The sequence below is a fragment of the Triticum dicoccoides genome, chromosome 2B (assembly GCF_002162155.2).
Source record: "Triticum dicoccoides isolate Atlit2015 ecotype Zavitan chromosome 2B, WEW_v2.0, whole genome shotgun sequence".
Taxonomy (NCBI): Eukaryota; Viridiplantae; Streptophyta; class Magnoliopsida; order Poales; family Poaceae; genus Triticum; species Triticum dicoccoides.
Window position 1 is genome coordinate 457326587 of NC_041383.1, and position 72089 is coordinate 457398675.

The following is a 72089-nucleotide window of genomic DNA, read 5'->3' on the forward strand; positions in this document are numbered from 1 at the left end:
ATTTCACTGCTTGCAGAGAAAACCTTACTGAAAACCGCTTATCATTTCCTTCTGCTCCTCGTTGGGTTCGACACTCTTACTTATCGAAAGGACTATGATAGATCCCCTACACTTGTGGGTCATCAAGACTCTTTTATGGCGCCATTGCCGAGGAGTGTAGCGCTTTTTGTGAGTGGAACTTGGTAAGGAAACATTTATATAGTGTGCTGAAATTTTCCATTACTTGTCACTATGGAAACTAATCCTTTGAGGGGCTTGTTCGGGGTATCTTCATCTCGACCAGAAGAGCAAAGAGTTGCTCCTCAACCTACTGAACTTTTTGAAAATATTTACTTTGATATTCCTTCGGGTATGATAGAGAAACTGCTAGCTAATCCATTTACAGGAGATGGAACATTCCATCCTGATTTACACCTTATCTTTGTGGATGAAGTTTGTGGATTATTTAAGCTTGCAGGTATTCCCGATGATGTTGTCAAAAGGAAGGTCTTCCCTTTATCTTTGAAGGGAGATGCATTGATATGGTATAGGCTATGTGATGACACGAGATCTTGGAATTATAAACGATTGAAGTTGGAATTTCACCAGAAGTTTTATCCTATGCATCTTGTTCATCGTGATCGTAATTACATATATAATTTCTGGCCTCGCGAAGGAGAAAGCATCGCTCAAGCTTGGGGGACGCTTAAGTCAATGTTGTATTCATGCCCCAATCATGAGCTCTCCCGAGAAATGATTATTCAAAAAATTTATGCTCGGCTTTCTCTCAATGATCGCAACCTGCTCGATACTTCCTGTGCTAGTTCTTATATGCTGAAGACTATTGATTTCAAATGGGACTTATTGGAAAGAATTAAACGCAACTCTAAAGATTGGGGTTCCGACAATGGTAAGGAGTTAGGTATGACACCTAAGTTCGATTGTGTTAAATCTTTTGTGGATACCGATGCTTTTCATGGATTTAGCGCTAAATATGGACTTGACTCTGAGATAGAAGCTTCTTTCTGTGAATCTTTTGCTACTCACGTTGATCTCCCTAAGGAGAAATGGTTTAAATATAATCCTCCTGTTGAAGTGAAACTAGTTGCACCTATTACAGTTCAAGAAAAGACCATCACCTGTAGTGATCCTATTGTTCCTACTGCTTATGTTGAGAAACCTCCTTTCCCTATTAGGATAAAGGATCATGCTAAAACTTCAACTGTTGTTCATAAGAGTAATACTAGGACTTATACACCTCCTGAGCAAATCAAAGTTAAACCTAGTATTGTTATGGTTAAAGATCTCTTGGATGATGATTTAGATGGGCATGTTATTTATTTCTGTGGTGAGACTGCTACTATTGCTAGACCAGATGCTAAGATACATAGATCTGTCGTAGGCATGCATGTTATTTCTGTTAAAATAGGAGATCATTGTTATCATGGCTTATGTGATATGGGTGCTAGTGCTAGTGCAATACCCTATGATTTATATAAAGAAATTATGCACGAAATTGCACCCATCGAATTAGAAGACATTGATGTTACTATTAAGCTTGCTAATAGGGATACCATTAAACCAGTTGGGATAGTTAGAGATGTTGAAGTCTTGTGTGGGAAGGTTAAATACCCTGCTGATTTTCTTGTTCTTGGTTCCCCACAAGATGATTTTTGTCCCATTATTTTCGGCAGACCCTTCTTGAACACGGTTAAGGCTAGGATTGATTGTGAAAAGGATACTGTTGCAATTGGCTTAGAGGGTATGTCTCATGAGTTTAAATTTGCTATGTTTCGTAGACAACCTCATGATAGAGAATCACCTAGTAAGGATGAGATTATTGGTCTTGCTTATATTGCCGTACCTCCTACTGATCCGTTAGAACAATATTTGCTAGACCATGAAAATGAAATGTTTATGAAGGAAAGAAGGGAAATAGATGAAGTGTTCCTTAAACAGGAACCTATGCTGAAACATAACCTTCCCGTTAAAATTCTTGGGGATCCCCCTCCACCCAAGGGTGATCCCATGTTTGAACTTAAACCATTACCTGATAATCTTAAGTATGTTTATCTTGATGAAAAGAAAATATATCCTGTTATTATTAGTGCTAACCTTTCAGAGCAGGAAGAGGAAAGATTATTGAAAACTCTGAAGAAGCACCGCGCTGCTATTGGATATACTCTGGATGATCTCAAGGGCATTAGTCCCACGTTATGTCAACACAAAATTAAAGTGGAGGAAGGTGCCAAACCAGTTAGAGATCCTCAACGAAGATTAAATCCCAAGATGAAAGAAGTGGTAAGAAAGGAGATACTAAAGCTCCTCTAGGCAGGTATAATTTATCCTGTTGCTGATAGTGAATGGGTAAGCCCTATCCATTATGTCCCTAAAAAGGGAGGTATTACTGTTGTTCCTAATGATAAAGATGAATTGACTCCACAAAGAATTATTACAGGTTATAGGATGGTAATTGATTTCCGTAAATTAAATGAAGCTACAAGATCATTACCCTTTACCTTTTATTGATCAGATGCTAGAAAGATTATCCAAACATACACATTTCTGCTTTCTAGATGGATATTCTGGTTTCTCTCAAATACCTGTATCAGCGGAACATCAATCAAAAACTACTTTTACTTGCCCTTTCGGTACCTTTGCTTATAGACGTATGCCTTTTGGTTTATGTAATGCACCTGCTACCTTTCAAAGATGTATGATGGCTATATTCTCTGACTTTTGTGAAAAGATTTGTGAGGTATTCATGGATGACTTCTCCGTTTATGGATCCTATTTTGATGATTGCTTGAGCAACCTTGATCGAGTTTTGAAGAGATGCGAAGACACTAGTCTCGTCTTGAATTGGGAAAAGTGCCACTTTATGGTTAATGAAGGCATTGTCTTGGGGCACAAGATCTCCGAGAGAGGTATTGAACTTGATAAAGCTAAAGTTGATGCTATTGAAAAGATGCCATGTCCCAAGGACATAAAAGGTATAAGAAGTTTCCTTGGTCATGCCGGTTTTTATAGGAGGTTCATTAAGGACTTCTCTAAAATCTCTAGGCCTCTGACCAATTTATTGCAAAAAGATATTCCTTTTGTCTTTGATGATGATTGTGTAGAAGCATTTGAAATTTTTAAGAAATCTTTGATCACTGCACCTATTGTTCAGCCACCTGATTGGAATTTACCTTTTGAAATTATGCGTGATGCAAGTGATTATACTGTAGGTGCTGTTCTAGGGCAAAGAGTTGACAGGAAATTGAATGTTATCCAGTATGCTAGTAGGACTCTTGATACTGCCCAGAGAAATTATGCTACCACTAAAAAAGAATTCTTAGCAGTTTAGACCTTATATTGTTGATTCCAAAGTTACTATTCCCACTGATCATGTTGCTATTAAATATCTTATGGAAAAGAAAGATGCTAAGCCTAGACTCATTAGATGGGTTCTCTTGCTCCAAGAATTTGATTTGCATATTATTGATAGAAAGGGAGCTGAGAACCCCATTGCAGACAACTTGTCTAGGTTAGAGAATGTTCTTGATGACCCACTACCTATTAATGATAGCTTTCCTGATGAACAATTAGCGGTCATTAATGCTTCTCGTACTGCTCCTTGGTATGCTGATTATGCTAATTACATTGTTGCTAAATTTATACCACCTACTTTCACATACCAGCAAAAGAAAAAGTTCTTTTATGATTTAAGACATTACTTTTGGGATGACCCACACCTTTATAAAGAAGGAGTAGATGGTGTTATTAGACGTTGTGTACCTGAGCATGAACAGGAACAGATCCTGTGCAAGTGTCACTCTGAATCATATGGAGGACACCATGCTGGAGGCAGAACTTCACATAAGGTATTGCAATCCGGTTTTTATTGGCCTACTCTCTTCAAAGATGCCTGTAAGTATGTTTTGTCTTGTGATGAATGTCAAAGAATTGGTAATATTAGTAGATGTCAAGAAATGCCTATGAATTATTCTCTTGTTATTGAACCATTTGATGTTTGGGGCTTTGATTATATGGGACCTTTTCCTGCCTCTAATGGATATACACATATTTTAGTTGATGTTGATTATGTTACTAAGTGGGTAGAAGCTATTCCAACTAGTAGTGCTGATCATAACACTTCTATTAAAATGCTTAAAGAAATTATTTTTCCGAGGTTTGGAGTCCCTAGATATCTTATGACTAATGGTGGTTCACATTTTATTCATGGTGCTTTCCGTAAGATGCTTGCTAAGTATGATATTAATCATAGAATCGCATCTCCTTATCACCCGCAGTCTAGTGGTCAAGTAGAGTTGAGTAATAGAGAGATCAAATTAATTTTGCAAAAGACTGTTAATAGATCTAGAAAGAATTGGTCCAAAAAACTTGATGATGCATTATGGGCCTATAGAACTGCATACAAAAATCATATGGGTATGTCTCCGTATAAGATGGTTTCTGGAAAAGCTTGTCATTTACCTCTAGAACTTGAACATAAAGCATATTGGGCTATTAAAGAGCTCAACTATGACTTCAAACTTGCCGGTGAGAAAACGTTGTTTGATATTAGCTCACTTGATGAATGGAGAACCCAAGCCTATGAGAATGCCAAGCTATTCAAAGAAAAAGTCAAACGTTGGCATGATAAAAGGATACAAAAGCATGAGTTTAATGTAGGTGATTATGTGTTATTATTCAACTCCCATTTAAGATTTTTTGCAGGAAAACTTCTCTCTAAATGGGAAGGTCCCTATGTTATCGAGGAGGTCTATCGTTCTGGTGCCATAAAAATCAACAACTTCGAAGGCACAAGTCCGAGGGTGGTGAACGGCCAAAGAATTAAACATTATATCTCAGGTAGTCCTGTCAATGTTGAAACTAATATTATTGAAACCGTAACCCCGGAGGAATACATAAGGGACACTTTCCAAAATGTTCCAGACTCCGAAAAGGAATAGGTATGTGGTACGGTAAGTAGACCGACCCCAAAACAATTCTAAAGGCAATTTTTATCAGTTTTGGAATATTTAAGAATTTTAGGAAGAAAGAAGTAGTCCAGGGAGGACACGAGGCCTCCACGAAAGTGGAGGGCGCTCCCACCCTTACTAGGCGCCCCCCCTGTCTCGTGGACACCTCGTGTGTCTCCTGGACTCTGTTTTCTTGCACGTTTTACGTATTTTGGTCGGTAAAAATTCATTATATAATCTCCCAAAAGTTTTGACCACCGTATTACGCAAATATCCTCTGTTTTCATTTCAAGATATTTCTGCCACAGGTTTAAGCAACATGTCATCTCAAGATTCGGAGGGAGAAAGCTATGTGGCTGACTACCTTGCAGACCCTAAAGTCTACGGGGACTTGAACCATAGTGGCTAGACCAGGAAGGAAGAAGAAGACCATGAGCCTAAGGGAAAGGAAGAAACAAGCTCAGACGAAGATGAAATAAAATTACCTCAACCAGGGGATATGCATGTGGAGTTTAAAAAGTCAAGCCTACCTGATAGAGCAAAGAAGTCAAAGATCGAGTTTATCCCTTTTCGTCTCTTGCAGGAAAATAAGAAGGAACTATGCAAAAGAGTATTAAGTCTTGAGCGGGAGATCGAGGACCTAAAAGAGCAAAACACTATACTCAAGCGTAAATTGAGGAAGAAGTCACCATCAACAACTCCCACTTCACCACCCCCGAGGACATAATTACATGGGTATGGGCACTCCCCTTGGCAATTCCCAAGCTTGGGGGAGGTGCCCCGGTATCGTATCACCATCACACTCCTATCTTTACCGTTTTATTTAGTTCGATCCTTTTAGTAGTATCTTGATCAAGTAGTTTTGAGTTTTGCTTTGTGATCTCTTTATGTAATCGAGTCTGTGAGCTATCTATAATAAAGATTAGTGTTGAGTCAAGGGCTTTGTTATCTTGCTATGATCTTGGAAAAAGTAGAAAGAATAAAAAGAATAGAAGAGTTCGTATTGATCTTATGGATAGTAATGACTTCACACATAGGAAGTATGAGGCTCAAAAGACCTGAAACATATTTTCGGATTTAATAAGAATTATTGAGCAAAAGAAACACCTCAGGGGGCCCACACCCTGGCCAGGAGGGTGGGGGGCGCGCCCACCCCTGCTGGGCGCGCCCCCTGTCTCCTGGGGCCCCTGGTGGCTCCCCGGTGTCCATATTCTGCTATATGAAGGATTTTACACTGGAAAAAAATCGTGGGGAAGCTTACGGGACGAAACTCCGCCGCCACAAGGTGGATCCTTGGCGGAACCAATCTAGAGCTCCGGCAGAGCTGTTCTGCCGGGGACACTTCCCTCCGGGAGGGGGAAATCATCACCATCGTCATCACCAACGATCCTCTCATCGGGAGGGGGTCAATCTCCATCAACATCTTCACCAGCACTATATTCTCTAAAACCCTAGTTCATCTCTTGTATCCAAAACCACAAATTGGTACTTGTGGGTTGCTAGTAGTGTTGATTACTCCTTGTAGTTGATACTTATTGGTTTACTTGGTGGAAGATCATATGCTCAGATCCTTAATGCATATTATTACACCTCTAATTATGAACATGAATATGCTTTGTCAGTAGTTACGTTTGTTCCTGAGGACATGGGTGAAGTCTTTCTATTAGTAGTCATGTGAATTCGGTATTCGTTTGATATTTTGATGAGATGTATGTTGTCTTTTCCTCTAGTGGTGTTATGTGAACGTCGACTACATGACACTTCACCATTATTTGGGCCTAGAGGAAGGCATTGGGAAGTAATAAGTAGATGATGGGTTGCTAGAGTGACAGAAGCTTAAACCCTAGTTTATGCGTTGCTTCGCAAGGGGCTGATTTGGATCCATATGTTTAATGCCGTGGTTAGGTTTACCTTAATACTTCTTTTGTAGTTGCAGACGCTTGCAATAGGGGTTAATCATAAGTGGGATGCTTGTCCAAGTAAGGGCAGTACCCAAGCACCGGTCCACGCACATATCAAATTATCAAAGTACCGAACGCGAATCATATGAGTGTGATGAAACTAGCTTGACGATAATTCCCATGTGTCCTCGGGAGCGCTTTTCTCATTATAAGAAATTGTCCAGGCTTATCCTTTGCTACAAAAACGATTGGGCCACCTTGCTGCACTTTATTTACTTTTATTGCTTGTTACTCGTTACAATTTATCTTATCACAAAACTATCTATTACTTACAATTTCAGTGCTTGCAGAGAAAACCTTACTGAAAACCGCTTATCATTTCCTTCTGCTCCTCATTGGGTTCGACACTCTTACTTATCAAAAGTACTAGATAGATCCCCTACACTTGTGGGTCATCAACCATCACCGCAAGAACACCTCTCGCGAGGCCGTTCTTCCCCTTATATTGTTCATCCTCAGCCCCCTGAGGCAATCCACCACACCACACACTGGAGTAGGGTACTACACAACAACGGTGGCCCGAACTAGTATAAATCTTGTGTCCCTTGAGTTGTTCATCGTTTAGCTTAGATCTTCGTGAGTCAATCGAACGTGGATAGGCAGGGGGAAGATCTTCGTGTGCACCCCAGAGTTCAAACCTTATGGGTCTGCCGGAACCCAACATCCAACATTTGGCGCGCCAAGTAGGGGGTGCACCGAAGCTCTCCCTTCTGTCGACCCGCTCTCCATCAGCACCGCGCTCCGCCCTCATGGCGAGCAACGCGCCGCCTGCTCCGGCTGTCGACACCGGCGCTGGGGCCGAGGGGCTCCGAGCCCTGGCCCCCGCCTTGCGACAGGTGCGGTGGCCGAACAAGTTCAAGCCAGACATGCCACTATGCTACGACAGCACGGCTGACCCGTGGCTTTGCTGCTGGTGTATGAGGAGGCCATCCTCGAGGCTGGGGGCAATGACAGGGTCATGGCCAACTGGCTGCCCATGGCTCTCACTGGTGTCCCGCGCATGTGGTTGCTCCACCTGCCGACGGCTTCTATGGCCTCTTGGGAGGAGTTGTGTAGCCTCTTCCTCGCCCATCATGCTACGCCGGCGCCGCCGGTCGTCGTAGCTCTCCTGGGCGGCTCACAGGTGCCACCTTTGAGCCGCCACATCAAGCCGTTCGTCTGCCAGATCGATGCTATCCTCGGGCGCCGTGAAGTCCCCTCGGGCTGGGTGGCACCCAAGGCTGATTTGACCTTCAGCTCAGATGATCACCCCTCCAACACCGCCTGTTCGGGCGCGCTCCCGATGCTATGCACCCCCACCATCTGCTAGGTGGCCGTCACCAGGACCCTCATCGACGGCGGGGCCGGCCTCAATGTGCTCTCAGTGGAGGCCTTCAGCCTCCTCCACATGCCGTCGGGGCGACTCCAACCCAGCGGGCGCTTCCTAGGCGTCGGGGGTAGCTCCGCCGATTCCCTGGGACAGATCCGCCTCCCGGTGACCATCGGTACCCACGACAACTTCCGCACGGAGCTGGTCGACTTCGACATCGCCCCCATCGGCCTCCCGTACAACGCCATCCTCGGCTACCCCGCCTTGGCCCAGTTCATGGAGGCGACTCACCCGGCCTACAACCTCATGAAGATGCCTGGGAGCAGCGACGTCCTTACCGTGCCTAGGGAAGCGAAGGATGCACTGCAGGCGCTCAAGCTCGCTTTCAAGACGGCCGCAGTGGCACAGCCCGCCAGCGCTGACACCTTCGAGCCCAAGGGGGCTGCGCTGGCCAAGAAGAAGCAGATGTTCACCCAGGACAAGGCAGAGAGCAAGAAAGTACCGGTCGACGAAGATGGATCCTCTAGCGCCAGCTTCACCATAGGCGCCAATCTCAACCCTGAACAGGAAGAGGCCCTAGTGAAGTTTTTGTGCGCAAACAAGGAGGTGTTTGCATGGGAACCTAGTTAGCTAGCAGGGGTAACAAGAGAGGTGATTGAGCACCATCTGAATGTGTGCCCCAACATGCATCCCGTGAAGCATAAGGCAATGCGACAGTCCACCGAGAAGCATGCCTTCATCGTCCAAGAAACCCGCAAGTTGGAGGTTACGCGTGTCATTCGTGAAGTTCGTTACCCTAAATGGCTGGCCAACCCGGTTGTTGTGCCGAAAAAGGGAGGAAAGGAGTGCATGTGCGTCGACTTCACTAACCTTAACAAGGCCTGCCCTCAACATCCATTCCCGCTCCCTCGCATCGACCAAATCATCGATTCTACCGCCGAGTGCGACCTGTTGTGCTTCCTGGATGCCTTCTCAGGCTATCACCAAATCAAGATGGCGGTAGAGGACGTGGAGAAAACGGCCTTCCTAACCCCGTGCGGAGTATACTGCTACACCTGCATGCCATTCAGATTGTGCAACGCGGGCGCAACCTTTCAGTGACTAATGCATATCGCCTTGGGCCGGTAGCTCAGAAGAAACGCCGAGGCCTACGTCAACGACGTCATGGTGAAGTCTTGGGAGGCGAAGACCCTGATACAGGACCTGGAGGAAACCTTCGCGAAGTGAACCTGCGGCTTAACCCGGAGAAGTGCGTGTTCGGAGTCCCTTCTAGCAAGCATTTGGGCTTCCTTGTGTCCCACAGAGGTATTAAGGCTAACCCAAAGAAAGTCAAGGCAGTTGAAGACATAAGTCCGCTGAAGACCCTTAGAGAAATGCAAAAGCTCACCGGGTGAGTTACGGTGTTGGGGCGTTTCATCTCCAAGCTGGGGGAACGGGCCCTGCCCTTCTTCAAGCTGATGAAAAAGAATGGGCCCGTTCGAGTGGACAGAAGAGGCTGACAAAGTATTCCAAGATCTCAAGAAATATCTGACCAGCCCTCCGGTGATGGTATCTCCACGCCCTTAGGAGCCCTTGGTACTCTACCTTGCAGCCATGCCCTACTCCGCCAGCGTAGCCCTGCTGGCGGTTCGGGAGGAGCGCCGGGTCAAGACCGCATCAGTCGCAATCCCGGTTGCGGCAGCACAGAGCCAAGGGGACCTCGCGAAGACCACGGCCATAGGAGATGGGAATCAGCCTCAGTAGGGGGACACACCCAGGGCGGAAGAGGCCCCGCCGAGCGACCAGGCGCTGGGGGCTCCGCCATCTCAGGAGGCGCCTTAACCTCTGGAAGACGCAGGCCACATCAGCACCCCCAACCTGGTCGAGCATCCCGTGTACTTCGTTAGCACGGTGCTGCGGACGCAAGGGCATGATACCCCATGCCTCACAAACTCTTGCCCGCGTTACTAGTGGCCTCGCGCAAGCTGCGGCATTACTTTCAAGGTCACCCCATCAAGGTCGTCTCAGCATATCCTATGGAATGGGTGCTCAGAAGCCCCAACTCAGCTGGAAGGGTCGCCAAATGGAACATCTATTTACAAGCATTTCAGTTGGAATTCAGCATGACCAGGGTCGTCAAGGGAGCCGCACTTGCAGATTTCGTGGTGGAATGGACAGAAGCGCCAAGGCTTGAAGCGGGCGAGGATCAGTTGCTTTCCCCAGGAAGTGAGGCACCGGACGGCTGGGTCATGTACTTCGACGGAGCGTTCTCGTGACATGGCGCAGGGGCTGGCGCAGTGCTCATATCTCCTACTCAGGACAAGCTCTATTATGCCATGCAGCTCTGTTTCCAGCATGGAGATAACGTCTCCAACAACATAGCAGAATATGAGGGTCTGATAGCGGGCTTGAAAGCTTTAGCCTCCTTGGGGGTAAAGCGCCTCATCATCAAGGGCGATTCACAACTCCTTGTCAACTTCTCCAACAAGGTGTATGAGCCCAAGGACAAACACATGGAAGCCTATCTTGCGGAGGTCCGCAAGATGGAAAAGCAGTTTTGGGGATTAGAGTTGCAGCATGTACCCCGTGGCACCAATCAAGAGGCTGACGACATTGCTAGGAGAGCGTCCAGGCGGCTGCTTCAGGAGCCCGGCATCTTCGAGGAACGACTCTTCAAACCTTCAGCAGCACCGTCACTATCAAGTACAACGCAGCCTCGGGAGGAGCTCCCTCAACCGCCTGCCTCGGGAGCTCCGGCCCACGGCCCGACCTCCGGAGCGCGCCTGCTCCTGGCGATGGAGCCTCAGGAGGGATGTTGGACCGCCGAATTCAAATATTACCTGTTGCAAGGGACTCTGCCAGAGAAGGAGGAGGATGCAGAATGAGTGGCGCGGCAGTCCACGGCCTACTGCATCCAAGACGGAGAACTCTACCGGAAGCGGCCGAATTATGTTTCCTTGTGTTGCATCTCTAGGGGGCAAGGGAAAGAGCTGCTGGCAGACATTCATGGTGGGGATTGTGGGCACTACTCATCTTCACGGACCCTCGTTGGCAAGGCGTTTCGGAGCGGGTTCTATTGGCCAACAGCACTCAGCGACGCAATTGAGCTGGTGAAATCTTGTTAAGCCTGTCAATTCCACGCCAAGCAGATTCATCAACCGGCTCAGGGTCTGTAGACCATCCCCCTCTCCTGGTCGTTCGCTGGCTAGGGACTGGACATCGTGGGCCCGTTTCCTCGAGCGCCAGGGGGCTACCGCTACCTCTACGTCGCCATCGACAAGTTCGAACCTTAAGGGTCTGCCGGAACCCAACATCTGATATGAATGATGGGAGCATTTTGTGTGACGAAAATGAAGCATGGCCAAACTATATGATTTTGTAGGGATAAGCTTTCTTTGGCTATGCTATTTTGATAAGACATAAACGACTTGGTTAGCATGCTTGAAGTATTACTATTTTTATGTCAATATTAAACTTTTATCTTGAATCTTTCGGATACGAACATTCATGCCACAATAAAGAAAATTACATTGAGAATTATGCTAGGTAGCATTCCACATCAAAAATTCTATTTTTATCATTTACCTACTCGAGGACGAGCAGGAATTAAGCTTGGGGATGCTTGATACGTCTCCAACGTATCTATAATTTTTGATTGTTCCATGCTATTATATTATCTGTTTGGAAGTTTAATGAGCTTTATTATACACTTTTATACTATTTTTGGGACTAACCTATTAACCGTAGGCCCAGCCCAAATTGCTATTTTTTTGCCTATTCCAGTGTTTCGCAGAAAAGGAATATCAAACGGAGTCTAAACGGAAAGAAACCTTTAAGAGAGTCGTTTTTGGAACAAACGCAATCCAGGAGACTTGGAGTGGACGTCAAGGAAGCAACGAGGCAGGAGGGTGCGCCTAGGGGGGTAGGCGCCCCCCCCCCCACCCTTGTGGGGCCCTCGTGGCTCCCCTGACCAACTTCTTTCGCCTATATATACTCATATACCCTGAAAACATCCGAGAGCACCACGAAACCCTATTTCCACTGCCGCAACCTTCTGTACCCGTGAGATCCCATCTTGGGGCCTTTTCCGGTGCTCCGTCCGAGGGGGAATCGATCACGGAGCGCTTCTACATCAACACCATAGCCTCTCCGATGAAGTGTGAGTAGTTTACCTCAGACCTTCGGGTCCATAGTTATTAGCTAGATGGATTCTTCTCTCTCTTTGGATCTCAATACAAAGTTCTCCTCGATCTTCTTGGAGATCTATTCGATGTAATACTTTTTGAGGTGTGTTTGTCGAGATCCGATGAATTGTGGGTTTATGATCAAGATTATCTATGAACAATATTTGAATCTCCTCTGAATTCTTTTATGTATGATTTGTTATCTTTGCAAGTCATTTCGAATTATCAGTTTGGTTTGGCCTACTAGATTGATCTTTCTTGCAATGGGAGAAGTGCTTAGCTTTGGGTTCAATCTTGCGGTATCCTTTCCCGGTGACAACAGGGGCAGCCAGGCACGTATTGTATTGTTGCCATCGAGGATAAAAAGATGGGGTTTATATCATATGCTTGAGTTTATCCCTCTACATCATGTCATCTTGCCTAATGCATTACTCTGTTCTTATGAACTTAATACTCAAGATGCATGCTGGATAGCGGTTGATGTGTGGAGTAGTAGTAGTAGATGCATAATCGTTTCAATCTAGTTGTCACGGACGTGATGCCTATATACATGATCATGCCTAGATATTCTCATAACAATGCACTTTTCTATAAATTGCTCGACAGTAATTTGTTCATCCACCGTAATACTTATGCTATCTTGAGAGAAGCCACTAGTGAAACCTATGGCCCCCGGGTCTATTTTCCATCATATAAGTTTCCGATCTATTTTATGCAATCTTTACTTTCCAATCTACATCATAAAAATACCAAAAATATTTATCTTATTATCTCTATCAGATCTCACTTTTGCAAGTGGCCGTGAAGGGATTGACAACCCCTTTATCGCGTTGGTTGCAAGGTTCTTATCTGTTTGTGCACGTACGAGGGATTTGAATGTAGCCTCCTACTGTATTATTACATTGGTTCTCAAAAAATAAGGGAAATACTTACACTACTTTGTTGCATCACCCTTTCCTCTTCAAGGAAAAACCAACACATGCTCAAGAGGTAGCATTACCCTTCGTGGGTTGAAGTCTTCATCAACGTGGATGTACGATAGCACCTACTATCGGAACCAGGCCAAAAACATCTGTGTCTCCAATTGCGTTTGCATACTCCAATCCCATCCCTTTACTTTCTTGCAAGTTGCATACTTTACTTTCCGCTGCTCATATACTCTTTGCATACTTGCTTGAACCATATCTTGATTGCTTGACTTGTGCTAAATTGCTAAAATCTGCCAAGAACTAAAATTGGGAAAAGGTTAAGTTTTTATTTGGTCAAGTAGTCTAATCACCCCCCCCCTCTAGACATACTTTCTCCTACAATTGGTATCAGAGCTTTGGTCTCCATTTGCCTTGATTTCCATAGCTTTTGGTGATCATAGCCTTGGTTTCACAACCTAGGGGAGTATGGCATCTAGCGAGGGAAACTACCACCATAGAGGTCCTTACTTTGATGGTACTATTTTTGCTAGTTGGAAGCATAAGATGAAATTGGACATTCTTTGACATAACCCTGCCGTTTGGGCTATTGTGTGTATTGGCTTGCAAGGTGAATTGTTCGATGGGAGAGAACAAAACCGTGAAGCTACCACGGAAGAGTTGAAGATGCTGCAATACAACGCTCAAGCTTGTGATATCCTCTTCAACGGATTGTGCCCCGAAGAATTCAACAAAATCAGCCGCCTTGAGAATGCAAAGGAAATTCGGGATACTTTGATTGATATGCACGAAGGTACCGACTCTGTCAAGGAATCCAAATTGGATGTGCTTCAAAGTTAACTTGACAAGTTCAAAATGAAGGATGGTGAAGGTGTCGCTGAAATGTACTCTAGGCTTGCTCTCATCATAAATGAGATTGCCGGCTTAGGAAGTGAAGAGATGACCGATAAATTCATCATCAAGAAGATCCTAAGAGCCTTGGATGGAAAATATGATACCGTGTGCACATTGATCCAAATGATGCCCAACTACAAAGATCTCAAGCCAACAGAAGTCATTGGAAGAATTGTTGCTCATGAGATGTCACTCAAGGATAAGGAAGAGCTTCACAACAAGACAAGTGGTGCTTACAAAGCCTCATGTGATGCTCCTACATCATCGAGTGAGAAACAAACCTTCAATGAGGTATTGAGCCTATTGGTGAAAGACTTCAACAAGTTCTACAAGAGTAGAAGCAAGGAAAGAAGTTCCAAGTCAAGGTCCTATAATGACAAAAGATCTTCGAGTCGTGAAGGAAATTGCTACAATTGTGGAAGACCTGGACACTACTCCGATGAGTGTACGGCTCCTTACAAAAGGAGAGAAGATTCACCTTAAAGAAGAAGTAGAAGAGAAGAATCACCACCAAGAGAGAGAAGGAGTAGAGATGATCATTATGAATGAAGAACCTCCCAGAGAAGCAATGATTCAGAAAGGAAGGATAAATCATCCAAGAGCTACACAAAGTGAAGACATCACACTCATGTTGGTGAATGTGTATCCGGCTCCGACTCCGACCATCACTTCAACTCCGAATATACTCGAGATGAAGGTGTTGCCGGTCTAGCACTTGTCTCAACCAACTCCTACGACATATTTGACTCACCAAATGAAGGAATTGGAAGATGCTTCATGGCTAAAGGCCCAAAGGTATCACACCCCGAGTATGTTGATTTCAATAGTGATGAAGATGACTTGTTTGGTGATGATGATTTACTTGTTGACAACTCTAGTGATGAATACTATGATGAAACTTCAATTAATCATGCTAATCAAGATAAAATGAATGACAATCATAAGGAGAAGATTGAGCATCTAACTAAAGAACTAAACACTCTTAAGTTAGCTCATGAAACTACCTTGGAAGATCATTGATAACTTTTAAAGACTCATGAGAAGTTACGCTTTGAAAAGCTCAACCTTGTGCAAGAGCATGAGTTTTTAAAGGCAATCAATGATGGTCTTCGCAAGAAAAGTTCTTCTTACATTGCCAAGCGTTTACTCTTATCTACTTACATGTCTCAAGTAAAATCTAGCAACAAGAGTAAGAAAGACTCTTCTTGTATTAACAATAATCATGCTAAATCCAATGTTGTTGCTTCTAGTAGTTCTCTTGATTCCACTAATAACTCTCTTAGCCAAGTTACACTTGAGCAAGAAAATAGCTTATTGAAGGGAATTATAGAGAAAGGTTTCTACAAGAGCCTTGCCGGAAGTAAGCAATTGTAGGAAATTGTTCGCCAGCAAGGAAGGCACCGGAAGAATCAAGGTGTTGGTTTTGAACGAAAGTTCAATGCCAATGGAGTTGAGTGGGAAGAAGATCAACAAGAGAAGTATGATCCTACTTCTTTCCAAGGGACACAAGCTCAAGATGATCTTCCACCACAAGACCACAAGCAAAAGGGCAAGGACAAGCTTCAAGAGGAGATTGATGCATTTGAAGAAGCTCCCAAGGCCTTGGTCAAGTGGGTTCCCGAGACTACATCAAGTTATACTTCATCAAGTTCCACTACAACCGCAAGGATTCCCATCAAGATGATGTGGATCCCAAAGAAGAAGAACTCTAGAGTTCTTTAGGGTGACTCCGCTAATATACTTCACTCATATCATTTTGGCAAGGACAAGTGCAATCAACTTCCACATCTTGCACTAAGTTCAAGGAGTCACAAACCCTCTTATTGGTAAGACAAGGGACAAGGTAACTTAATGCTTTCATGGAAATCATCTTGTGTGTGCATCACTCTATGTCTATGGATATCCTTGTTTGTTCCTTGTGGGACTAACCCGTGTAGGTATTGAAAGTGCAACTCACTCCAATGGATAGCTCCTAAAGATCTACATCAACGTTGAGAATCCACATTTTCAACACCTACATGAAGTCATCATCGACAAAACCCCAGGTTAGTTCATCCCTCTTAGGGGGGATATCACATCTAGGGGGAGCTTTACTCTAAGAATTGAGCTAAAGCAACTCTAATGGTGTGAACACAACAATGCTTTATGTAAAAGTGGTAACCCCACTTGTGCTTAAATGATGAGTATGACCTATGATCAAATGTTGTCATTTGACTCCTAAGTCAATATACTCATATATAGATGACCTAGTCATGGCCAATTTCTTGATAGATGCTAGAATGATTGTGCATGCTTTGCCACATATTTCATTTGCCATTTTATTGTGTGATCATGTTGGTTGCATATTTTACTCATTCGAGGACATCCACTTGTTGTTTTGATTGTTTGGCTCTTTTTTCTTTTGCCAAATGGATGGACAAGAATGCCCAAGAACCTTCTCTAGCTATCTATGCTTTTCTTGTTTCAAACTCTATTCATGCTACATCACAAAGTTTGATCAAGTCAGATTCGAACCACTCTGTGTGAGGAGCACTCAGAGTCCCCGATTCGTCATAGGCTTAAACTTCCAAAACCCCTTTGTGCATTTCGGTCTGACTGAGACATCCATTTCGGTCACACCGAGTTCACTAAGTTGATCTAGGTTTTAATCTCGGTGCAATCGATTTGAACACTTCGGTCACACTGAGTTGCAACAACCGCTTGCGATTCTGCAATCTTGGTGCCACCGAGTTGTTCCACTCGCTCACACAGACAGGGTCGGGATATAAATATCCACGGGTGAGATTTTGGAAAATACTTCAAAACCCCTCAGCCCGCGTGTGTCCTACTTTGCCTCCTCGGGTCTCCGGACCGCCTCCTTGCCGCCAGTGACCTCCCGCCGCTGGTTTCTCTCGCCGTCGACGGAATCTGCCCCGCCGTTGCCACTGTAGCGAACACTCGCCGAACTAGGGTACGTGTTCGACCCCTTGTGCTGTCATTTTCACTCCGATTCCTAGCACAAGGACAATGCCATGATTCTTGCCACGAATGAGATCAATCTATCCAGCTAAATCTTACTTAGGCCTAGTTTGATTCGAAAATTTTAGGGTTAGCTCTCTGCAGAACTCACCTCGGACCGACCGAATCATAGAAATCGGTCTCAGCGATTCGGCTTAGGCCATTGCACATGCGCTTTTCGGTCTGACCGAAACCTGCAAATCAGTGTGACCGAGTTCAAGATTCTGTGAAACCCTAGTAATCTCGGTGCCACCGAACTGTGACTCGGTCTGACCGAGTTCACTAGTTTAGGTTCCGAGTGTTGCTTCGGTATCACCGAGTTTGTCAATTTGGTAGCTCTGAGATCATTTCTGTAGAGAACTAAAACTAAGTTTTTGACTCAATTTGTTTTGCAAAACCTCTATACTCTGTGATGCTCATCTACTCTACCTTATCTATAATATATTCACAGGGTTTGCTGTCAGTTGTTGCCAAGATGTCTGACCAGAGTGACAGCCAGAACAGATCTGAACAGCAAGAGCAGTTGAGTGAGGGAACTAGTCCCTCAAGCAGCTATGATGAGGGCAGCAGGAGCACACCTAGTAAGTTGCCCAAGGCAGCTACTAGAGCAAGGAAGAAGAGAACTTCAGACTCTGAAGATGAAGATTATGTTGTAGCTGAAGATGAGGCCACCTCAAAGAAGAGAGTGGTGAAGAAGGAGTTTGGCACTGCTGCATCCACTAAGCCAGACATGAACAAGAAGGCACCTACTAGGAGGATCCCAACCTCCATGCTAAGAAAGGTTTGCATAGAAGAAACATGAAGCCCACTATAGATGATGGTGAGGCAGTTGGAGATGGCCAGAAGAAAAGAAAGGAGAGGGTCAAGAAGACCATTGCCAGAGTCATTGGCAAGCCCTCCATGATGAGATCTTCTGATGAAGAGGAAGAGGAAGAGGATGCTGCTCCAGCACCTAATGCACAAAAGCTAATGGGAGATGATATTAAGTGAGGGGCTGCTCCTAAGCCCATACCTGCTCCCAAAGCTGCTGCTCCAAACACCAAGTCTGCACCCAAGAGGAGCACAAGAAACATCCCTGCTGAGGAAAAGAACAAGGCCCGAGTGCCTGAAGCTGAAGAAGAAGAAGTTGAAGCCCAAGTGCTAAGGAAGCTCAAACCAAAGATTCTAGACCACAATGACACACATCCTGTGGCAGAGGACATGAGCATCAGGAAGGATGCAGGTCTGAGACTTTGGAGGAAAAATGACCCATATGTTGTAAGGAGGAGAACTACTGTGGATTACAGGTTCCACACTAAGGAACAACAAGACTTTTACGAGACCATTCTGCTTGACAAGAAGCCAATAGTCTCTGATATGAGATGGGTTGCCTGGACATACATCAGAGAGAAGGAAGATCACTTCCCAGGTGTCTATGATAGCTTCAAGGCTTGTGGAGTGGACAAGTTTGTTGGCCAGAGGCTCACTAAGTGGAATGATGAGCTCATCTTGCAATTCTGCTCCACTGCTCACTTCTTTCCTGATGGAAGGATTGTCTGGATGTCAGAGGGTACTAGATACCAATCCACTATTGATGAATGGGCCAGATTGATAAATGCCCCAGCAGCTGATGAGGATGACTTGGATGTGTATGCCAAGAAGAAGAAAGACTACAACTCTATGGCAAGTATGTACAAAGAGATTCCTGATGATGCCCTAGAAACTCATAAGTTGGGCTCAGTGAAGTTTATGTTGTCTGGTTTGCCTACTATCAACACCATCCTGAGGCATACTCTTTTGCCCAAGTCTGGAGATCACAGAATGGTAAGAGGACATTCCATTAACTTGCTGCACATATTTGATGTCCCTCAGAAGTTCAAGGTGATGAGTCTGATTATGGAAACAATCAAGAGGACAACTGCGGATCAGAAGAGGTCTTGTGGGTATGCTCCACATATTCAGGTGCTCATCAACTCAAAGATGGGCACAAGCACTTATTTTTTAGACAGGGAGCATTTACCTCTCAAGCCAGATTTTGAGGATAACACTATAGTCATGGATGAGAAAGATCCTTCCTCAGTGCAAGCACATGAGAAGAGAGAAAAAGCAAAGGAAGAGAAAGCTGCAAAGATGCCAAGTGCTGAAGAGGCATCTCAGGTGTTCCTAAAGAGCAAATGATATCGGCTTGGGTATCTGATCCAATCCACCTGGAGGATTAAGAAGGGCTTGGCCACCCTGACTCAAAATCAGGAGAGTTTGGAGAGAATCACTAAGCAGAAGTTCTATGATCTTGATGTCAAAGTCACTGAGATTCAGTCAGCAGTAGAGCAACTCCAGGAGGAAGCAGAGGAGAAGAAGGGAAAGACAACTACAGATGTTTTTTAGCGAGTGCATGTGCCAAGAGGTCAGAGGTCAGATGTAGTGCCTGTTGCTGATACTAGAGCCACTACATCTGCACCAGCAGCCACAACTTCAGTGCCACCTCCAGCAGCCACTCCACCAGCTCCAGCTACATCAACAGAAGCCTTCATCCTGGGAGTCATCACTACACCACCTCATGGAGACCAAGCCTGAGAGACGCATAGCACTATGCATATTTGAACTTTTTGGTAACTTGTTGCCAAAGAGGGAGAAATATGTATAGATCATAGTCTTCGAGAGAGAGTGTTGCCCTTTTGTCTCTCTTTGCACTTTATTTGGTTGAACTTTTTTATGTGTTTACTTGACACATTTTGTCTTTTGTGAGATACTTGGATGATCATGTGTTTGGTCATATGCTACCTTAATGTGTGCTTGAATGATATTATCCCTTATATCCATTTATGATCATTCACTTTGCTTGGTGATGAGTGCATGTTTTCAATTGTTATCATTTTGAGCGCTCCACCAAGATGTATGTGACATGGAGAGTGACCCATAATCCTAATACATTGTGCATTTGCAGTCCAAAGAAAATTTTAAATAATGCACAAATTTAGGGGGAGCTCTGGCTTATCACATACTTCTCAAAGCGACGATGTACTTTAATCTTATTATCAGTTGTCGAAGCTTTGATCTATATGTTGTCATCAATTACCAAAAACGGGGAGATTGAAAGTGCAACTATCCCTGGGTGGTTTTGGTAATGGTTAACAACATATAGCTCATTGAACTAATGCCATTTCAAGATAAATATTTTAGGAAAGTTCAATGATTGGCATGGCAGGATTAGGAATGTAGACCCCTCAAAATGCTAAGGCAAAAGTTTGGCTCAAGCTCTAAAGTTCAAGACTCTACATTTTCTATTTTAATGATCCAAGATCACATTGAGTCTATAGGAAAGCCAATACTATCAAAAGGGGATGAGGTGCTGCTTAATGGCTTGCTTGCTCAAAATGCTTAGTGATATGCTCCAAAAGCACTCAACCACTTTCTCATATCCACATATGTCCCAAAGCAAAAGTCAAACTCGGCCCCACCGACTTGATCCATCCGACGCTATTGAGTTCATTTGACATAGCCACTGCCAGAAACCCTAGTCACTTCGGTCTCACTGATAGGGATCTCGGTCACACCGAGATGGGATTGCGAACTCTCTGTTTCCCTTCGTAACGTTTCGGTCAAACCGAGATGAGAAATCGGCCCCACTGAGTCTGCAATGCAAACTCCCTGTCTCCTTTTAGTAACGCTTCGGTCCCACCGAGACGAGCGAATAGGTCCCACCGAGACGAGCGAATCGGTCCCACCGAGTTTGCCTGACCAACTCTCTGGTTAGCTTATTACCAAAGTCGGTCCAACCGAGTTTGTGTAGTCGGTCAAACCGAGATTACATTATGCCCTAATCCTAATGATATCGGTCCCACCGAGTTGACGTGTCGGTCCGACCGAAATGCCTAATGGTCACATTATGAACTAAATCGGTTAGACCAAGTTTTCTGATTCGGTACCATCGAGTTTGGTGAATTGTGTGTAATGGTTAGATGTTGGGTGGACGCTATATATACCCCTCCACCCACTCATTCGCAAGGGAAGCCATCAGAACGTGCCTACACTTCCAGCATTAATTTTCTGAGAGAGAACCACCTACTCATGTGTTGAGGCCAAGATATTCCAATCCAACCATATGAACCTTGATCTCTAGCCTTCCCCAAGTTTCTTTCCACTCAAATCATCTTTCCACCAAATCCAATCCTATGAGAGAGAGTTGAGTGTTGGGGAGACTATCATTTGAAGCACAAGAGCAAGGAGTTCACCATCAACACACCATCTATTACCTTTTGGAGAGTGGTGTCTCCTAGATTGGTTAGGTGTCACTTGGGAGAGCCTCCGACAAGATTGTGGAGTGAACCAAGGAGTTTGTAAGGGCAAGAGATCACCTACTTCGTGAAGATCTACCCTAGTGAGGCAAGTCCTTCGTGGGTGATGGCCATGGTGGGATAGACAAGGTTGCTTCTTCATGGACCCTTCGTGGGTGGAGCCCTCTGTGGACTCGCGCAACCGTTACCCTTCGTGGGTTGAAGTCTCCATCAATGTGGATGTACGATAGCACCACCTATCGGAACCACGCCAAAAACATCCGTGTCTCCAATTGCGTTTGCATACTCCAATCCCATCCCTTTACTTTCTTGCAAGTTGCAAACTTTACTTTCTGCTGCTCATATATTCTTTGCATACTTGCTTGAACCATATCTTGATTGCTTGACTTGTGCTAAATTGCTAAAATCTGCCAAGAACTAAAATTGGGAAAAGGTTAAGTTTTTATTTGGTCAAGTAGTCTAATCACCCCCTGAGGGAGTCCTGGACTAGGGGGTGTCCGGATAGCCGAACTATCATCATCGGCCGGACTCCAAGACTATGAAGATACAAGATTGAAGACTTCGTCCCGTGTCCGGATGGGACTTTCCTTGGCGTGGAAGGAAAGCTTGGTGATACGGATATGTAGATCTCCTACCATTGTAACCGACTTTGTGTAACCCTAGCCCTCTCCAGTGTCTATATAAACCGGATGGCTTTAGTCCGTAGGATGAACAACAATCATACCATAGGCTAGCTTCTAGGGTTTAGCCTCTTTGATCTCGTGGTAGATCTACTCTTGTAACACACATCATCAATATTAATCAAGCAGGACGTAGGGTTTTACCTCCATCAAGAGGGACCGAACCTGGGTAAAACATCGTGTCCCTTGTCTCCCATTACCATCTGCCTAGACGCATAGTTCGGGACCCCCTACCCGAGATCAGCCGGTTTTGACACCGACATTGCTGCTTTCATTGAGAGTTTCTCTGTGTCGTCACCGATAGGCTCGATGGCTTCTTCGATCATCATCAACTACGCAGTCCAGGGTGAGATCTTCCTCCCCGAACAGATCTTCGTATTCGGCGGCTTTGCACTGTGGGCCAATTCGCTTGGCCATCTGGAGCAGATCGAAAGCTACGCCCCTGGCCGTCAGGTCAGATTTGGAACTTTGAACTTCACGTCTGACATCCGCGGGGACTTGATCTTCGATGGATTCGAGCCACAGCCAAGCGCGCCGCACTGTCACGACAGGCATGATTTAGCTCTGCAGCCGGACAGTACCCTGGAGGCCGCACTCGAGCCCGCTTCGATGTTCAATTCGGAGCCGGCTGCACAGATCGAGGACGGATGGCTAGACACCGCCTCGGGGGCTGCAACCTCTACGGCGATAGAGCCGAACACTGACCTTGTCCCTCATGAAGCTCGTGACTCCGAGGTGCCGGACTTCGAACCTCCCGCGCCCCCTCCAATCGAATCCGATTGGGCGCCGGTCATGGAGTTCACCGCTGCGGACATCTTTCAACACTCACCTTTCGGCGACATCTTGAGTTTGCTAAAGTATCTCTCGTTATCAGGAGAGCCCTGGCCGGATTGTGGTCAGGACGGTTGGGATGCGGATGATGAAGAAATTCAAAGCCCACCCACCACCCACTTAGTAGCCACTGTCGACGATCTAACCGACATGCTAGACTATGACTCCGAAGACATTGACGGTATGGACGACAATGCTGGAGACGACCAAGAACCAGCGCCTACCGAGCACTGGAAAGCCACCTCATCATATGACATATACATGGTGGATATCCCAAAGGATGGGAATGGCGAAGGAACAGCGGAGGATGACCCTTCCAAGAAACAGCCCAAGCGCCGGCGTCAGCGGCGCCGCTCTAATATCCCGCCACAGCAAGAATGAAGATTCTGGCACCGGAGATAATAACACCCCGGACAGTGCCGAAGATAACCCACTCCAGCAAGATTCAGTACAGGAGGACGGAGACGCCAGCCCTCAAGAGAGAGCGGCAGAAGAAGAGGTAGAGGATTATATGCCTCCCTCCGGAGACGAGGCAAGCCTCGACGACGACGAATTCGTTGTGCTTGAGGATCCCATCGAACAAGAGCATTTTAAACATACGCTTATGGCCACGGCGAACAGCCTCAAGAAAAAGCAGCAACAGCTTAGAGCTGATCAAGATCTGCTAGCCGACAGATGGACTGAAGTCCTCGCGGCCGAACAGCATGAGCTCGAACGCCCCTCCAAAAGCTACCCTAAACGCAAGCTGCTCCCCCGATTAGAGGAGGAGGCGTATGAACCTGCATCACCAGCAGACAATATGGCTGACCGACCACCCCGTGGTCATGACAGAGAGGCCTCTAGGCCCTTCACTAGAACCGTACCCCAACATTGCTCGAAAAGCACAAGGCCATAGGGGAACACTCCGGACTTGCAAGATATATTGGAGGATAAGGCAAGACAAGCAAGATCGATCTATGGATCGCGTGGGCGCCCCATGATACGTGACGACAACCGTCGCGCCTGACACAATAAGTCCGGCCGGGCCGAACAAAATAGACAAAGCTCTTTTGAGCTCCGTCGTGATATCGCCCAGTACAGAGGCGCCGCACACCCACTATGCTTCACAGATGAAGTAATGGATCATCAAATCCCCGAAGGGTTTAAACCCGTGAATATTGAATCTTACAATGGCACAACAGACCCCGCGGTTTGGATCGAAGACTATCTCCTTCACATCCACATGGCCCGCGGTGACGATCTTCACGCCATCAAATATCTCCCACTAAAGCTTAAAGGACCAGCCCGGCATTGGCTCAACAGCTTGCCAGCAGAGTCAATTGGGAGTTGGGAAGACCTGGAAGCCGCATTCCTCGATAACTTCCAAGGCACATATGTGCGACCACCAGACGCTGACGACCTAATCCATATAATTCAGCAGCCAGACGAATCGGCCAGACAATTCTGGACACGGTTCTTAACCAAGAAAAACCAAATCGTCGACTGTCCGGATGCGGAGGCCCTCGCGGCCTTCAAACATAACATCCGCGATGAGTGGCTTGCCCGGCACCTGGGACAGGAAAAGCCGAAATCCATGGCCGCCCTCACATCACTCATGACCCGCTTCTGCGCGGGTGAGGACAGCTGGCTAGCACGCAGCAACAACCTCAGCAAAAATTCGGGCAGTCCGGATATCAAGGACCGTAATGGCAGGTCGCGTCGCAACAAAAACAAACGCCGCATTAACAGCGATAATAGTGAAGATACGACAGTCAATGCCGGATTCAGAGGCTCTAAACCCGGTCAGCGGAAAAAGCCATTCAAAAGAACTACTCCGGGTCCGTCCAATTTGGACCGAATACTCGACCGCTCGTGCTAGATACACGGCACCCCCGAAAAGCCAGCCAACCACACCAACAAGGACTGTTGGGTATTCAAGCAGGCAGGCAAGTTAATTGCCGAAAACAATGACTAGGGGCTGCATAGCGATGACGAGGAAGAGACCCGACCGCCGAACAATAGAGGACAGAAGGGTTTCCCCCCACAGGTGCTGACGGTGAACATGATATACGCAACGCACATACCGAAAAGGGAGCGGAAGCATGCACTCAGGGATGTATACGCGATGGAGCCAGTTGCCCCGAAGTTCAATCCATGGTCCTCCTGCCCGATCACTTTCGACCGAAGAGACCACCCCACCAGCATCCGCCACGGCGGATTCGCCGCATTGGTTTTAGACCCAATCGTCGATGGATTTCACCTCACCAAAGTCCTGATGGACGCCGGCAGTAGCCTGAATCTGCTTTATCAGGATACAGTGCACAAAATGGGCATAGACCCCTCAAGGATTAAACCTACCAAGACGACCTTTAAAGGCGTCATACCAGGTGTAGAAGCCAATTGTACAGGCTCAGTTACACTGGAAGTGGTCTTCGGATCCCCGGATAACTTCCGAAGCGAGGAGTTAATCTTCGACATAGTTCCATTCCGCAACGGCTATCATGCTCGGCTCGAACGTACCGCGTTCGCAAAGTTCAATGCGGTGCCGCACTACGCATACCTCAAGCTCAAGATGCCAGGCCCTCGAGGAGTCATCACGGTCAACGGAAACACTGAACGCTCTCTCCGAACAGAGGAACATACAGCGGCTCTCGCGGCAGAAGTACAGTGCAGCCTCTTAAGGCAATTCTCGAGTCCGGCTATTAAGCGACCGGACACGGCTAAACACGCCCGAAGTAACCTACAACAAGACCACCTGGCACGTTCCGAGCACGCATAGTAGTGCGGCCCCAACCCCAGCCCTTGCAAAACGTCAAGACAGGTCCTTCGCGTACACCATTACGCTCTGAAGATACCATGGGCATGGGGAGAGGGGCACGACCACAATAGGCCCAGAATGCGGCTCAACCGCACCAGGGGCTCTCAAGTGTGTCGTTCTTTTTTTCTTTTTCCTTTTCCTTTTTACCCACAGGACTCCGTTCGTCAGAGGCCACGTCCGGCAGCAGACCTGCCGAACTTACGATGCAACAGCCAGGGAAGGAGAAAGGCTACAACGAATACCCAGGTGGTCTCCATTACGAGCATTAAATCTATTTTATGCACCATTCCGCAGCCTACCCCTGGAGGGGGACATGTTTAATAGTCCCATCCCTTGCTTATCGCACCATTTGTATCATTCTGCATTTATAGCAGTTTTTCTTGAATAAGTAATGCAGCACCTTCTTGCTTCCAATTGCATTTCTTTCTTATACATATGTTCATTTATGACATGTTGCATCCGTACATTTTGGTACGGCTAAACACACCAGGGGCTTATGTTTCCCACATCATGGTGTGATAAGTCTGAACACTTTCACAAGTGTGGCACCCCGAACTTACAGCATTATATGCATCGGCTCCGAATCATGTCGTGGGTCAATAGTTGGGTTTGCCCGGCTCCCATGTTTTGGTACCTTACGTTCCGTTGTATCGGCTCAGGTAGCACTGGGAGAACCACTGTGATTGCGCCCCAGTTGAGCTGGGCGAGCACCTCAGTGGAGAAAGCTAAAACTGACCGTCATGATGAGGCGAGAGCCGGTCGCTGTTCGAGAGGTTTTTTGCGAGTCCCTAAAGACTTATGCCGCTTAGAGCGAGGAGCCAGCTTTGTCCGGCCCAGGCGTGGATAGCGCCCTAAATTCGGCCTTCCGAAGACTAGGGGCTTCACCGAAATTTAAAATTATAGAATTCTATGGCTAAGTGAGAGTGTTCAAGCATTATAAGTCCGGTTGCCTTGTTCATTGTGTTGAGCGCCTCCCTAGATGGACCCAAAAATGGGAACAAGAGTGCTCAAGTTTATCCCGAACACCCCAGCACTCGTGGCATGGGGGCTGAAGCCGATGACTTGCCATCTCTCAGATTTGATAAACATCCGCACAGAAGGTAATATTTTAAATTAACAAGCGTTGCTTAGCACATATGAACTAAGTTTTCAGTGCACAGGATAACAAAATGTGAGTCTAATCAAATATTACATCTTTGGAGCACTCACCCGCAATAATGCGGGCACCCTTCAGGACACTCTTATAATACATCTCGGGCGTGCGATGCTCCTTGCCCTGCGGTGGCGCGTCCGTCACAAGCTTCTGGGCATCCATCTTGCCCCAGTGCACCTTTGCGCGGGCAAGGGCCCGACGGGCACCCTCAATACAGGCGGAGTGCTTGATGACTTCAACCCACGGGCACGCATCCACCAGCCGCCGCACCAGGCCAAAGTAGCTCCCAGGCATGGCCTCCTTAGGCCACAGCCGAACTATGAGGCCCTTCATGGCCTGTTCGGTCACCTTGTGGAGCTCGACCAGCTGCTTCAGCTGGTCGCTAAGGGGCACCGGGTGTCCGGCCTCAGCATACTGAGACCAGAAGACCTTCTCCGTCGAGCTCCCCTCCTCGGCCTTGTAGAAAGCGGCAGCATCGGACACGCTGCGGGGCAGATCTGCAAACGCTCCTGGAGAGCTCCGAATTCGGATAAGTGATATGTAATTCACACTCACATGCTTACTTTGCATGAAAAACGCCTTACCCGCCGCTATTTTCTTCAACGCCGCAACTTCCTGGAGGGCCTTATAGGCTTCGGCCTTAGCGGCTGTGGCACTCTCAAGAGCCGTCGCAAGCTCGGACTCTCGAGTCTTCGAGTCACGCTCCAAACTCTCATGTTTTTCCATGAGAGCCTGGGGCTCTTGTTGTACCTCCGCCACCCGCGCCTCCTGCTTCTCTCGCTCGGTGCGCTCCGCGGCCGCGTTACGTTCGGCCGCGGCCACCGCCTCCTTCAGGGTCGCCACCTCATTAGTGGCCCCTGCTATATCCACGTTATCCTTCTCATTTTTCTTGCAACCAAATCCTTTTCTATAAGGTACAATTTTAATAAGGTATTACTCACCTTCCTTGTCCTCGAGCTGCTTCTTGGCATGGCCGAGCTCGTTCTCGGACCGCTCGAGGCTTTGCTTCAAAGTATTGACCTCCGCAGTCAGTGCGGCAGAGGTCAGCAGCACAGCCTACAATCCCATATTAACATATTTTTTATGACTCCTGCATATATCTTTTTAGATCCTCAGTCCGGCTTTTCTTTCCGAACACCAAACCGAGCATCAGGGGCTACTGTCTATGCGGTACTATTTTACATATATCAAAATTCTTACCTCAAAGCCTGTTAGAAGGCTGCTGCAGGCTTCGGTCAGCCCGCTCTTGGCGAGCTGAACCTTCTGAATCACCGCACTCATAACAGAGTGGTGTTCCTCTTCGATGGAGGCGCCATTGAGCGCCTCCAACAAGCTATCCGGCGCCTCCGGTTGGACGGAGGCTGCCGGCATCACGGTCTTGCCCTTCTTACGAAGGGGCCGCCCGCCGAACTCCGGAGCCACTATGGGTTCCGGGGCCGAGTCCGGTGCAAATTCCGGGAGGTGGTTCTGCGACACCTCCGGGGCCTCCTCCTCCTGGTGGGTCCCTTTCCGGGATCCCACCTCGACATCGTCCGCATCACGGGGGGTGGAGGCGGTCAGAAGAGAATCCATATCCGACGCACCTAAGGACCCGCTCGACGAAGCGGGAAGATCATCCTTGGGCGGACTACAGGGTTGTATGCGGCATTAGAAAGACATTATGTGGCGAAAAGAAAAACCATGAAGTTACTCGGGAGTCCTGATACTTACGATCTCGCCAGGGGCTTGGCCCTTGGAGGCCAGTCCTCGTCGTCGTTGCTGGCGTTGGCAGAGCAGTCCGGGGAAAGAGTTTTTCCCTTCTTGGACCCTTCGGCCTCCCTCGTTGGGGAGGCCTTCCTTTTCTTCCCTCCCCCCGCTGGGGGAGAGGCTTTCTTTTTCTCCTCCTCGCCTTTGTGGGAGGAGTCTGCCTTGGAGTCATCATCCGATAACACCTGAAAACGGGAACTCTTCCGAGTTCCCGTGGCCTTCTTCTTGGCCTTCTTCTCCGGCACCACGTGGGGTGCCGGAGCCAGCAGACCCGTTAAGCGGGCGTCCGCTGGGTCCTCTGGCAATGGGGCCGAATAGATAGTCTGCTCGGCCTTCGCCAGCCAGTCCTGTCAAAGGAGAGGGAGTTTAGATCCCGCATAGAGTTAAACTATGGAAAACAAGTGTCTCGTAAAGGACAAAATCACTTACCTCGTTAGCCGGACGCTGTGAGCTGAATCTGTGATCTTCGGTAGCGGATGCGGGAGCCTCAGCGCCCTTGAACAACACCTTCCAGACATCTTCGTACGTAGTGTCGAAGAGCCCGCTCAAAGTCTGGTGCTGCGCCGGATCGAACTCCCACATGTTGAAGCCCCGTCGTTGGCACGGGAGAATCCAGCGAATGAGCATGACCTGGACTATGTTGACAAGCTTGAGCTTCTTGTCCACTAGCTTTTGGATGCAGGCTTGGAGTCCGGTCAGCTCCTCCGAATCACCCCATGTCCGGCCGCTCTCTTTCCAGGAGGTGAGCCGTGTGGGGATGCCAGATCTGAATTCAGGGGCCGCTACCCATTAAGGGTCACGTGGCTCGGTGATGTAGAACCACCCCGATTGCCACCCCTTAATGGTTTCCACAAAAGTGCCCTCAAGCCAAGTAACGTTGGACATCCTGCCCACCATGGCGCCTCCGCACTCCGCTTGGCTGCCCTTCACAACCTTCGGCTTGACACTGAAGGTCTTGAGCCACAAGCCAAAGTGGGGCTGGATGGAGAGGAAGGCCTCACACACGACGATAAACGCCGAGATATTGAGGATGAAATTCGGGGCCAGATCATGGAAATCCAGGCCGTAGTAGAACATGAGCCCCCCGGACAAAGGGATGGAGTGGGAAGCCCAGTCCACGGAGGAAATGGGGAAGAAATACTACCCTCTCATGGGGCCTGGGGGTGGGGATGAGCTCTCCCTCGTCGGGGAGCCGATGCGCGATGTTGCTGGACAAATATCTGGCACTGCGCAGCTTCTGGATGTGCCCCTCCGTGACGGAGGAGGCCATCCACTTGCCTCCCGCTCCGGACATAGTTGGAGGAGGTTGAGGTGAGATGTGCGGACTTGGGCGCTGGAGCTCGAGTTCGCGGAGATGGATAAGCCAAGGAGGAAGAAGGTGCAGGTGAAAGGGTTGGATCTTTATCCCCTTATATGGGCGGACAAAAACATGTGTCCCCACCGGCCTGATAAAACTCGCTTATCTCCCAAGCGCCGCAATCAATGGCGCGGTTGGGTTACCCACGTCCGTATTGATGGGAATCCCGGAATAAGGGGAACACGATCTCTGCTTCGACAAGACATGCCAAGGAAACCGCTTCGCTAAACACGCTGACGTGGTACAATAAAAACGATTCAAGTAAAGGCTTGGTAGTGGTGTGACATCACGCCACCAAATACGTCAGCAGATTGAACTTGTGTAAATATTATTCTCTCTACGGTGGTGCATGGAATTTGTTTTGTAGAGCCGGACACTATCCTGGTGTTCACAATCTTCCATAAATTATTCGGAGAAGGAACCCGCCTTGCAATGCCGAAGACAATATGCGCGCCGGACTCGTCGTCATTGAAGCCTGGTTCAGGGGCTACTGAGGGAGTCCTGGACTAGGGGGTGTCCGGATAGCCGAACTATCATCATCGGCCGGACTCCAAGACTATGAAGATACAGTATTGAAGACTTCGTCCCGTGTCCGGATGGGACTTCCCTTGGCGTGGAAGGCAAGCTTGGCGATACGGATATGTAGATCTCCTACCATTGTAACCGACTCTGTGTAACCCTAGCCCTCTCCAGTGTCTATATAAACCGGATGGCTTTAGTCCGTAGGATGAACAACAATCATACCATAGGCTAGCTTCTAGCGTTTAGCCTCTTTGATCTCGTGGTAGATCTACTCTTGTAACACACATCATCAATATTAATCAAGCAGGACGTAGTGTTTTACCTCCATCAAGAGGGCCCGAACCAGGGTAAAACATCGTGTCCCTTGTCTCCTGTTACCATCCGCCTAGACGCACAGTTCGGGACCCCCTACCCGAGATCCGCCGGTTTTGACACCGACACCCCCCTCTAGACATACTTTCGATCCTACACCAGCATCAAGTGAGGAAACTGATAAAGATTGTTATTAAAATGGGTCAAAATATGTCAATCGAACTATATGTTTACACTTTATGCAAGACAACAATGAACTGCAGGATGGTAAGTAAGAACCCTGTAGCCTTCTTTGTACTACCCGTAATGAGTTGTGTTAGATGACAATGTCTGAATCTTTTTCCTTTGCAGTGGATCCTGAAGCAGTTTACTCAAGATTACCTCTCAAACTACATGATTGGCAGTCGGCCATCACAAGGGGTTGGACTAGAGTCGTGCATTCCTTCTGCATCCAGGAGAGCACAATAGGCCATTCCGCTTCACCTTGTTCAGCAACCAGAATGTATGTCGCCTCTTTCTTTACCATCTGTAATAGTACAAGTATAGAACCCTAGTTCATCATTCTTTATTTGGTGCTTATCTAATTCTTAAACATATGTACCTGTGAATTGAATAATGCATTGGTAGTTTGAACCTGATGGATATGAATAAAGCTATAGTCTTACTTTCAAGTTTAAATTAGGTACAATTTTAAATAGCAGCAATTAAATTAGGGCAAAATTACGGTGTGCAAGTCATGGCGCACACGGTTAATAAAGCATAGTGTGTGCGATATACATCATAATCCGACATGGTTCACAGAGTGGAAGCGTGTGTAACAATGCACACAGTTGCTGTTTACAAAGCGTGTGTGATGTCAGACACTATCACATACAGTGCGGGAAAAACTAAATGTGTGTGAATGTCTACCTATCGTACACGGTTTGTAATCATGAACTGTTTGTGATGTGCCAGGCATCGTAAATGTAGAGCCAGTTTGGTACGTGCCTAGAAAGCTCTCATGCCTGGAATCTGCCTGGTTTTAGGTAAAACCACAAAACTCGGACTACGATGGCAGTGCGAGCACAAACGAGTAGCAAGGATGAAGCGTTTCGGGTATGCAAGACATCGGAAACTGTTATATAGGGGAAACTGTATGCATCAAGGCTCCCTATCCCCAACGGTTTCTGGGTCGTGTGGGAAGGACCCCCCTATGGCCCACACTCACTTGGCGATGGTTCCAATTGCCGTCACGGAAAGGGGTTAAAAACCGTTTGTATAGCACCTCGCTGTACCAGTGGCGATCAATACCTCCTACTCACTAATACCTTCATGCAAAATTTTCACTTTCATTCTAGGAAGGATCCTCCGATGGTAGAATTTCACTTATATGATGTGCCCAAGCGAATGACACTATATGATTTTTGCGATGTTTGCAAAATACCTTATGAGGGCAGTGTCAGTGAGGCACGTCCTAGAGGCATGGAGGACTTTATTTATGAAACTACTGTGGGAGAAGAGAGTTTAGTGTCAGAAGCTAGGGTAGCTAGTTTGCATTTTTCCCATTTTGCATTACTATCCATTATTTGCAGGGAGATGCTTGACACGTTGTGGAGAGAGTGAGGGCCTTAGTGCACCAGATCTTGCTATTTTGTGCCATGCTTTATGTTCTGACAGAACTTTTAGTTTGGGTGCTATTGTTGCCCGACGGTTAAATATAAACTGTTCAAAGGGCACTATCTTTGGTGATGTCTATGCCTTCTACCTGCTAAACATTTTGAGATACCTATTAGGCATGATGAGGAGGATGGGATGAAGTTACCCACTAAATATTTAGACTATGCTAGTATGGTAGCACATGATTTTATTGCCAAAGACGATGATAAGCGGCTCCTCTATAACCTAGTATTTAGTCAGGGTACTTGTGAGATTATTACCTTGCCTGCACCTTGTTTGTTCGATGTTCATTCAGGCATGTACACTATTGTGCCCGAGGACATTTATAGATTTGGGGGTCTTTTACAACCTCCAGCACCTGAGCCAACACCAGTTCCTGAGCCATATCAGGAGCCTATTTATCAGTGGGAGCCGCAAGAGCTCGCCAACCAGTGGAATCCTCAGGACCCTCTGCACTATCCAGGAGAGGGTTACTTCGAGCCGTGGCCATAGAACAACTTAGGCCAAAATCCTAATCTTGGGGGACTACGTATCTCTCATCGACATTACATTCATGCATCACACTTTCATTCCAGTTGTCGGTGTTCGTACTTTTTATTTGTATCATCCATGTTAGCTTATTTTCCTTGGTTTCTTCTTATGTGTTTGAACAACTTAGAGAAAATCAAAAAAAAAGTTAGTCCTTGCTTATTTTTAGTTTTCCTTATAGGTCTTATTAGTTGTAGAATTAAAAGAAAACCCAAAAAGATTTCTCGTTCTCTTTTGCTTGTTGGGAGCTTTCCCGTGTAAATAGTTTTTCTCGTTTTGTTTTCTCTTTGTTAATTTTCTTTTTCAAAAAAACAAAAGCTTGAAAAAAATTTAGTGGGTTTCTCTGAATTTCTTTTGTTTCTTTGGGTCATAAAGAGAAGGCCGCGATGAAACTGCTGAGTGGCTCTCATATGCATTATTGTTGATCTAACAAAGAAACCATATTACCTTGTCTTCTCCTTTGAATAAATGTTTGCAGATTCCAACTTAGTCCAATGCACGTGCACTTTTATTATTCACATCGTTCGGTCGTGCAAGTGAAAGGCAATAATGACGATATACGATGAAATGATTGAGATGAAGAAAAACTGGTATGAACTTGACCTATTTTGTTTTTGTAAATATGATTGGCTCATCATTCCTGATTCAACCTATTATGAATGAAACATGTTTGCAATGACAATTATAGATTATAGTTACTCATGCCATGCTTAATTAGCTAGGAATATGTAATGGTTTGTCTTGTGTGCCAACATGCATTTTAAAATGGTTATGATGTGGTATGATAGGATAGGATGGTATCCTCTTCTGAATGATTCAAGTGGCTTGACTTGGCACATGTTCACGCATGTAGTTGAATAAAAAACAACATAGCCTCCACGATATTTATGTTCATCGTGATTTATATCCTACTCATGCTTGTATTCAATGTTGATTAACCTCAATGCATGTTTATGACTGTTATCGCTCTCTAGTTGGTCGCTTCTCAATCTTTTGCTAGCCTTCACTTGTACTAAGTGGGAATACTGCTTGTGCATCCACTTCCTTAAACCCAAAGTTGTTCCATATGAGTCCACCATACCTACCTATATGCGGTATCTACATGTCATTCCAAGTAAATTTGCATGTGCCAAACTCTAAACCTTCAAATGATTGTTTTGTATGCCCGAATAGCTCAAGTAGCGACTGGGGGTTGTCAGTATCATCCATGCTAGTTATTCTCACAATGAGTGTTTACTCACTTGTCATTCATGAGGGAGTGGCTGGTAATCGAGATGCCTAGTTCCATGCTCAAAATCAAATCAAAATATAATAATGAAACAAAACTCCCCCAGGATTGTTGTTGGTATCGACAACACCCATGAATTCGGCTAGCCGTGGAGTGTGATTGTTCGTGGAGGGGGAGTAAAAACTTTACCATTCTGTTTGGGAACCGCCTATAATGTGTCTAGCATGGAAGATAGTGAGATCTCTTGGTTGTTATGTTGACAATGAAAGCATACCGCTCAAAATTATATTCATCTCTGTTTTAAAAGCTTTGAGCTCTGGCACCTTTGCAAATCCATGCTTCCCTCTGCGAAGAGCCTATCTATTTACTTTTATTGTTGAGTCATCATCCTCTTATAAAAAGCACTAGCTGGAGAGCACCACTGTCATTTATATGTGTTGTTATTAATTGATGTTGAGTATGAGTGTGACTGGATCTCTTTTGCCATGAATTACAAGTCCAGTCAGTCCTTGATCTTCAGAGGTGCTGTGCGTTTATGTTTTGCGGTCTCAGAAAGGGCTAGCAATATACCATTTTTTCATATTATATCATGATTGTTTTGAAAAAAGTGTTGTCATCCAAGATATCTTATTATAGCTTGCTAGTTGATTAAGCCATTGATATGAGTAAATGTGAGACCTAAATGTTATTGTGAATATGGTTTGTCCATAATCTTTGCTGAAAACCTAAACATTAGTTAGACATATTTGCAACAACAAGATCAAACAGAGTTTGTAAAAGTTTTTCTTTGTCACTTTCAGTTTGTCAACTGAATTGCTTGAGGTCAAGCAATGTGTTAAGCTTGGGGGAGTTGATACGTCTCCATTGTATCTACTTTTCCAAACTCTTTTGCCCTTGTTTTGGACTCTAATTTGCATGATTCGAATGGAACTAACCCGGACCGATGATGTTTTCAGCATAATTGCCATGGTGTAATTTTTGTGCAGAAATCAATGTTCTTGGACTGACCTGAAAATTTACGGAGAATTTTTGTGGAATATATAAAAATACTAGCAAAAGAAATAACCAGAGGGGTCCACCCAGAGGCTGGGGGCGCGCCTAGAGGGCTTGTGGCCCCCCTGGACCTCCTCCGACCTCAACTCCAACTCTATATAACCCTATTCGGGGAGAAAAATCAAAGAGAAGGATTCATCGCATTTTACGATACGGAGCCATCATCGCCTCATGTTCTTCATCAGGAGGGCAGATCTGGAGTCTGTTTTGGGCTCCGTAGAGGGGGATTCATCGCCATCATCATCACCAACCATCCTCCATCACCAATTCCATGATGCTCACCGCCGAGGGTGAGTAATTCCTTCATAGGCTTGCTGGACGGTGATGGGTTGGATGAGATTTATCATGTAACTGAGTTAGTTTTGTTAGGATTTGATCCCTAGTATCCGATCTTGCAAGTTGTATACACCTATTACGAGTTATGATCCTCATACCCCCAAGGTGAAAATAATTGAAATTCTTTCCGATGATTACCGCAGTTTGAGGAGTTCATAAATTCACTAAGTGTCAATGCTTTGTTAAAGCTATCTATTACAAGGAGGCCTTAATATCCCCTAGTTTCTATTAGGACCCCGCTGCCACGGGAGGGTAGGACAAAAGATGTCATGCAAGTTCTTTTCTAGAAGCACGTATGACTATATACGGAATACATGCCTACATTATGTTGATGAATTGGAGCTAGTTCTGTGTCGCCCTAGGTTATAACTTGTGTATGATGAATGCCATCCGACATAATTATCCATCACTGATCCATTGCCTATGAGCTTTTCACATATTGGTCTTTGCTAAGTTACTTTTGCCGAGCTCCTGTTACAATCACTACACAACTGCTATTGTTACTTTTGCCATTGTTACCATTACTTCCATACTACTTTGCTACTAAATACTTTGGTACAGATATTAAGTCTTTCAGGTGTGGTTGAATTGACAACTCAGCTGCTAATACTCGCAAATGTTCTTTGGATCCCTATTTGTCGAATCAATAAATTTGGGTTGAATAGTCTACCCTCAAAAACGGTTGCAATCCCCTATACTTGTGGGTTATCACCAACTGCCTCTGCGGCTCCCACTGTCGGGCCACCAGCTCATTCTCCACCAAAGTTATCCATTAACACATCGATCCCAATTTTAGATGATGGTCCTTCTGCACTCAAACCAGTTTTTTCTCGTGATACTGACTCCGTGGTACATGGAGATTAAGTCATTTCAGTCGAAGATGAGCTCAAATATCCATATCATCGTGAACAACTGCCTTTGTTTTCGGCAGGTGCTAGAGTGATATGTCCATTTTGCATCATGTTTTCCTACTGTTATTTATGTTGTTTTATTGTATAATAATGCTTCTTGGAGTAATTCTAATGCCTTTTCTTTCATAATATGCAAGGTATGCACCAAGGGGGAGAATTCTGGCAGCTATAAATCTAGACCTGAAAAAGCTATGTCACGCTACCTACTCTGCACAACTCCAAATAAGCTGAAACTCCCCTAGGATTTTTATGGAATATTTAATGAAAATTGGAGCAAATAAGTACCATAGGAGGGCCACCAGGTGGGCACAACCCACCTGGGTGCGCCAGGAGGCCCAAGCGTGCCCTGGTGGGTGCTGCCCTCCTCGGCCCACCTCCGATGCCCATCTTCTGGTATACAAGTCATTTTGACCTAGAAAAAATAAGGAGAGGACATTTAGGACAAAGCGCCGCTGCCTCGAGGCAGAAGTTGGGTAAGAGCACTTTTGCCCTCCGGCGGAGCGATTCCGCCGGGGGAACTTCCCTCCCGGAGGGGGAAATCATCGTCATCATCATCACCAACAACTCTCCCATCTTGGGGAGGGCTATCTTCATCAACATATTCATAGCACCAACTCCTCTCAAACCCTAGTTCATCTCTTGTGTTCAATTTTTGTATCAAAACTATAGACTGGTGCTCGTGGGTGACTAGTAGTGTTCATTACATCTTGTAGTTGATTACTATATGGTTTATTTGGTGGAAAATTATATGTTCAGATCCATTATGCTATTCGATACCCCTCTGATCTTGAGCATGTTTATCATTTGTGAGTAGTTACTTTCGTTCTTGAGGTCACGGGAGAAATCATGTTGCAAGTAATCATGTGAAATTGATATGTGTTCGATATTTTGATGGTATGTATGTTGTCATTCTCTTAGTGGTGTCATGTGAACATCGACTACATGACACTTCACCATATTTGTGCCTAAGGGAATGCATTGTGGAGTATTTATTAGATGGTGGGTTGCAAGAGTGACAGAAGCTTAAACCCTAGTTTGTGCGCTATTCCGTAAGGCACCGATTGGATCCAAATGTTTAATGGTATGGTTAGAATTTATTCTTAATACTTTTCTCGTAGTTGCGGATGCTTGCGAGAGGGTTAATCATAAGTAGGAGGTTTGTTCAAGTAATATAAGCACCTAAGCGCTGGTCCACACACATATCAAATTATCAAAGTACAGAACACGAATTAAGGCAACATGATGAAAGTGACTAGATGAATTCCGGTTTACCCTTAAGAACACTTTGCTTATCATAAGAAACCGTTTTGGCATGTCCTTTGCCTCAAAAGGATTGGGCTACCTTGATGCAATTTTGTTATTACTATTGTTACTTGCTTGTCACAAATTATCTTGCTACCAAACTACTCTGCTACTTACAATTTTAGCACTTGCAGACACTACCTTGCTGAGAACCACTTGTCATTTCCTTCTGCTCCTCGTAGGGTTCGACACTCTTACTTATCGAAAAGGGCTACAATTGACCCCATACACTTGTGGGTCATCAAGGCAATTTTCTGGCGCCGTTGCCAGGGAGTGAAGCGCTCTTGGTAAGTGGAAATTGGTAAGGAAACATTATTACTGCATGCTGAAAGTTATTGTCACTTGCTACTATGGAAAACCGTCCTTTGAGGGGTTTGTTCGGGGTATCTTCACCTCGACCGGAACCATAATTAGTCACCCTCAACCTACTGCACCTACTGAAAATATTGAATATGAAATTCCTTCGGGTATGTTAGAACAACTGCTAGCTAATCCTTATGCAGGAGATGGAACCGAACATCCTGATATGCACTTGATACATGTGGATGAAATTTGTGGATTATTTAAGCTTACAGGTTTGCCCGCAGATGAAGCTAAGAAGAAGGTTTTCCCTTTATCTTTGAAGGGAAAAGCATTGACATGGTATAGGCTATGCGATGATATTGGAACTTGGAACTAGAACCATTTGAAATTGGAATTTCATCAGAAATTTTATCCTATGCATCTAGTTCATCGTGATCGGAATTATATATATAATTTTTAGCCTCGTGAAGGAGAAAGTATTGCTCTAGCTTGGGGGAGGCTTAAGTCAATGGTATATTCATGCCCCAATCATGAGCTCTCCAGAGAAATTATTATTCAGAATTTTTATGCTCGGCTTTCTCATAATGATCAATCCATGCTCTTTACTTCTTGTATAGGTTCTTTTATGAAGAAGACTATTGAATTCCGGTGGGATCTTTTAGACAGAATTAAATGCAACTCTGAAGATTGGGAACTCGCCGAAGGTAAAGAGTCAGGTATTGAAGCTAAGTTTGATTGTGTTAAATCTTTTATGAATACTGATGCTTTTCAAAAGTTTAGCACTAAATATGGACTCGACTGTGAGATAGTAGCTTGCTTTTGTGAATCTTTTGCTACTCATGTTGATCTTCCTAAAGAGAAGTGGTTCAAATATCACCCACCAATTAAAGAAGAAATTGAAGAATTGGTAGAAGCTAAAGAAGAAACTATCATTTGCAATGTTGATCCAGTTGTCCCCACTGCTTATATTGAAAAGCCACCTTTTCCTGTTAGGATGAAGGAACATGCTAAAGCTTCAACTATGGTTAACAAAAGTTATGTTAGAACACCCAAGCCATCTGAACAAATCAAAGTTGAACCTAGTGTTGCTATGATTAAAGATCTCTTAGTCGATAATATTGATGGGCATGTTATTTACTTCGGTGATGAAGCTTCTATAATTGGTAAACCTGAAGGAAAAGATAAACATAGACCAGGTGTTGGCGTGCCTGTTGTCTCAGTTAAGATAGAAGATCATTTTTATCATGGGTTATGTGACCTAGGTGCTAGTTTTAGTGATATTCCTTTCTCACTATATCAAGAAATTAAAGATCAAATAGCACCTGCTGAAATAGAAGACATAGATGTTACTATTAAACTTGCTAATAGAGATACTATATCACCAATTGGGATTCTTGGAGATGTTGAAGTCTTGTGTGGGAAAATAAAATACCCTACTGATTTTCTTGTTCTCAGCACCCACAAGATAACTTTTGTCCTATTATATTTGGTAGACCTTTCTTAAACACCGTCAATGCTAAAATAGATTGTGAGAAACAAACTATCGGTGTTAGCTTTGGTGATGAATATCATGAGTTTAATTTTTCCAAGTTTAGTAAACAACCTCATAAGAAAGAATTGCCTAGTAAGGATGAAATTATTGGTCTTGCTTCTATTGCTATGCCTCCTACTGATCCTTTGGAACAATATCTGCTAGACCATAAAATGATTTGCATATGCGTGAAAGAAATGAAATAGATAGAATCTTTTTCCAACAACCAGCTTTACTTAAACACAATTTGCCTATTGAAACTCTAGGAGGTCCTCCTCCACCTAAAGGTGATCCCGTGTTTGAACTAAAACAATTGCCAGACACTCTGAAATATGCTTATCTTGATGAAAAGAAGATATATCTTGTTATTATTAGTGCCAACCTTTCAGAACATGAAGAGGAAAGATTATTGAAAGTTCTAAGGAAGCACGGGGCTGCTATTGGTTATACTCTCGATAATCTTAAGTGCATTAGTCCCACTTTATGTCAGCACAAGATTAATGTGGAACATGATGCTAAACCCGTTGTCGATCACCAACATTGGTTCAACCCGAAAATGAAAGAAGTGGTAAGAACAGAAATATTAAAACTTCTGGAAGCAGGTATAATCTATCCTATAGCTAATAGTAGATGGGTAAGTCATGTTCATTGTTTCCCTAAGAAGGGACGTATTACCGTTGTTCCTAATGATAAGAATGAGCTTATTCCACAAAGAATTGTCACGGGCTACAAGATGGTAATTGATTATAGAAAATTAAATAAAGCTACTAGAAAAGAACATTACCCTCTGCCTTTTATCGATCAAATGTTAGAAAGATTATCTAAGCACACACATTTTTGCTTCCTTGATGGATACTATGGCTTTTCGCAAATACCTCTTTCACAATCTGATCAAGAAAAGACCACTTTTGCTTGTCCTTTTGGAACATTTTCTTATAGATGTATGCCTTTCGGTTTATGTAATGCACCTGCTACCTTTCAAAGATGTATGACTATTATATTCTCTAATTTTTGTGAAAATATTGTTGAGGTTTTCATGGATGACTTTTCTGTCTATGGGAAGTCTTTTCATGATTGTTTAAGCAATCTTGATCAAGTTTTGCAGAGATGTGAACAAACAAATCTTGTCTTGAATTGGGAGAAGTTCCACTTTATGGTTAATGAAGGTATTGTCTTGGGCCATAAAATTTCTGAAAGAGGCATTGAGGTGGACAAAGCCAAGGTTGATGCAATTGAGAAAATGCCATGGCCTAAAGACATCAAAGGTATTCGTAGTTTCCTTGGTCATGCTGGTTTCTATAGGAGGTTTATCAAAGACTTTTCTAAAATTTCTAGGCCTCTTACTAATCTTTTGCAAAAGTATATTCCCTTTGTGTTTGATGATGATTGTATGGAAGCCTTTGAAACACTAAAGAAAGCCTTAATCACTGCACTTGTTGTTCAACCACCTGATTGGAACTTGCCTTTTGAGATTATGTGTGATGCTAGTGATTATGCTGTTGGTGTTGTTCTAGGACAAAGAGTAAAGAAACTAAATGTTATTCATTATGCTAGTACAACTCTAGACAGTGCTCAACGAAAGTATGCTACTACTGGAAAAAGAATTCTTAGTAGTGGTGTTTGCTTGTGATAAATTCAGATCTTACATTGTTGATTCTAAAGTAATTGTTCACACCGATCATGTTGCTATAAAATATCTTATGGAAAAGAAATATGCTAAACCTAGACTCATTAGGTGGATTCTTCTGCTACAAGAATTTGATTTGCATATCACTGATAGGAAAGGAGCAGAGAACCCCGTGGCTGATAACTTGTCTAGACTTGAAAAATATTCTTGATGACCCACAACCAATTAATGATAGCTTCCCTGATGAACAACTAGCTGCAATAAATGTTTCTCATAATACACCTTGGTATGCTGACTATGCTAATTATATTGTTGCTAAATACATACCACCTAGCCTCACATACCAACAAAAGAAAAAAATCTTCTATGATTTAAGACATTACTTTTGGGATGACCCACATCTTTATAAATAAGGAGTAGACGGTATTATTAGACGTTGTGTACCTGAGCATGAATAGGAAAAAAATCCTATGGAAATGCCACTCCGAAGCTTATGGAGGACATCATGCGGGATACAGAACCGCTCATAAGGTATTGCAATCTTTTTTTTATTGGCCTACTCTCTTCAAAGATGCCTGTAAGTTTGTCTCATCTTGTGATGAATGCCAAAGAATAGGTAATATTAGTAAGCGTCAAGAAATTCCTATGAATTATTCACTTGCTATTGAACCATTTGATGTTTGGGGATTTGACTTTATGGGACCTTTTCCTTCCTCTAATGGGTATACACATATTTTGGTTGCTGTTGATTATGTTACTAAATGGGTAGAAGCTATTCCAACCAATAGTGTTGATCACAACACCTCTATTAAAATGCCTAAGGAAGTTATTTTCCCAAGGTTTGGACTCCCTAGATATTTAATGACTGATGGTGATTCACACTTTATTCATGGTGCTTTTCGTAAGATGCTTGCTAAGTATGATGTTAACCATAGAATTGCGTCACCTTATCATCCTCAGTCTAGTGATCAAGTTGAACTTAGCAATAGAGAAATAAAACTAATCTTACAGAAGACTGTTAATAGGTCCCGGAAGAATTGGTCTAAGAAATTAGATGAAGCACTTTGGGCTTATAGAACAACTTACAAAAATCCTATGGGTATGTCTCCATATAAAATGGTTTATGGAAAAGCTTGTCATTTACCTCTTTAGTTAGAACACAAAGCATTTTGGGCAATAAAAGAACTTAATTATGATTTCAAACTTGCTAGAGAAAAGAGGTTATCTGATATTAGCTCATTAGATGAATGGAGAACCCAGACTTATGAAAATGCTAAGTTATTCAAATAAAAAGTTAAAAGATGGCATGACAAAAGAATCCAAAAGCATGAGTTCAAAGTAGGAGAATATGCTCTTTTGTACAACTCTCGTTTCAGATTCTTTGCAGGAAAACTCCTCTCCAAATGGGAAGGACCATATGTCATCAAGGAGGTCTACAGACCCGGAGCTATCAAAACAAATAATGCCGAAGGGACTAACCCTAAGGTTGTCAATGGGCAACGAGTAAAACACTATATCAGGTACGCCCATTAATGTTGAAAGCAATTTTATCCAAACTTTGACACCGGAAGAACACATAAAAGAGTCCTTCCGGAACAGTCCAGAATCATGAAAATAAGGAGGTATGTGATACGGTTAGTAAACGGACTTTGAAAAATCCCCAAAAATATTTTTTGTCAGTTTTGGAAAATTTAGAAAATTAGGAAAATAAGAAACTTCCAGGAAAGTGACCCTGGTTCTGCCCACCTCGGGTGCTCTCCGGTCTCCATTTTTCTTCCGTTTTGCTTGTTCCCCAAGATAAAAAATCTATATATACCTCCCGAACCTGTTAACCTCCGTATCGCGGAGAAATCTCATGTTTTCTTTTCTCTCAGTTTTCCTGTCAGATCTGGAATAATGTTGTCCCAAGACTCGGAGGGTGAGAGCTATGTCGCTGACCTCATCGCAAACCCCAAGGTCTATGGGGATGTGGAGCACTATGGCTGGACCTCGAAGGAAGAGGAAGACTTTGATCCTAAGAGGAAGGAGGAGACAAGCTCAGAGGAGGATGAAGTTCCATTGCCCCAACCTAGGGACATGCATGTTGAATTTAAGAAGTCAAGTCTCCCCAATAAAGCAAAGAGGCCTAAGAAGAAGAAGAAGAAGAAGAAGAAGAAGAAGAAGAAGAAGAAGAAGAAGAAGAAGAAGAAGAAGAAGAAGAAGAAGAAGAAGAAGAAGAAGAAGAAGAAGAAGAAGAAGAAGAAGAAGAAGAAGAAGAAGAAGAAGAAGAAGAAGACAGGACAACTCTACAACACGACACCCAGACAGGACACCCCCGACACCCCGACGCCGACAGACACCCCGACCCCGACACGACACCACGACACCCAAACACGACACCCCCGACACCTCTTCGGCCTCCTGTTGACGGAAAAGGTGCTCTCCGGCCTTCTAGAGGCCGACGGGGTCATATATTTGTGAATTATGAGTTAGGTCATATATTTTTCAATTTTGTTATAAAAAACATCATATTTTGTGTTGATCGGGTGGATTTAAATGTGTAGTTGTTTCGTCGTTGTGAGGGTCTGGTGTTCGAGGACCTCCCCGTGCGTTCGACGAGCTTCGCCCATGCGTTCGTGGGTGAGAACAAATGACATCTCCTCCTCTCCCCTTCATTTGATCTATTGTGGTCTTCGTGTTGATGAAACTTGCTAGCTATAGGTGTCTTCAATCATTAGTATGCGTGACACTATGCATCTCCCGTTCGAAAGGGTTACTGCTACCTCTTGAGCTTGTGTTGGTTTTCCCTTGAAGAGGAAAGGGTGATGCAGCAATGTAGCGTAAGTATTTCCCTCAGTTTTGAGAACCAAGGTATCAATCCAGTAGGAGACAACACACAAGTCACTGAACACCTGCACAAATAGTCAACAACTTGCACCCGACGCGATAAAGGGGTTGTCAATCCCTTCATGATCACTTGCAAAAGTGAGATCTTATAGAGATAGATAAACGATAAAGTAAATATTTTTGGTTTATAGATTGGAAAGTAAAGATTGCAAAATAGTAGATCGGAAACTAGCAAGATGTAAACGAGATTCAAAATAATGGAAAAGAAACCCGGGGCCATAGGTTTCACTAGTGGATTCTCTCAAGATAGCAAATATTATAGTGGGTGAACAAATTACTGCCGAGCAATTGATAGAAAAGCGCATAGTTATGATGATATCTAAGGCAATGATCATGAACATAGGTATCACGTTCGTGTCAAGTAGACCGACTCCTGCTTGCATCTACTACTATGACTCCACACATCGACCGCTATCCAGCATGCATCTAGAGTATTAAGTTCATAAAGAACGGAGTAACGCATTAAGCAAGATGACATGATGTAGAGGAATTAACTCAAGCAATATGATGAAAACCCCATCTTTTTATCCTCAATGGCAACAATACAATATGTGCCTTGCTGCCCCTACTGCCACTGGGAAAGGACAACGCAAGATTGAACCCAAAGCTAAGGACTTCCCCATTGCAAGAAAGATCAATCTAGTAGGCCAAACTAAACCGAAAATTCGAAGAGACTTGCAAAGATATCAAATCATGCATATAAGAATTTAGAGAAGAACCAAATAATATTCATATATAATCTTGATCATAAATCCACAATTCATCGGATCTCGGCAAACACACCGCAAAAGAATATTACATCGAATAGATCTCCAAGAACATTGAGGTGAGCATAGTATTGAGAATCAAAGAGAGAAAAGAAGTCATCTAGCTAATAACTATGGACCCGAAGGTCTGTGGTAACTACTCACTCTTCATTGGAGAGTTAATGGTGTGGATGTAGAAGCCCTCCATGATCGAATCCCCCTCCGGCAGGACGCCGGAAAAGGTCCCAAGATGGGATCTCACGGGAGCCACAAGGGGCCCAAGAGGGTGGGGGCATGCCCTACCACCCTGGGCGCGCCCTCCTACCTCGTGGCTTCCTCGTTGCATCTCTGACTTCATCTCCAAGTCTTCTACTTTGCTTTCGGTCCAAGAAAGATCACCGCAAAGGTTTCATTCCGTATGGACTCCGTTTGGTATTCCTTTTCTGCGAAACTCTAAAATAGGCAAAAAAAACAGAAACTGGCACTGGGCCCTCGGTTAATAAGTTAGTCCCAAAAATAATATAAAATAGCATATAAATGCCTATTGAACATCTAAAACAGATAATATAATAGCATGGAACAATCAAAAATTATAGATACGTTGGAGACGTATCAAGCATCCCCAAGCTCAATTCCTGCTCGTCCTCGAGTAGGTAAATGATAAAAACAGATTTTTTTTTGATGTGGAATGCTACCTAACATATTTATCCATGTAATTTTCTTTATTGTGGCATGAATGTTCAGATCCGAAAGATTCAAGACAAAAGTTTAATATTGACATAAAAATAATAATACTTCAAGCATACTAACAAAGCAATCATGTCTTCTCAAAATAACATGGCCAAAGAAAGCTATGCCTACAAAATCATATAGCTTGGCTATGCTCTATCTTCATCACACAAAATATTTAAATCATGCACAACCCCGATGACAAGCCAAGAGATTGTTTCATACTTTTGATGTCCTCAAACTTTTTCAATCTTCACGCAATACATGAGCGTGAGCCATGGATATAACACTATTGGTGGAATAGAATGGTGGTTGTGGAGAAGACAAAAAGGAGAAGATAGTCTCACATCAACTAGGCGTATGAACGGGCTATGGATATGCCCATCAATAGATATCAATGTGAGTGAGTAGGGATTGCCATGCAACGGATGCAATAGAGCTATACATGAATGAAAGCTCAAAAAGAAACTAAGTGGGTGTGCATCCAACTTGCTTGCTCATGAAGACCTAGGGCATTTTGAGGAAGCCCATCATTGGAATATACAATCCAAGTTCTATAATGAAAATTCCCACTAGTATATGAAAGTGACAACATAGGAGACTCTCTATCGTGAAGATCATGGTGCTACTTTGAAGCACAAGTCTGGAAAAAGGATAGTAACATGGCCCCTTCTCTCTTTTTCTCTCATTTTTTATTTGGGCCTTCTCCTCTTTTTATGGCCTCTTTTTCTCATTTTTTTATTTTTCATCCGGAGTCTCATCCCGACTTGTGGGAGAATCATAGTCTCCATCATCCTTTCCTCACATGGGACAATGATCTAATAATGAAGATCATCACACTTTTATTTACTTACAACTCAAGAATTACAACTCAATACTTAGAACAAAATATGCCTCTGTGTGAATGCCTCTGGCGGAGTACCGGGATGTGCAATGAATCAAGAGTGACATGTATGAAAAAATTATGAACGGTGGCTTGGCCACAAATACGATGTCAACTACATAATCATGCAAAGCAATATGACAATGATGGAGCGTGTCATAATAAACGGAAAGATGGAAAGTTGCATGGCAATATATCTCGGAATGGCTATGGAAATGCCATAATAGGTAGGTATGGTGGCTGTTTTGAGGAAGGTATATGGTGGGTGTATGGTATCGGCGAAAATTGCGCGGCACTAGAGAGGCTAGCAATGGTGGAAGGGTGATAGTGTGTATAATCCATGTACTCAACATTAGTCATAAAGAACTCACATACTTATTGCAAAAATCTATTAGTTATTAAAATGAAGTACTAGGCGCATGATCCTAGGGGGATAGATTGGTAGGAAAAGACCATCGCTCGTCCCCGACCGCTACTCATAAGGAAGACAATCAATAAATAAATCATGCTCCAACTTCATCACATAACGGTTCACCATATGTGCATGCTACGGGAATCACAAACTTTAACACAAGTATCTCTAAAATTCACAACTACTCTACTAGCATGACTCTAATATCACCATCTTCATATCTCAAAACAGTCATAAAGAATCAAACTTCTCATAGTATTCAACGCACTTCATATGAAAGTTTTTATTATATCCATCCTGGATGCCCATCATATTAGGACTAATTTTATAACCTAAGCACATTACCATGCTGTTATAAAAGACTCTCAAAATAATATAAGTGAATAATGAGAGTTCAACAATTTCTATAAAATAAAACCACCGCCGTGCTCTAAAAAGAAATAAGTGAAGCACTAGAGCAATATTGTCAAGCTCAAAAGATATAAGTGAAGCACATAGAGTATTCTAATAAATCACGATTCATGCGTGTCTCTCCCAAAAGGTGTGTACAGAAATGATGATTTTGGTAAACTAAAAATCAAAGACTCAAATCATACAAGACGCTCCAAGCAAAACACATATCATGTGGTGAATAAAAATATAGCCTCAAGTTAAGTTACCGATAGACGAAGACGAAAGAGGGGATGCCATCCGGGGCATCCCCAAGCTTAGGCTTTTGGTTGTCCTTGAATTTTACCTTGGGGTGCCTAGGTCATCCCCAAGCTTAGGCTCTTGCCACTCCTTATTCCAAAGTCCATCAAATCCTTACCCAAAACTTGAAAACTTCACAACACAAAACTCGACAGAAAATCTCATGAGCTCCGTTAGTATAAGAAAATAAATCACCACTTTAATGTACTGTTGTTAACTCATTATTTATTTATATTGGTGTAATATCTACTGTATTCCAACTTCTCCATGGTTAATACCCCCCGATACTACTCATAGATTCATCAAAATAAGCAAACAACACGCGAAAAACAGAATCTGTCAAAAACAGAACACTCTGTAGTAATCTGTAACTCTCGAATACTTCTTTAACTCCAAAAATTATGAAATAAATTTTGGACGTGAGGAATTTGTATATTAATTTTCTACATAAAGAATCCACTCAAAATCACTTTTATGTTAAAAATGACAAACAATCTCGTGAGCGTGAAAGTTTCTGTTTTTCAGCAAGATCAAATCAACTTTCACCCAAGTCTTTCCAAAGGTTCTAATTGGCACAAACACTTGTTAAAACTTAAAACCACATCTTACCAGAGGCCATATGAATTATTTATTACTAAACAGGAGCAAAAATAAAAGAACAAAAATAAAATTGGGTTGCCTCCCAACAAGCGATATCGTTTAACGCCCCTAACTAGGCATAAAAACACGAATAGATCGAGGTATTGCCATCTTTGGTATGCAATCCATAAGTGGCTCTCATAATATATTCATAAGGTAATTTAATTTTCTTCCAAGGAAAGTGTTCCATGCCTTTCCTTAACGTAAATTGGAATATAATGTTTCCTTCTTTCATATCAATAATTGCACCAATCGTTCTAAGGAAAGGTATACCAAGAATAATAGGACATGTAGGATTGCAATCAATATCAACAACAATGAGATCTACATGCACATAATTCCTATTTGCAACAATAAGAACATCATTAATTCTTCCCATAGGTTTCTTAATGGTGGAATCCGCAAGATGAAAATCTAAAGAACAATCATCAAATTCACGGAAACCTAGCACATCACACAAAGTTTTTGGAATTGTGGAAACACTAGCACCCAAATCATAGAAAGCATGACATTAATAATCTTTAATCTTAATCTTAATAGTAGGTTCCCACTCATCATAAAGTTTTCTAGGGATAGAAACTTCTAGTTCAAGCTTTTCTTCAAAAGATTGCATCATAGCATCAACGATATGTTTAGTAAAAGCTTTGTTTTGATTATAAGCATGCGGGAAATTTAACACGGATTGCAACAAGGAAATACAATCTATTAAAGAACAATTATCATAATTAGATTCATTTAAATCTAAAATAGTGGGTTCATTGCTACTTAAAGTTTTGACCTCTTCAAACCCACTTTTATCAATTTTTGCATCTAGATCTAAAAACTCCAAATCATTGGGACGCCTTTTAACTAAAGTTGACTCATCTCCAGTCCCATATTTATCAGGATTCATATTGGAAAACAAGGATTTAATAGGAGTCACATCAATCACTTTTAGATCTTCATCATTATTATCATGAAACTAGAAGAACACGCTTTTACAAACCAATCTTTTTTAGCACGCATCTTAGCGGTTCTTTCTTTGCACTCATCAATGGAAATTATCATGGCCTTGAGAGAATCATTGATATAATGCCTAGGTGGGATAGATCTAAGTTTCAAAGAATCAACATCAAGTGAAATTATATCCACATTCCTAGCCAACTCATCAATCTTAAGCAAGCTTTCTTCAATCAAAGAGTTGAAATTCTTTTGCAAACTCATAAATTCTTTAACACTATTATCAAAATTAGAGGGAATATTATTAAAAAATTATAAGAGTTGTTGTAGTAATTACCATAATTATTAGAGGAATTACTAGGAAACGGCCTAGGATTAAAATTGCCTATATACGCGTTGTTACCAAAATTGTTCGTACCAACAAAATTCACATCCATAGATTCATTATTATTCTCAATAAAAGTGGAAAAAGTCATATCATTAGGATCAGAGGAAACACTTTTATTAGCAAATAATTTCATAAGTTCATCCATCATTCCACTCAAAACATTAATCTCTTCAATCGCATGAACTTTTTTACTAGTGGATCTTTCGGTGTGCCATTGAGAATAATTAACCATAATATTATCTAGGAGCTTAGTAGCCTCTCCTAAATTGATTTCCATAAAAGTTCCCCGCACAGCCGAATCTAAAAGATTTCTAGAAGCAAAATTCAATCCGACATAAAATTTTGTAAAATCATCCACAAATTCAAACCATGTGTAGGGCAATTACGTATCATCAATTTCATCCACTCCCAAGATTGTGCAACATGATCATGATCAAGTTGCTTAAAATTCATAATATCGTTCCTAAGGGAGATGATCTTAGCGGGAGGAAAATACTTAGAGATGAAAGCATCTTTACACTTATTCCATGAATCAATACTATTTTTAGGTAAAGATGAGAACCAAGTTTTAGCACAATCTCTAAGCAAATACGGAAATAACTTCAATTTAACAATATCATTATCCACATCTTTCTTCTTTTGCATATCGCACAAATCAGCGAAATTGTTTAGATGGTATGCGACATCTTCACTAGGAAGGCTAGAAAAATGATTTTCATAACAAGTTTCAACAAAGCGGCATTAATTTCACAAGATTCAGCATTAGTAGTAGGAGAAATTGGAGTGCTAATAAAATCATTGTTGTTGGTTGATACGTCTCCAATGTATCTATAGTTTTTGATTGTTCCATGCTATTATATTACCCGTTTTGGATGTTTATGGGCTTTACTATACACTTTTATATCATTTTTGGGACTAACCTACTAACCGGAGGCCCACCCCTAATTGCTGTTTTTTTTGCCTATTTCAGTGTATCAAAAAAAGGAATATCAAACGGAGTACAAACGGAATGAAACCTTCGGGAACGATCTTTTTGGAACAAACGCAATCCAGGAGACTTGGAGTGGACATCAAGAAGCAGCCGAGGCGGCCACGAGGGTGTAGGGCGCGCCCTAGGGGGGCGCCCCCTGCCTCGTGGGCCCCTCGTGGCTCCCCTGACCGACCTCCTTCACCTATATATATATATGTACCCCGAAAACATCCAGGAGCACCATGAAAACCTATTTCCACCGCCGCAACCTTTTGTACCCATGAGATCCCATCTTGGAGCCTTTTTCGGTGCTCTGCCAAAGGGGGAATCGATCACGGAGGGCCTCTACATCATCGCCAAGGCCTCTCCGATGAGTTGTGAGTAGTTTACCATAGACCTTTGGGTCCATAGTTATTAGCTAGATGGCTTCTTCTCTCTCTTTGAATCTCAATACAATGTTCTCCTCGATCTTCTTGGAGATCTATTCTATGTAACTCTTTTTGCGGTCTGTTTGTCGAGATCCAATGAATTGTGGGTTTATGATCAAGTTTATCTATGAGAAATATTTGAATCTCCTCTGAATTCTTTTATGTATGATTGGTTATCTTTGCAAGTCTCTTCGAATTATCAGTTTGGTTTGGCCTACTAGATTGATCTTTCTTGCAATTGGAGAAGTGCATAGCTCTGGGTTCAATCTTGCGGTGTCCTTTAGCAGTGAAAGCAGGGGCAGCAAGGCATGTATTGTATTGTTTCCATCGAGGATAAAAAGATGGGGTTTATATCATATTGCTTGAGTTTATCCCTCTACATCATGTCATCTTGCTTAATGTGTTACTCTGTTCTTATGAACTTAATACTCTAGATGCATGCTGGATAGCGGTCGATGTGTGGAGTAATAGTTGTAGATGCAGGCAGGAGTCGGTCTACTTGTCACGGACGTGATGCCTATATACATGATCATGCCTAGATATTCTCATAACTATGCACTTTTCTATCAATTGCTCGACCGTAATTTGTTCACCCACGGTAATACTTATGCTATCTTTAGAGAAGCCACTAGTGAAACCTATGGCCCCCGTGTCTATTTTCCATCATATAAGTTTCCGATCTACTTTATTTTGCAATCTTTACTTTTCAATCTATATCATAAAAATACCAAAAATATTTATCTTATCTTATTATCTCTATCAGATATCACTTTCGCAAGTGGCCGTGAAGGGATGCGAAGTTCTTGTTTGTTTGTGGAGGTACGAGGGACTTGCATGGAGCCTCCTACTGGATTGATACCTTGGTTCTCAAAAACTAAGGGAAAAATACTTACGCTACTTTGCTGCATCACCCTTTCCTCTTCAAGGGAAAAACCAACGCATGCTCAAGAGGTAGCAAGAAGAATTTCTGGCGCCGCTGCCGGGGAGGTCATCGCTCAAGTCAAGACATACCAAGTACCCATCACAAACTCTTATCCCTCGCATTACATTATTTGCCATTTGCCTCTCATTTTCCTCTCCCCCACTTCACCCTTGCCGTTTTATTCGCCCTTCTTCTGCTCATCTTTTTGCTTGCTTTGATGTCTTACTTGGCTCGCTTGCTTGTTTGGTTGGAATAGTTGTTTATTTATTGCTAAACAGAGAACCAATCTATGGATCCTCATCCACTTGCTAATCTTTTTAAGAGATCCAATTATGATGAACCAATTGCTAGTGAGTTTTGTGCACTAGATTATCTTTATGAAGTTTTGCTTGAAATTCATGAATGTGAAAATTGTGATGAAGAAATTTATGAAGAGATTCACGTTGTCTCCTTGAATAAAAAGCATAATTGGAATGATTTTACTATAAATTGTCTTGATGTCAATTTTGCTAATAATATGCAAAACCCTAAGCCTGGGGATGCTAGTTTTGCTATGTCCACTACTTGTTGCAATGATCATGATTGGGGTGATTCTTCTTATGATCTTGAAAATTTATTTAAGACCCATGATGAATATGAGATTGATAATAGTGTTTGCAATAATATTGAAAGTGGGTTTGGAAGAGTGTCAACTTTCGATCCCACATATTTGGAGTATGTTCAATCTTATGATATTTTTGATAAAAGTGGGTTTGGAGAGGTCATGACTTTAGTTAATGTAAATCCCACTATCTTGGAAGAGTGTCAACTTTGCATGCATGTGGATCGTATTGAGAATATGTTTTGTGATAGCTATATTGTTGAATTTTCTTATGATCCTACATGTAGTTATTATGGGAGAGGAAAATATGGTTGTAGAAATTTTCATGTTACTAAATTACCTCTTGTCATGTCGAGATTGCTATCGTCTCTTTCTTCTTCCTTGCATATGCTAATTTTTGCTTTCTATAATAATTTGTTTGCTTATAAAATTCCTATGCATAGGAAGTATGTTAGACTTAGACGTGTTTATCATGTGTTTTACGATGCTCTCTTTGCACTTCAATTCTTGTCTTTTGTGTGAGCATCATTAAATTTAACAATGCCTAGCTAAAAGGCTTTAAAGAAAAGTGCTTGTTGGGAGACAACCCAATATTTTTACTTGCTGTTATTCCATAAATAATTAATCTAGCCTCTGTTTAGATGTGGTTTTATGATTTAATTAGTGTTTTGCCAAGTAGAACCTATATGATCATCTTGGGTGATAGTTAATTTCATCTTGCTGAAAAACAGAAACTTTTGCACGCACAAGAATAATTTTAATAAATCACAGAAACGTGCTTTTTAGTTGATTCTTTTTGCAGTAGATCAATAGACAAATTTCCTAGGATTTCAAATTTTGGTAGGATATAGAGTTCGAGAAGTATTCTAAAGTTACAGATTTCTACAGACTGTTCTGTTTTTGACAGATTCTGTTTTTCGTGTGTTGTTTGCTTATTTTGATGAATCTATGGCTAGTATCGGGGGGTATGAACCATAGAGAAGTTGAATAAAGTAGGTTTAACACCAATATAAATAAATAATGAGTTCATTACAGTACCTTAATTGGTGGTTTTTCTTTCTTGCACTAACAGAGCTCATGAGATTTCCTGTTGAGTTTTTTGTTGTGAAGTTTTCAAGTTTTGGGTAAAGATTTGATGGACTATGGAATAAGGAGTGGCAAGAGCCTAAGCTTGGGGATGCCCATGGCACCCCAAGATAATTCAAGGACAACCAAAATCCTAAGGTTGGGGATGCCCCGGAAGGCATCCCCTCTTTCGTCTTCGTCTATCGGTAACTTTACTTGGGGCTATATTTTTATTCACCACATGATATGTGTTTTGCTTGGAGCGTCTTGTATGATATGAGTCTTTGCTTTTTAGTTTACCACAATCGTCCTTGCTGTACACACCTTTTGGTAGAGACACACATGATTCGGAATTTATTAGAATACTCTATGTGCTTCACTTATATCTTTTGAGCTAGCCAATTTTGCTCTTGTGCTTCACTTATATCTTTTTAGAGCACAACAGTGGTTTTATTTTCTAGAAAGTATTGACCTCTCATGCTTAACTTATATTATTTTGAGAGTCTTTTAGAACAACATGGTATTTGCTTTGGTTAGAAAATTTGTCCTAATATGATGAGCATCCAAGTTTGGTATAATAAAAACTATCATATAGAGTGCATTAAACACTATGATCAATTTGATGCTTGATAATTGTTTTGAGATATAAAGGTGGTAACGTTAGAGTCATGATAGTTGGGTAATTATGAAATTGAGAAATACTTGTGTTAAATTTGGCAAGTCATGTAGCATGCACGTATGGTAAAAGTTGTGTAACAAATTTGTTGCATGGGGTGATCTTTTGATTGCCTTCCTTATGAGTGGAGGTCGGGATCGCGCGATGGTTAACTCCTACCAACCATTCCCCTAGGAGCATTCGTAGTAGTACTTTGCTTCGAGGGTTAATAAACTTTTGCAATAAGTATATGAGTTATTTATGACTAATGTGAGTCCATGGATTATACGCACTATCACCCTTCCGTCATTGCTAGCCTCTACGGTACCGTGCATTGCCCTTTCTCACCTTGAGAGTTGGTGCAAACTTCGCCGGTGCATCCAAACCCCGTGATAAGATATGCTCTATCACACATAAACCTCCTTATATTTTCCTCAAAACAGCCACCATACCTACCTATTATGGCATTTCCATAGCCATTCCGAGATATATTGCCATGCAACTTTCCACCGTTCCGTTTATTATGACACACTCCATCATTGTCATATTGCTTTTGCATGATCATGTAGTTGCCATCGTATTTGTGGCAAAGTCACCTTATAATTCTTTCATACATGTCACTCTTGATTCATTGCATATCCTGGTACACCGCCGGAGGCATTCACATAGAGTCATATTTTGCTCTAAGTATTGAGTTGTAATTGTTGAGTTATAAATCAATAAAAGTGTGATGATCTTCATTATTAGAGTGTTGTCCCAAGTGAGGAAAGGATGATGGAGACTATGATTCCCCCACAAGTCGGGATGAGACTTCAGACATTATGAAGAATAAAAGAGGCCAAAGAAGCCCAAATAAAAAAAAGGAGGCCAAAGAAGCCCACCAAAATAAAAAAATGAGAGAAAAAGAGATAAGGGACAATGTTACTATCCTTTTTCCACACTTGTGCTTCAAAGTAGCACCATGATCTTCATGATAGAGAGTCTCTTATGTTGTCAATTTCATATACTAGTGGGAATTTTTCATTATAGAACTTGGCTTGTATATTCCAATGATGGCTTCCTAAAAATGCTCTAGTTCTTCGTGAGCAAGCAAGTTGGATGCACACCCACTTAGTTTCTTTTGTTGAGCTTTCATACATTTATAGCTCTAGTGCATCCGTTGCATGGCAATCCCTACTCCTCATGTTGACATCAATTGATGGGCATTTCCATAGCCCGTTCATTAGCCTCGTGAATGTGAGACTTTCTCCTTTTTTTGTCTTCTCCACACGACCTCCATCATAATATTCTATTCCACCCATAGTGCTATATACATAGCTTATGCTCATGTATTGTGTGAGAGTTAAAAAAAGCTGAAGCGCGTTAAAAAGTATGAACCAATTGCTTGGCTGAAACCGGGATTGTGCATGATGGGAGTATTTTGTGTGATGAAAATGAAGCATAGCTATATGATTTTGTAGGGATAAGATTTATTTGGCTATGTAATTTTGATAAGACATGATTACTTGTTAGTATGCTTGAAGTATTACTACTCTTATGTCAATATGAACTATTATTTTGAATCATTTGGATCTAAACATTCATGCCACAATAAAGAAAATTACATTGAGAAATATGCTAGGTAGCATTTCACATCAAAAATTCTGTTTTTATCATTTACCTACTCGAGGACGAGCAGGAATTAAGCTTGGGGATGCTTGATACGTCTCCAACGTATATATAATTTTTTATTGTTCCATGCTATTATATTACCCGTTTTGGATGTTTATGGGCTTTACTATACACTTTTATATCATTTTTGGGATTAACCTCTAACTGGAGGCCCAGCCCAAATTGTTTTTTTTCCTATTTCAGTGTTTCGAAGAAAAGGAATATCAAACCGAGTCCAAACGGAATGAAACCTTCGGGGGCGATCTTTTTGGAACAAACGCAATCCAGGAGACTTGGAGTGGACGTGAAGAAGCAGCCGAGGCAGCCACGAGGGTGTAGGGCGCGCCCTAGGGGGGGCTACCTCGTGGGCCCCTCGTGGCTCCCCTGACCGACCTCCTTCACCTATATATATCTACGTACCCCGAAAACATCCAGGAGCACCATGAAAACCTATTTCCACCGCCGAAACCTTCTGTACCCGTGAGATCCCATCTTGGAGCCTTTTCCGGCACTCTGTCGGAGGGGAATCAATATCAATCACGAAGGGCCTCTACATCATCGCCAAGGCCTCTCTGATGAGTTATGAGTAGTTTACCACAGACCTTCGGGTCCATAGTTATTAGCTAGATGGCTTCTTCTCTCTCTTTGAAGCTGAATACAATGTTCTCCTCGATCTTCTTGGAGATCTATTTGATGTAACTCTTTTGGCGGTGTTTTTGTCGAGATCTGATGAATTGTGGGTTTATGATCAAGTTTATCTATGAGAAATATTTGAATCTCCTCTGAATTCTTTTATGTATGATTGGTTATCTTTGCAAGTCTCTTTGAATTATCAGTTTTGTTTGGCCTACTAGATTGATCTTTCTTGCAATGGGAGAAGTGCCTAGCTTTGGGTTCAATCTTGCGGTGTCCTTTCCCAATGATAGCAGGAGCAGCAAGGAACGAATTGTATTGCTGCCATCGAGGATAAAAAGATGGGGTTTATATCATATTGCTTGAGTTTATCCCTCTACATCATGTCATCTTGCTTAATGCGTTACTTTGTTCTTATGAACTTAATACTCTAGATGCATGCTGGATAGCGGTCGATGTGTGGAGTAATAGTAGTAGATGCAGGCAGGATTCGGTCTACTTGTCACGGATGTGATGCCTATATACATGATCATGCCTAGATATTCTCATAACTATGCACTTTTCTATCAATTGCTCGATAGTAATTTGTTCACCCATTGTAATACTTATACTTTCTTGAGTGAAGCCACTTGTGAAACCTATGGCCCTCGGGTCTATTTTCCATGATATAAGTTTCCAATCTACTTTATTTTGCAATCTTTACTTTTCAATCTATATCATAAAAATACCAAAAATATTTATCTTATCTTATTATCTCTATCAGATCTCACTTTCACAAGAGGCCGTGAAGGGATTGACAACCCCTTTATCGCGTTGGTTGCGAGGTTCTTGTTTGTTTGTGTAGGTATGAGGGACTTGCGTGGAGGCTCCTACTAGATTGATACCTTGGTTCTCAAAAATTGAGGGAAATACTTACGCTACTTTGCTGCATCACCCTTTCCTCTTCAAGGGAAAAATCAATGCATGCTCAAGAGGTAGCATTGGTGTTGGAAAAGTCACACAATTTAGCATTATCTTGAGCCATCGTGACAAAGCAATCAATCCAACACACAAGCACACAAGAAGCAAGCAAAAAGAGACGAAAGGAAGAGCGGCAAAGAAAAGGCAAAGGTTTTCGAAAATCGTTTTAGAAGTGGGGGAGAGGAAAACGAGAGGCGAATAACGTAATGCAAGGGCGAAGAGTTTATGATGGGTACTTGGTATGGCTTGATTTGACATAGATCTCCCCGGCAACGGCGCTAGAAATCCTTCTTGCTACCTTTTAAGCTTGCATTGGTTTTCCCTTGAAGAGGAAAGGGTGATGCAGCAAAGTAGCGTAAGTATTTCCCTCAGTTTTGAGAACCAAGTATCAATCCAGTAGGAGACAACACACAAGTCACTGAATACCTGCACAAACAATCAACAACTTGCACCCAACACGATAAAGGGGTTGTCAATCCCTTCACGGTCACTTGCAAAAGTGAGATCTAATAGAGATAGATAAACAGTAAAGTAAATGTTTTTGGTATTTTTGGTTTATAGATTGGAAAGTAAAGATTGCAAAATGGTAGATCGCAAACTAGCAAGATGTAAACGAGATTCAAAATAACAGAAAAGAGACCCGGGAGCCATAGGTTTCACTAGTGGCTTCTCTCAAGATAGCAAATATTACGGTGGGTGAACAAATTACTGTCGAGCAATTGATAGAAAAGCGCATAGTTATGACCATATCTAAGGCAATGATCATGAACATAGGCATCACGTCTGTGTCAAGTAGACCAACTCCTGCCTGCCTCTACTATTATTACTCCACACGTCGACCGCTATCCAGCATGCATCTAGAGTATTAAGTTCATAAAGAATGGAGTAACGCATTAAGCAAGATGACATGATGTAGAGGAATTAACTCAAGCAATATGTTGAAAACCCCATCTTTTTATCCTCAATGGGAACAATACAATACCTGCCTTGTTGCCCCTACTGTCACTGGGAAAGGACATCGCAAGATTGAACCCAAAGTTAAGCACTTCTCCCATTGCAAGAAAGATCATTCTAGTAGGCCAAACTAAACCGAAAATTCGAAGAGACTTGCAAAGATATCAAATCATGCATATAAGAATTCAGAGAAGAACCAAATAACATTCATAGATAATCTTGACCACAAATTAACAATTCATCGGATCTCGGCAAACACACCGCAAAACAATATTACATTGACTAGATCTCCAAGAACATCAAGGAGAACATGGTATTGAGAATCAAAAAGAGAGAAGAAGCCGTCTAGCCAATAACTATGGACCCAAAGGTCTGTAGTAAACTACTCACGCTTCATCGGAGAGGTAATTGTGTTGATGTATAAGCCCTCCGTGATCGAATCCCCCTCCGGCAGGACGCCGGAAAAGGTCCCTAGATGGGATCTCACGAGTACAGAAGGTTGCGGCGGTGGAAAAGTGGTTTCGTGGCTCTCCTGGATGTTTTCAGGGTATAAGAGTATATATAGGCGAAGGAACTAGGTCAGGGGAGCCATAAGGGGCCCACGAGGGTGGGGGCACTCCCTACCCCCCTGGGCATGCCCTCCTGCCTTGTGGCTTCCTTGTTGTGTCTCTGACTTCATCTCCAAGTCTTCTAGTTTGCTCTCGGTCCAAGAAAGACCATCGCGAAGGTTTCATTCCCTTTGGACTCCATTTGGTATTCCTTTTCCCGAAACTCTAAAATAGGCAAAAAAAACAAAAACTGGCACTAGGCGCTCGGTTAATAGGTTAGTGCCAAAAATAATATAAAATAGCATATAAATGCCTATTAAACATCCAAAATAGATAATATAATAGCATGGAACAATAAAATATTATAGATACATTGGAGACGTATCAGTTACATCTGTAAATATGCATGCATTTGCATTTTATAACCGTGATTCTTTTGAATTGTCCAACGTTATCCATGGACCGCCCAAGTATGTGTAGATTGGGCTCGTTTTCCCATATGCTCTGCTCCGGATCCGATGCAGAATTTTGTCTGTGCCTCCCTGTTGTTCCTCGGGTACACATTCTCTCTGCTTATTGCCGAGACGTGTATCAGGAGAACAGCGGGGATGTGCTACCGAAATTTTGCGTCGGATCCGGAGCAGAGCCTGGGAAAACGAACCAATCAACACATACTCAGGTGGGATTAGGACCTATCTTTACCTATTAGCGTCTAGGTTGCATCGATGTAATAAAACTTACAAACTCCATTAACTGATGGATATGGTTTGCTGAATTATGTATATATTTCTTGTGTGTCCAGTAGCTAGGCAAGATGAGTGATCGTGCATGGATGTACGCCGGTCACACTAGCCAGGAAGACATGACCAATGAATGGTTAACAAGAACCAAGGGGTTTGTGAGAGCCGCATTTGCAAATGGCTAGAGGAAAACCTGGTGCCCCTATGTCCGGTGTGACAACTATAATAGGAGGAACGAGCTTGAAATGAGTAAACACCTGCAGAAGTTTGGTTTTATGCCTGCTTATACGGTCTGGACATTTCATTGTGAGTCAACCCAATGTGCTAGAGCCTAGGTGGTTCATTGTCGCACCAACGAGCATGGTATTGGGATGGAAAACATGGTGCAAAACTTTGATGATGCTTGGGACTCAGACGATGAGATGGAGGAATCTACAAAGGCCTTCAATGAAATGTTGTAGTCTTCAAAACGTCCTCTCCATGAGCACACTGAGCTTTGTCAGCTTGATGCCATCTCACAAATAATGGCTCTGAAGGCTCAATTCAACTTGGGTAGAGAATGCTACGACGCGATGATGACAGTATTTGGACGTTTTCTACCCCAAAGGCCATGTACTGCCTGCAAACCTGTACCAGTCAAACAAAATCCTCCGTGCTCTTAAGATGCCCTATGAGAAGATACATGCCTGTGAGAAAGGATGTGCCTTATTTAGGCTTCAGTATGCGGACTTGAACTATTGTCCCATTTGCAAGTCATCCAGGTATGTTGTGGTAGACAACAGTATGGGTGAGAAGATGCAAACCAAAATCCCCATTAATGTTCTTCGGTATATGCCAATCATACCAAGACTTCAACGTCTTTTCATGATCGAAGAGACGGCCAGACACATGACATGGCACAAAACGGGCAAAAGAACCCAACTAGATGCAGATGGGAATCTGATGATGGTGCACACATCGAATGGTGAGGCGTGGAAGCGCTTCGATGCATTACATGCGGAAAAAAGCGACAGATCCAACGCATCCTCGAGTCGCCATCAACACGGATGGGTTCAGTGTGTTCGGTCTGACGATAACCCAATGCAATTGTTGGCCCATATTTGTCATTCCACTCAATCTCCCCCCCCCCTCCTGGACTGATTATGCAAAGAAAGAACATTTTCCTTACGTTGATAATTCCAGGGCCCAACTATCTGGGGAAGAATATGAATGTGTACATGCAGCCACATAAGGATGAATTGCAAGAAGCTTGGGATAATGGGTTCAAGACATATGACGCCTTTAGCAAACAAAACTTCATAATGCGTGTCTAGTACATGTATTCGACGCATGACTTGTCGGTGTATGCGCTATTCATTGGCTGGTGTGTGCATGGAATGTTCCTGTGCCCCACATGCAAGTCAGCTCTTGAGTTTTGTTGGCTGCAGGCCCATTGCAAGTTTTCTTGCTTCGACTTGCATAGATAGTTCCTGGATCCTCGCCATAAGTTCAGGAAAGACAAGAAGAACTTCATCAAAGGCAGAGTTGTCGAAAACTCTGCACCACATGCATTGACAGGCCAAGAGACCCTGGATCAGTTAAACACTCTTGAGCCAGATCCAGAGCGTCTAGGGTATTTCAAGGGGTATAATTCGAAACACGCCTGGACTCATAATACATGCTTGTGGGATCTGCCTTACTTCAAATACCTCCTCTGCCCACACAACATCGATGCGATGCACACTGAAAAGAATATCGCTGAGGCACTTTTTGATACATTGTTTGGCACAGAGGGGAAGTCAAAGGATAATACTACAGCTAGAGTCGATCATGAGGCACTATGTGATAGACCGTTACAAAACTTGCAAGAACTGAAAGGAAAGTAGAGCTGGACAAAGCCAAAGGCATGGTTCAATCTTGGAAGACCAACTATGAGGGAAATTATCTTCTGGGTGAAAATGCAGTTGATGTTCCCCGATGGGTATGCATCGAATCTAAAGAGGGAGCGAATCTTAAAAATTGAAAATATTTGGTCTCAAGAGTCATGATTGGCACATATGGACTGAGCGGGCAACGCCGGTGATGTTGTGTGGCTTCATCCCTGAGAATGAATGGCTAGTACTGGCAGAGCTGAGCTATTTCTTCTGTGTTTTTGTTGCGAAAGAACTATCGCCTGGTCTGGTAGAGGAAATGGAAGAGTTGGCGCTGGAGTTGATCTGCAAGTTAGAGAAGATCTTTCCATCGGGCTTCTTTAATCCAATGCAGCACTTGATTTTGCATCTCCCGACCAAGGCAAGATTGGGGGGGCGTGCAAAATCGTTGGTGCTACGCAACTGAGAGGATGCAGAAGACGCTTCGAGGAAAATGTAAAAATAAACATAGAATTGAAGCATCAATAGCTGAGGCATTCATTACTAAGGAGGCAACAAACTTAGTGACAGCACACTACGAAGCCAAAAATCATCATTTGCATAATCTGAAGCCTCAGTACAATGTTGGTGATCCTAAAAAGGGTGGATCCAACCTTAGCCTATTCAAAGGGAAGCTCGCACTAGCCGGTGCTTCTAATTCCTTATCATTGGATGTCGAAGAATGGCGGACCATTTTATTGTATATCTTCAACAACCTAACAGAGGTGCTTCCGTACATCGAGTAAGTTCTTGGTACATTGTTTCGCAACTTCTAATGCCTTTGAACTGCTCTTATTCCTGGATATTTAATATAGTCGATACGTCATCAGATTCTGGTATGGAGCGGTGATCCAAAAGGATTTCTTCGAAGAGTATGAGCTTCTGGCAAAGCATGGAGGCGGCTATCCCGGTTTCATCTCTTGGTTCAAACAAACGGTAATTTCCATTAGACTATTTCATTTCTTCATCTAATTTGTGGCTAATGCAACAATCCTTTTGTATTAAACTTGTAGGCTAATTTAGAGTTTATGGACGCCGAGTTGAGACAAGTTGCTAATGGTTTTGACTTTAAGGTCCGTTCATTTTACAAATACGACATCAACGGGTATCGCTTTTGTACCTATGGCAAAGAGCTATCTATGGCCGACCAAAAGTCTACAAATTGTTGTGCTCTCTATCAGCGAAGGAGATACCGAGTATTATGGAAGAGTTGAAGCAATTTATGAACTTCAATTCTATGGTGCAAACCCACCAAACATCATAGTCTTCAAATGTTATTGGTTCCAGCCGAAGGAGACTAGAAGGACTCATGAACATATAGGGCTAGTCGAAATCAAACAAAGCACCCATTTGGATGTTCCCAATGTCTATATTATGGCTCAACAGGCAACCCAAGTTTTTTATCTACCATGGGCCTGTCAAAGTGATCCAAATCTCAATGGTTGGGATGTCATTTATGAAGTGCCGCCACGTGGTAGACCACCTCCCCCTAATGAAGAGGATTATGAACCTCACATTAACCCAGACACATATGAAGGAGAATTCTTCCAAGAAACACGTATTTCCAAAAAACATTTCAAGAACCGCTCTACTTCACCCCGGAACATTGAAGTGGATAGCGATAGTGAATCCGACTTCACCCCTGAGATGGAACAAGAAGAGCCGAAACAAGAAGAGGTTACTATTGCGGATGACCTATCAATTCTTGACCGATTACGTAAAGGAGGCCTTCCACATGTTGATGCATTTATTGATGATGATGATGATGAGCATGTCATTACTGATAGTGATGATGATGATGCATTTATTGATCTCGAAGCATATATAGACAACAAATAGTAATATTAGTAATGTCAGGTATTCAATTATTATTATGTATATATATATTATTAAATAGTTTATGTTATTAGGTATTCAATTTTTTATTATGTTCATGATGATGATACACTTAAATTATATACATATTATTCATGTCAGGTATGCAATTTTTTATGTTGTACTAATTTCATTTACTCTTTGTCATTGCAGGTGTTGACACATGGTGGACGCGGGTCGAGAGTGCTCCGAGCCTCCTTCCTCGGCGCATGCTGGGAGGGGTGCTTCCATTCCACCCTAGCACCTCCGGAGAGCGCTGAAAGACAGTATGCAGACACCACCGGCAAGCGCCTCTTCTTCGGCCGGGAGAGGTCGGGGGAGGACGAAGAGGGGTGCTATACCTGGACATGGCGGTGGGATAGGTATGAAGGCTTCTACACCTTCCACGCCGCCACCCCCAGCTGATTCACCCAACCACAAGACTGCTCCATCTGAGGTGGACCTGTCTCGGACTCCGGTCCACGAGCCTCGGGTCCATGAGCCTCGGGTCGCTGAGACTTCGGCCCACGAGACTCCGGTCCCAGAGTCTTCATCCCACGAGACTCTGGTCCCAGAGTCTTCATACCATGAGACTCCGGAGGCTAGTGGCTATGCTGATGGTGCCGAGGATAGCTTTTCTGATGATAGCTATAGCCAGGGCGAGCTGGTTGAGGGGGGCAAGGTCTACCAACGTGGTGGTACAAAGCTCCCACCCGTGTCGGCGACCCGCGAGCAGAGGTGGTTGATTGCGCCTAATGGGAAGAAGTAGGTGCATTTACTCTCTTTTTTAACCTTTTTCCTTCACGTTTCTTCAAATTAATATCTAATGTGTTGGCCTTGTCATACTGTAGGGGTTGGAAACATGCCCGTGGTGTTCGTAGGCCCAACCAGGTCCTTGGTGTGCTTTGCCGGCAGAACCTCCCGGGGTGGGTCATGTTGCCTGGTGAGGGTCAGGTTCCACACCTAGCACTGAGCTGGGAGTTGTACTTGGCTTCCCCGGGCCCGCCGGAGGAGAGGGTTGACGGTGTCTCGTGTGAGACAGTGGCCGACATTGTGATCCACACATTTTGGGTAATTTCTCCTTACAGAATTAAAAATCAAAAGTACCTAGTGATTGTACTAATCAGTGTTGTCTTCTTTGATTGCAGACCTTCTACAGGTGTCTTGAGGGATGGAAGGACACCATGGCTATGGTTGTCGAAGCCAAGTTCAAGCGCCTACTTCAGAACTTACGGCATGAGGCTCTGGTGCAGGCTGTTCGAGACTACTACGCCTCGACTGGTATTAAGAGGTCCAAGACGAAGTGTCGCGACAAGTTTTTGTGTAAGGAGTGTTGGGGGACGTAGCAGAAATTCAAAATTTTCTATGCAACACTAAGATCAATCTATGGAGATTCTAACAACAAGATAGAGGGGAGTGCATCTTCATACCCTTGAAGATCGCGATACAGAAGCGTTACAAGAACACGGATGAAGGAGTCATACACGCGGCGATTCAAATCGCGGAAGATCCGATCAAGCGCCGAACGGATGGCACCTTCGCGTTCAACACACGTACAGCCCGGGGACGTCTCCTCCTTCTTGATCCAGCAAGGGGAGAGGAGAAGCTGAGGGAGAACTCCAACAGCACGACGGCGTGGTCGTGATGGAGCTCGTGGTTCCCCGGCAGGGCTTCGCCAAGCACTACGGAGACGAGGAGGGAGAGGGGTAGGGATGCACCAAGAGAGAGGGAGACTCATGTTCTTGGCAGCCCCAAAACCCCCACTATATATAGTGGGAAGGGGAGAGGGGGGCGGCCCCTCTAGATGGATCTAGAGGAGGGCGGCGGCCAAGGGAAACCCTAGATGGGTTTGGGCGCCCCCACCCCCTAAGAAACTTGCCCCCCAAGCCAGGAGGGGAGGCTGCACTAGGGGTGGCGCCCCTACCTCTCCAGGTTATGTGAGATGGGGTGGGAGGGGCGCTCAGGCCCTTAGTGGGCTGATGTGCCCCCTCCCCTTGGCCCATAAGGCCCCCCAACACTTGTCAGGGCCTCCGAAACCCCTTTCGGACACGCTGGTCATCACCTGGTACCCTTGGAACAATTACGGACTCCAATACCCTTCGTCTAATATACCGATCTTCACCTCCGGACCATTCCGGAGCTCCTCGTCACGTCCGGGATCTCATCCGGGACTCCGAACAACCTTCGGTAACCACATACTATTTCCCATAACAACTCTAGCGTCATCGAACCTTAAGTGTGTAGACCCTACAGGTTCGGGAACCATGCAGACATGAGCGAGACATCTCTCTCGCCAATAACCAACAGCGGGATCTGGATACCCATGTTGGCTCCCACATGTTCCACGATGATCTCATCGGATGAACCACAATGTCGAGGATTCAAGCAATCCCGTATACAATTCCCTTTGTCAATCGGTACGTTACTTGCCCGAGATTCGATCGTCGGTATCCCAATACCTCGTTCAATCTCGTTACCGGCAAGTCACTTTACTCGTTCCATAATGCATGATCCCGTGATTAACTACTTAGTCACATTGAGCTCATTATGATGATGCATTACCGAGTGGGCCCAGACATACCTCTCCGTCATACGGAGTGACAAATCCCAGTCTCAATTCGTGCCAACCCAACAGACACTTTCGGAGATACCTGTAGTGCACCTTTATAGCCACCCAGTTATGTTGTGACGTTTGGTACACCCAAAGCATTCCTACGGTATCCAGGAGTTGCACAATCTCATGGTCTAAGGAAATGATACTTGACATTAGAAAATCTCTTAGCAAACGAACTACACAATCTTATGCTATGCCTAGGATTGGGTCTTGTCCATCACATCATTCTCCTAATGATGTGATCCCGTTATCAATGACATCCAATGTCCATGGTCAGGAAACCATAACCATCTATTGATCAACGAGCTAGTCAACTAGAGGCTCACTAGAGACATGTTGTGGTCTATGTATTCACACATGTATTACGGTTTCCAGTTAATACAATTATAGCATGAACAATAGACAATTATCATGAACAAGGAAATACAATAATAACCATTTTATTATTGCCTCTAGGGCATATTTCCAATAGTCTCCCACTTGCACTAGAGTCAATAATCTAGTTCACATCACTATGTGATTGTAACAAGTCCAACACCCATTGGGTTTGATCATATCTTGCTTGTGAGAGAGGTTATTAGTCAACGGGTCTGAATCTTTCAGATCCGTGTGTGCTTTACAAATCTCTATGTCATCTCCTAGATGCAGCTACCACGCTCTATTTGGAGCTATTCCAAATAACTGTTCTACTATACAAATCCGGTTTACTACTTAGAATAATCCGGATTAGTGTCAAGGTTTGGATCGGCGTAACCCTTTACGACAAACACTTTTACCACCTCCATAATCGAGAAAATTCCTTAGTCCACTAATTACTAAGGATAACTTTGACCGCTGTCCTGTGATCCATTTTTGGATAACTCTTGTACCCCTTGACTGACTCATGGCAAGGCACACTTCAGGTGTGGTACACAGCATAGCATATTGTAGAGCCTACGTCTAAAGCATTGGGGACGACCATCGTACTTTCTCTCTCTTCTGCCATGGTCAGGTCTTGAGTCTTACTCAATACTCACACCTTATAACACATCCAAGAACTCCTTCTTTGCCGATCTATTTTGAACTCCTTCAAAAACTTGTCACAGTATGTATTGATTTGAAAGTACTATCAAGCGCTTTTGATCTATCCTTATAGATCTTGATGCTCAATGTTCAAGTAGCTTAATCCAGGGTTTTCATTGAAAAACACTTTTCAAATAACCCTATATGCTTTCCAGAAATTCTACATCATTTCCGATCAACAATATGTCAACAACATATACTCATCAGAAATGCTATAGTGCTCCCATTCACTTCTTTGGAAATACAAGTTTCTCATAAACTTTGTATAAACCCAAAATCTTTGATCATCTCATCAAAGCGTATATTCCAACTCCGAGATGCTTACTCCAGTCCTTAGAAGGAATGATGGAGCTTTGCATACTTGTTAGCATCTTTCAGGATTGACAAAACCTTCTGGTTGTATCACATACAACCTTTCCTCAAGAATATCGTCGAGGAAACAATGTTTTGACATCCTATCTACAAGATTTTATAAATCATGTAGTAATTGCTAATATAATTCCAATAGACTCTTAGCATCGCTACGAGTGAGAAAGTCTCATCGTAGTCAACTCTTTGAACTTGTCGGAAAACATCTTAGCGACAAGTCGAGCTTTCTTAATGGTGACACTTACCATCATTGTCCGTCTTCCCTTTTAAAATTCATCTGTACCCAACAGCCTTACGACTATCAAGTAGTTCTTCCAAAGTCTACACTTTGTTTTATACATGGATCCTCTCTCGGATTTTATGGCCTCGAGCCATTTGTTGGAATCCGGGCCCACCATCTCTTCTCCACAGCTCGTAGGTTCATTGTTGTCTAGCAACATGATCTCCAAGATAGGATTACATACCACTCTGAAGTAGTATGCATCCTTGTCAACCTATGAGGTTTGGTAGTGACTTGATCCAAAGTTCCATGATCACTATCATCAGCTTCCACTTCAATTTGGTGTAGGCGCCACAGGAACAACTTCCTATGCCCTGCTACACACTAGTTGTAGTGACGGTTCAATAACCATATCAAGTCTCCACCATCCTCCCACTCAATTCTTCCGAGAGAAAATTTTCCTCGAGAAAGGACCCGTTTCTGGAAACAATCACTTTTGCTTCCGGATCTGAATTAGGAGGTATACCCAACTGTTTTTGGGTGTCCTATGAAGATGCATTTTATCCGCTTTGGGTTCGAGCTCATCAGGCAAAACTTTTCACATAAGCGTCACAACCCCAAAAAATTTAAGAAATGACAGCTTAGGTTTCTCTAAACCATAGTTCATACGGTGCCATCTCAATGGAATTACGTGGTGCCCTATTTAAAGTGAGTGCAGTTGTCTCTAATGCCTAACCCATAAATGATAGTGGTAATTCGATAAGAGACATCATGGTATGCACCATATCCAATAGGGTGCATTTATGATGTTCGGACACACCATCACACTATGGTGTTCCAGGCGGTATTAGTTATGAAACAATTTCCACAAGGTCTTAATTGTGTACCAAATTCGTAACTCACATATTCATCTCTATGATCATATCATAGACATTTTATCCTCTTGCCACGATGATCTTCAACTTCACTCTGAAATTGCTTGAACCTTTCAATAATTCAGACTCGTGTTTCATCAAGTAAATATACTCAGAATCTACTCAAATCATCTATGAAGTAAGAGCATAACGATATTCACTGCGTGCCTCAGCACTCATTGGATTGCACACATCAAATGTATTACTTCCAACAGGTTGCTCTCTTGTTTCATCTCACTAAAAAATGAGGCTTTTCAGTCATCTTGCCCATGTGGTATGATTTGCATGTCTCAAGTGATTCAAAATCAAGTGAGTCCAAACGATCCATCTGTATGGAGTTTCTTCATGCATATATACCAATAGACATGGTTCGCATGTCTCAATCTTTTCAAAACGAGTGAGTCCAAAGATCCATCAACATGGAGCTTCTTCATGTGTTTTATACCAGTATGACTCAAATGGTTGTGCCACAAGTATGTGGTACTATCATTACTATCTTATATCTGTTGGTATGAACATGTGTATCACTACGATCGAGATTCAATAAACCATTCATTTTAGGTGCAACACCGTTGAAGGTGTTATTCAAATAAACAGAGTAACCATTATTCTCCTTAAATGAATAACCGTATTGCGATAAACATAATCCAATCATGTCTATGCTCAACGCAAACACCAAATAACAATTATTTAGGTTTAACACCAATCTCGACGGTAGAGGGAGCAGGCGATGCTTGATCACATCAACCATGGAAACACTTCCAACACACATCATCATCTCACCTTTAGCTAGTCTTCGTTTATTCCGTAGCTCTTTTATTTCGAGTTACTAACACTTAGCAACCGAACCGGTATATTAATACCGTGGTGCTACTAGGAGTACTGGTAAAGTACACATTTAATACAATGTATATCCAATATACTTCTGTCAACCTTGCCAGCCTTCTCATCTACCAAGTATCTAGGGTAGTTCTGCTTCAGTGACCGTTCCCTCATTACAGAAGCACTTAGTCTCGGGTTTGGGTTCAACGTTGGGTTTCTTCACTGGAGCAGCAACTAATTTGCCATTTCATGAAGTATCCCTTCTTGCCCTTGCCCTTCTTGAAACTAATGGTTTTACTAACCATCAACAATTGATGCTCCTACTCGATTTCTACTTTTGCGGTGTCAAACATCGCGAATTGCTCAAGGATCATCATGTCTATCCCTGATATATTATAGTTCATCACGAAGCTCTAATAGCTCGGTGGCAGTGACTATGGAGAACCATCACTATCTCATCTGGAAGATTAACTCCCACTCGATTCAAGTGATTGTACTACTCAGACAATCTGAGCACATGCTCAATGATTGAGCTTTTCTCCCTTAGTTTGCAGGTTAAGAAACTTGTCGGAGGTCTCATACCTCTTGACGTGGGCACGAGCCTGAAATCCCAATTTCAGCTCTTGGAACATCTCACATGTTCTGCGACATTTCAAAAATGTCTTTGGTGCCTCAATTCTAAATCGTTTAACATTACACACTGAACTATCATGTAGTCATCAAAACGTGTATGTCAGATGTTCGCAACATCCACAAATGATGCTCGAGATTCAGCACACCGAGCGGTTCATTAAGGACATAAGCCTTCTGTGCAGCAATGAGGGCAATCCTCAGTATACGGACCCAGTCCGCATAATTGCTACTGTCAACTTTCAACTAAATTTTGTCTAGGAACATATCTCGAAACAGTAGAACTAAAGCGTAGGCTACGACATAATTTGCAAAGACCTTTTGACTATGTTCATGATAATTAAGTTCATCTGATTATTTAATGAACTCCCACTTAGATAGACATCCCTCTAGTCATCTAAGTGATACATGATCCGAGTCAACTAGGCCGTGTCCGATCATCACGTGAGACGGACTAGTCATCATCAGTGAACATCTTCATGTTGATCGCATCTGCTATACGACTCATGTTCGACCTTTCGGTATCTTGTGTTCCGAGGCCATGTCTGTACATGCTAGGCTCATCAAGTCAATCTAAGTGTTTTGCATGTGTAAATCTGGCTTACACCCGTTGTATGCGAATGTTAGAATCTATCACACCCGATCATCACGTGGTGCTTCGGAACAACGAACCTTCGCAGCAGTGCACAGTTAGGGGAACACTTTCTTGAAATTTTATGAGGGATCATCTTATTTATGCTACCATCATTCTAAGCAAATAAGATGCAAAAACATGATAAACATCTCATGCAATCAAATAGTGACATGATATGGCCAATATCATTTTGCTCCTTTTGATCTCCATCTTCGGGGCGCCATGATCATCATCCTCACAGGCATGACACCATGATCTCCATCATCATGATCTCCATCATCGTGTCTTCATGAAGTTGTCTCGCCAACTATTACTTCTACTACTATGGCTAACAGTTTAGGAATAAAGTAAAGTAATTACATGGCGTTATTCAATGACACGCAGGTCATACAATAAATTAAGACAACTCCTATGGCTTCTGCCGGTTGTCATACTCATCGACACGCAAGTCGTGATTCTGATTACAAGAACATGATCAATCTCATACATCACATATATATCATTCATCACATCCTTTTGGCCATATCACATCACATGACATATGCTGCAAAAACAAGTTAGACGTCCTCTAATTGTTGTTGCAAGTTTTTACGTGGCTGCTATAGGTTTCTAGCAAGAACGTTTCTTACCTATGCCAAAACCATAACGTGATATGCCAATTGCTATTTACCCTTCATAAGGACCCTTTTCATCGAATCCAATCCGACTAAAGTGGGAGAGACAGACACCCGCTAGCCACCTTAAGCAACTAGTGCATGTCAGTCGGTGGAACCTGTCTCACGTAAGCATACGTGTAAGGTTGGTCCGGGCCGCTTCATCACACGATGCCGCCGAATCAAGATAAGACTAGTAGTGGCAAGTAAATTGACAAAATCGACGCCCACAACAACTTGTGTTCTACTCGTGCATAGAAACTACGCATAGACCTAGCTCTGATACCATTGTTGGGGAACGTAGCAGAAATTCAAAATTTTCTACACAACACCAAGATCAATCTATGGAGATTCTATCAACAAGATAGAGGGGAGTGCATCTTCATACCCTTGAATATCGCGATACGGAAGCGTTGCAAGAACGCGGATGAAGGAGTCGTACACGCGGCGATTCAAATCACCGAAGATCCAATCTAGCACCGAACGGACGGCACCTCCACGTTCAACACACGTACAGCCCGGGGACGTCTCCTCCTTATTGATCCATCAAGGGGAGAGGAGAAGTTGAGGGAGAACTCCGACAGCACGACGGCGTGGTGGTGATGGAGCTCGTGGTTCTCCGGCAGGGCTTCACCAAGCACTACAGA